General features: G+C 52.5%; 6 protein-coding genes and 1 long non-coding RNA gene across 7 annotated transcripts in view; 4 read left to right on the top strand and 3 right to left on the bottom strand.

The window, feature by feature from the left end:
* Nucleotides 1–1,487, top strand: part of KCNC4 (potassium voltage-gated channel subfamily C member 4) — a 20,901-nt gene extending 19,414 nt beyond the window's left edge. The window contains exon 4 of the mRNA XM_005142146.4: nt 1,426–1,487. Coding sequence (XP_005142203.1) covers nt 1,426–1,487 — 62 coding nt within the window. The remainder of the gene's footprint in view (nt 1–1,425) is intronic.
* Nucleotides 1,488–21,106: 19,619 nt separating this feature from the next.
* On the top strand, nt 21,107–28,710 carry RBM15 (RNA binding motif protein 15). The gene has a single exon (XM_034069854.1). It carries the CDS (start codon nt 21,118–21,120, stop codon nt 23,944–23,946), a length of 2,829 nt encoding a protein of 942 aa, XP_033925745.1. The 5' UTR covers nt 21,107–21,117; the 3' UTR covers nt 23,947–28,710.
* Nucleotides 28,711–29,609: 899 nt separating this feature from the next.
* Nucleotides 29,610–42,788, top strand: LOC115945330 (uncharacterized). Its single transcript, XR_004079687.2, has 4 exons — nt 29,610–30,022; nt 37,059–37,275; nt 38,598–39,525; nt 41,963–42,788. It is a non-coding gene; the product is annotated as an uncharacterized lncRNA (long non-coding RNA).
* SLC16A4 (solute carrier family 16 member 4) lies at nt 37,498–47,819 on the bottom strand. The gene is made up of 9 exons (XM_005142182.3): nt 47,625–47,819; nt 47,001–47,107; nt 45,880–46,012; nt 45,087–45,230; nt 44,463–44,624; nt 43,416–43,952; nt 41,960–42,171; nt 41,306–41,399; nt 37,498–37,895 (listed from the first exon to the last, which is right to left on the bottom strand). Exons 1-9 carry the CDS (start codon nt 47,638–47,640, stop codon nt 37,741–37,743), a joined length of 1,560 nt encoding a protein of 519 aa, XP_005142239.2. The 5' UTR covers nt 47,641–47,819; the 3' UTR covers nt 37,498–37,740.
* Nucleotides 47,820–49,069: 1,250 nt separating this feature from the next.
* On the bottom strand, nt 49,070–51,260 carry LAMTOR5 (late endosomal/lysosomal adaptor, MAPK and MTOR activator 5). The gene is made up of 4 exons (XM_034069809.1): nt 51,152–51,260; nt 50,894–50,955; nt 50,398–50,515; nt 49,070–49,430 (listed from the first exon to the last, which is right to left on the bottom strand). The coding sequence occupies exons 1-4, from the start codon at nt 51,184–51,186 to the stop codon at nt 49,370–49,372; spliced, it is 276 nt and encodes a 91-aa protein (XP_033925700.1). The 5' UTR covers nt 51,187–51,260; the 3' UTR covers nt 49,070–49,369.
* A 2,702-nt stretch (nt 51,261–53,962) lies between these two features.
* Nucleotides 53,963–55,985, top strand: PROK1 (prokineticin 1). Its single transcript, XM_005142148.1, has 3 exons — nt 53,963–54,034; nt 54,495–54,620; nt 55,866–55,985. Exons 1-3 carry the CDS (start codon nt 53,963–53,965, stop codon nt 55,983–55,985), a joined length of 318 nt encoding a protein of 105 aa, XP_005142205.1.
* A 4,972-nt stretch (nt 55,986–60,957) lies between these two features.
* On the bottom strand, nt 60,958–62,780 carry KCNA10 (potassium voltage-gated channel subfamily A member 10). The gene has a single exon (XM_005142149.2). It carries the CDS (start codon nt 62,705–62,707, stop codon nt 61,157–61,159), a length of 1,551 nt encoding a protein of 516 aa, XP_005142206.1. The 5' UTR covers nt 62,708–62,780; the 3' UTR covers nt 60,958–61,156.
* Between the last annotated feature and the right edge of the window lie 5,179 nt (nt 62,781–67,959).

The raw sequence follows: 67,959 nt of genomic DNA, 5'->3' as shown, positions 1-67,959 counted from the left end.
TGAGGGCAGCAGGGCCAGAGCTCACACACCAAATGGCTTTGAACTGGGAGGAGATGGGAGTTAAAAGCCGAGTCGTGTCCCTGGGAGATCAATCGACCTGATGGGGAGTGAGTGTTTCGAGCAGGCCACAAGCTCTGCCAAGAGCTTTTAGCTGCTCACACAAGTGATTGAACAAGTGGGGAGGTTTTGCAGCAGCCTCTTCCTACTGGTCCTCAGAGCAGCCTTCCAGTATCTGAAGGGGGCCTATAGGGATGCTGGGGAGGGACTATCCATTAGGGACTGTAGTGACAGGACAAGGGGTAATGGGTTGAAACTTAAACAGCAGAGGTTTAGATTGGATATAAGGAAGGAGTTCTTTGCTGTGAGGTGCTGAGGCACTGGAATGGGTTGCCCAGGGAGGTTGTGAATGCTCCATCCCTGGCAGTGTTCAAGGCCAGGTTGGATGAAGCCTTGGGTGCCATGGTTTAGTGTGAGGTGTCCCTGCCCATAGGAGGGGGTTGGAACTGGATGATCTTGAGGTCCTTTCCAATTCTAACTATTCTATGATTGCTGCTGGGGGATGGTGATGGGTCTCCCAAACCAGTCCTTTGGGCAGCTCTATACGTGGGGACCTCTCCTGCAAGCCCTGGGATGGAGGAACTTTAATCCCAAGGAGTTTCTTCCTGGATATGTGGCTTTGCAAACCTCTGCATCTGGATGCTGCTCATCCAAGCTGCGCAGTGAGGCTCCATAGGTGATGAGACCTCTCTTTTGGGGCAAATGAGGTGCTTTTGGAGCTGTGTTTGGTGTTCGGGGGGGAAAGTTGGGTCAAACCCTGCTCATGAGCTGGCAGGAGGGCGTTTGCAGCCAAATCCCTGGGTAGAAAGGGCAGCTCCATCCCTAATCGGGTGGATCAGGCACTGTCTGATGGCCCCTGGCCTGGGAGCTGGGCCCTGGCACATGGCGAGAGGCAGTGTTGTGACTCAGAGCTCCAATCAGTGGTAATTAATTCAATGATAACGAATGAGAGGGACAAGGAAAAACACTGTGGGATATTAATGCACCAAGCTTGGCTTTGGGACATCTGGCTCGGGAAGGGTTTGTCAAGAGCAGCTTTCTGCAGGAGAGGGCTGCAGCAGGGACAGCTTCATTCCTCTGCTCATCATTTTTACCCCCAGAATCAGCCGGATTCCATGTTGTTTCCCACATTTGCATCTCTGGGTCCTTTCTGAGGCTTTGTAAAACACTTAAAACCCGATTTACTGAGGGATTAGCATGATTTTATCCCTCTGGAGGAGACCATTTCACTTTGTAGCTACTCTGGTTTCTTCACCCAGCAATGTTTGCTCTCCTGGAAGCTCAGTCTCGCTCTCCCTGTCCTGTTTCTCCACATCAGCTGATGAAAGCAGGGTCTAATGTGTTTAATCCTTGTGTCTTTAATTGCAGATACCTGCCAAGACGTCCTCTCTTCCAGTTACCCCCAGGGTGAGGTGGTCACCTTCTCCTGAGCTCTGGCTGGATGCAGGCAGCACCTCGGTGAGGGATGCTCTCCCCAAGGGATGCTCTCCCCAAGGCAGAGGGATGCATACCCTGAGGGATTCTGTCCCCAAGGTGGTGGGATGCTGTCCCTGAGGATGAGGGATGCTTTGCCCAAGGGATGCATTCCCCAAGGCCAAGGGATGCATTTCCCAAGGCTCTGGGATGCTCCCTCTGAGGCCAAGGGATGCTCTCCTAAGGCTGAGTGATGCATTCCCCCAGGGATGCTCTCCTGGTGGCCAAGGGATGCATTCCCCAAGGGTGATGCTCTCCCCAAAGGAGATGCTCTCTCCAAAGACAAGGGATGCATTCCCCAAGGAAGACACTTTCCCTGAGGCTGAGGGACGCATTCCCCAAAGGAAATGCTCTCCCCAAGACTAAGGGATGCTCTCCCCAAGGAAGATGCTCTACCTGATGCCAAGAGATGCTCTCCCCAAGGCTGGGACATGCATGCCCCCAGGGATGCTCTCCCAGAGGAGCTTTTCTTGCCCACCACAGAAGCCCAAAGCTCCAGCCACCAGCTCTGTGGCCGGGGCAGGGGGTTGGCAGCTGGGTGCCCCCCAGGAGGTGCTTCAGAGCCATGGGGCCAGGTCGGGGTGGTGGGGGTGGCCCCGCTCCCCTGCCTGCTGCCAGCCCTGCCATGTATAAGCTGCCCATGTCCCCAGTGCACCCCCGGGCTGCCCCCTGCCCCTTGCCCACTGCTTTCGGATGCACCTCGCTCCTCCGGCTCCAGAGCCTCACTGGGACATCACCATCCACGCTCTGACCCCTCCATCGTCACACAGCCGCTGGGGACCCTTCTCTGGGGCTTCAAAGGCTCCATTCAAGGTGCCATGAGCAGGGGGCTGCCCCATCACCCCCCTGCCATGGGTGCTCACCCCAAGGTGCAGAACCCAGGGGATGATGGGGATGAGTGGGTCGGTTGGGGCGCAGGGATGGGGATGGGAAGCGATGGGTGGCTGAGGTGGGGTGAACCCGGCTGGCCTGGAAGGGTCAGTGTCTTTCTAATGCTGTTACATATCTCTGTGATCAAGGCAATACTACTCCCGTTTCTGTCTGTCCTGTTCGCATGCCTCTACCTGTCCAACCGTACTAGAGTTCGAATAAAGACATCCGCGAGCTGAGTCAGCTCCTGTACCCCTCCTGCCCATGTGTTTCCTCACCATCAGCATCCTTGGTGCCCACAAAGCCCAGTCCCAACCCTGGGATGTCTCTGGCAGTGGGAATGGTGATTTCAGCAGCGGCATTGCCTGGATGTTGTGGCCAAGCTCCTCACTTTATTGCACATCTTGGAGCAGAGCCCACTGGAAAGCCCACAGCAGACTGGTTTCACCATCCACACAATATCATTTGTTGAAGGGGAGGCTCTGCAGAGCTGACAAATACATTGGCTCTGCTCACTCTGACTATCAAAGATGAAATAATCAGCATTATGGCTGCAGCGGTGCCATCCTTAGGGTTCAGGGTGAACAGTGCATTGAGGTGAATGGGCTGGTCCTCCCTGAGCTGGCTGGGTCTGGCCACAGAGCCAAGCGGATGGCATTAAGCTGATCCATGGGTTGATATTTCACCCCAGTTTGGGGCTTGGATGCTCCTGGTGTCATCTTCTGACCAGCTCCGAGAAGCACAGAATCAGCACCAGAGAGCCAAGGAGACCTGGAACAACTCCAGCCTCCAACCCACTGCTGCAGTGAGTTGGAGGGACCTCAGTGGACACCTCCGGGATGGAGCTTTTGGGGCTTAACCTGTTGACAACAACGAGGGCACAAAGGCTTTTATTTGGGATCAGGAGAGGTTGGGATGGTTGAAACCTGGGGAGCGAACTGAGGAGCTGCCAGGGAACTGCAAAGGAACAGTCACAAATGTGAGCAATCAATGGCTGGGGGCCAAAGAGCAATTAAAGCAAGAGGCCGGGAGCAAGATGCTCTGCTTCCCACTGTGGCTGCAGAGAGCCCCCATGGCGCTTCTCTAACGTGGCTGTGGTCATGGATGTACCCTTGGATCCCGGCTGACCAGGGATGCTCGGCCAAGTGATGCTGAACACCTGCATCCCCCCAGGGTCAGGCTCATGAAGCATTTGGGGGCTGCGGGTGCTTGGAGCATCTTGGGGGTGCTCAGGACCTGCCAGGCTGCATGAGGAGGGACCTCAAGGGGACCTTGACCTTTAGGGACAAGGTGGTTAGTACAAAGCTGGATGGAGATGTCTCCTGTAGCAGGACAAAGTCCCTTCTCCATCCTGGACACAACCTCTTCCCATCACTGTTTTGTACCACATCTGTTCCCCACTGACCCCTGGACCAAAAATGATCAGGAGGAAGAAACTGGCCAAAGGGAAGCAGAAAGGTCAGATTCTTGATGCTTTTGCTGTTCCCATGAGAGACTCAAACCAGATTTGGACCCAGCCTTCCAGCTCCCAGTGGACACTGGGATGCTCCTGGTGTTCCCATATCCCCAGCTCCAGCAACCCAGCCTGGGGCTGGTGAGGACCCAAATCCAAGCCATGAGGCTGCTCGTTTGGAGCCTCATGGTTTGAATTCAGGTGCTTTTGGCAAGAGCTCCCTTCTGGCCTTTGTTTCTTGGCTCCCCATCCCTCTTGGTATAAACCCAGCACCAGCCAAGCAGGAGAAGTGGGGTGAGGGATGGGGACAGAGCCTGACACCAGCCCCTTCCTCTTCCCAAATAAAAATCACCATTTCCTCCATCTCCAGGAGCATTTTTGACCCTTTCCCTTGATTTTTGAAGCCAAGGAAAGCCCAGGCAGGGATGGAGGCACACACAGCACACAGGGACATGCAGCAGATAGGGAACATGGGCAGAAGGACAGGGGGACAGGGACAGGATTGCTGGGATTAGCCATTAAGTGCACTTAAAGGAATTTTAATCAGGGAAAGGTGGTGCTATCAATAAAAACAAGCAGGAGGCTCCGTGATGAGGCTGTCACTGGAATCCGGGAAGTACAACCCAGAACAACAGGATAGGAGGTGATGAGCACACGGGTTTTAATCTAGGAAAGTAGCTGCTGGGAGGGGATGGGACATGGGTGGGATAACCAAGGGGCTGGATCTTGGCTGGGAGAGGGGTCCCCATCCGGAACCAGGGGTGCTGTTTGCAGGGGAGGTGACAGGGAAAGGGATGGAGGGTTTGGTCACTCATTGGGATGCTGGGTTCTCTGCAGGTGGCTCTCAGGGTCTGATCTCCTGTGCCTCAGTTTCCCCTTTCATAGAACCCCAGCCTGGTTTGGGTTGGAAGGGACCTTAAAGCTCCTCCAGCTCCAACCCCTGCCACGGGCAGGGACCCCTTCCACTGGAGCAGCTGCTCCAAGCCCCTGTGTCCAACCTGGCCTTGAGCACTGCCAGGGATGGGGCAGCCACAGCTTCTCTGGGCACCCTGTGCCAGCGCCTCAGCACCCTCCCAGGGAACAGCTTCTGCCTAAGAGCTCAGCTCAGGCTCCCCTGGGGCAGTGAAGAGGCTTCATCACCCTCTGGAGACACCCAGATTTGCTGGATGGGATATACAGAGAGTGGCTGCTTATGGGATGCTGGGTGAAGGCTGCCACAGGCTGTGGGATGAGCCAGGATAAAGGCGGCAGGAACTGAGCATCCCACCATGAGCAGGTATTTATTTAGGAAGGGGGAAAGCTCCTATGGAGCCAGTTCCTCCTTCCTATTGAATACCTGTGGAAACATTAGGAGACGGCTTCCCTGCCCTAATCCCAGCTCTTAATTGAGGAAACCTGTGCTTGCCACTCCTGGGGGAGCCTGTGGGCTGCAGGACATGGAGCTGGGAGCACTGGAAGCATAATAACCCCCCCGTGAAGCTATCCAAGTTGATGTCACTGGTCATGCCCTTGGAGCAGGGATAATGAAGGTAAGAGAAGTGATGCAAGGGGCCTCTTTGTTCTGTTTGGGACCAGTGGGACCCTGTGGAGCTTTATTACCCCCATCCCTATTTCGCCCCACTCCAAAGGACCAGGAACCAGTTTGCTGCTGGGAAGATGGGTTCAGGGTTTCTTCCAGGAGGCAGCTCAGTGCCCATGGACCTCAGTGTGGAGATTTACAGCCACTGGACTCGGCAGAGGTCCTTGGCTGCTGCATCCCTGCACGTCCCATTCCCATCAGTGACGCTTCAGGCTCTTAATTTAATAGGGCTGGCACCGAGGGTTTTGGCAGGGAGGGATGGGAATGGTGGCACTGAACATGTCCAGTTCCCACTCTTTTAAGGTAAATGAGGAACTGTCATAAATAACTCAAGCCCAGAATGATGGTTCTTTACCATCAAGGAATGAATGAGACTCGCAGCCCATTTTTGGCTGGGCCACATGAACCTTGCAGGGATTTATTTTGCTGTTCTGGCTTTTCAGAGCCAACAGCTTTAACGCCACCACTGCTGGGGGGAAGCTCTTAGAACCCACAGAAAGTGACCAAAAATGTCCTTTTCTTCCCCCATCCCCACTTTGTACTCTTGTAACGTGGATTGAGAAAGCTGGATAAGCAGGGAGAGCCTTAGGAGGGGATGTGGGGTGTGTGTGGGGATGGCTGAGCCCTCAAATGGGTTTTACTGGGGAAATGGCTTTTCCCCCTTTGGGCAGGGCAGGGGGAGTTTTCCCCTGCAAAACCCCATTTATCACCCATCCTACAGGCTCTGTCAGCTGGGGATGGGGTTTCCCCTGCTCCTGCAGTTCCTGGTGGAAGCAAAGGGTTAGAGCAGCATCCTGGGAATGCTGCCTGTTCCCAGCAGCTGGGCCAGAAGCAAAGGTGTAAATCCAGGGATTCTCCATGAAAATCAAGCCCAACTCTCCAGCCACTCGCTGGGTGGGATGAGGCTCCACAAAGCCACTTGGATGTGGGCTCATCTCCCTCCCCTGGGCTATTGGAAGCCTTTCCATGGGGGTAGGAGAGCTTCTGTGATGGGTGCAAGGGGTTTGCTTTGGAAGTGAAAAGCAATGTCTGTCCCTTAGCATGGCTGGGGGAGCTGGGAGGTGTGGATGTGCTCCCAGTTTACACACAGGTCCTAAGCAAGCAGGTTTGTGCCTCACTTTCCCCACCTGGATGCTGCTGGGGGAAAGCTTTTATCATCTAAAAGGAGGTTTTGGTGCCTTCTACAAAAGGAAGCTCCTGGAGTCAGCTGAGGACAGTCCTGGGGAGGAGACCAGCATCTCGCTTGCCTATTACGGTCCCAGTACGGCTGGACTGCCACGGGGCTGTGAGCACAGTGAGGGTGCTGGCAGCGATCACAGCCCTCATGGCCTGCACCCGGAGTCACCATGTGCTGGCCCTCACCATCCTCATCAAGAGCAAGGGAAAGCACAGAGCCAGGGCACAGCTCACCAATGGGCAGCCAAACTCACCCCATCCCCAGCTGGTCCCCAGGCCCCTTGCTGGGGACAGTTGGCTCCTTCCCCCAGCCTGCATTAGTGCTATGTGTTGAGCTCCATGTGCCAATGCAGACCCAGCTGCTCGGGGACCACAAACCCCTTGTTTTCCTGCTTTTGCACCTGGAAAAGGACATCTTATAGAGGTGAAACGAAGCCCCAAGGACCCATGTGGTGCACAGCTCCAAGTGCTCCTTCTCCTCCATCCCTGGAGTGCGGGATGCTCCCTTGCCCACCACACTGGTGCTCCCTATGGCATGATGAAGGTTGAGACCCCCATTCCCTCCCCTATGCCTGTTTTTTTAGCTGATTCATGGAATTTCTGCTCTGGCAGCACCATGTTGCTTGGAGCTGTTTATGTGAGTTCAGGAGGCGACAGGAAGCTATTTTTAGCTGGCTGGGGAGCGGAGCAGGATTAAAATGCAGTCAGTGTTACAGACGCTGGGGCTGAATCAGTATTCCTGCACAAGCGTCTCCGTGCCAGCGTTTTCCGTTGAGTGTCTGAAAAGCCCAAGTTTCCATGGAGACCCAGCTCCAGGCAACCCGTTTCCCTTGCAAAAGGAGAAGGCAGAAAAGCAGCAGGTAGGGAGCAGGCAAAGGGATGGCCAAACTCTGGCTGCAGGAGGAGGATGGTGGCTGTAAATCCCAGTCCTGTCTCACCCGGGATGCAGGTGTGGGAGCAGGGATGTGGGTACTGGGTTGTGAAATGCTGTTCAAAGGCGGTGGTTCTGTTGGCATCCCCCCTTGGTGGGATGTTGGGGGTTGGAGGGTTTGCTAAGCTGGTGGTGCAGGGGGGCAGGAGGTCTTGGCCTTGCTGTTTGATGCTCTCCTGGAATGGTGGGACCAGGAATTTACCCCATCTCCATCAGCAGATCCTCATACTCGTGTCGGGATCATGTTCTCTTCTGCCTGGAGGCATCTCTAAGGGGCTTTACCAGGGGCAGGTGGTGTCTAGGCCACGATGTGGGAGCAGAAAGGCTCCAAGAGGATGTGAGGGTTAAGATGATTGCTTAGGATCACTCTGCAGAACCATCCTGCCTTGGTTTGCCCATTGTTATGTTGGCCACAGGAGTCTCCATGGGGAGGAGACTGAACCATTGCTGTTCTCTGTTATCTTCTAGCAAATCTCCCCTTTCCCACCTCCTGCTGCATCCATCTTGGGAATGTATAGGATTTCTCCTGCTTGTCCCCAGCACTGTTGCATGTTGAACCCATGGAGCTGGTCTCTGCTATATTGTCCCCAGAAGTGACGACCTGCTTTGGGTGTGAGTTTTCTGAGCAAGCCTCATCCTTAAACACCCTTAGATCCAAGCTGGAGCCTCCATTTCTTCCCAGTTGCTTTCCCTTTACTATGATGGGACTTCCATGAGGTGATTCAAAATGTAGAAACCTAGAAAACCCAGCCTGGGACTGCTTGTAGGTGCTGTAATGGAGGCTGAAATGAAACAGGTAATAATGATGATATAAAGCACCAGGTCTTGGATTTGGCCAACCCATCCCTGCATCCATGTGTGGGGCTGCTGGATCTGCAAGGGAAGATCTATGGGTGATGTGTAACATGGTGCAGCTGGGTTGGGATGGATCATCTCTGGAGGGATGAGCTGCTTCTGGGAGCAGAAGGGTTCCCCACATCCAGAGCTCCTGGTGAGATCCCATCCTGCAGCAGGACCTGGTTGGCTTCACAGAGAGATGGAGCAGAGATTCCACCAGGCCATAGACAGACCCAAGCCACAAACCCCTGTTGCAATGGGTACATTGAGGCAACATGGTTTGGTACTTGGATTTTCCAAACCCAGACAAACCTACTCAGTTTTCAAAGCTCAGTTTGTGCTTTCCCATCCTTCACCTGGGGTCGAAAAATGAAATCCTATCTGCAGCAAAACTGCTTTGGGTTCTCAAAGGTGTTTTCATTACATGGGAAATGGATGTTTCGAGCCCCATGGCCTCCGAGTTGAGAAATGGTTCCAACCAAAATGCTCTTCACTGCAGCATTTTTCAGCCTGATTGATTCAGGTTTTTGCCCAAGCAGTGAAAATGCTTCTTTTGATCTAAAAACTGTTGGCATTGGCTTTCTCTAATTGAAACCCATTTCTGCTTTCATCAATAACTGTTCTCCCAATTCCAGCCTGCACTCAGCATGACTGAAACAGCTCCTGTCCAACGGGTTATTCCAGGATTAGGAACAGGTGGCACGATGAGCTTTTATCTCTGTTCATGGTGAATTTAGACAGACTTGTTCCTGTTCAGGCTGCATTCAGAAATTGTCTGGTTTCCTTGTTCTGGGGAATAAAAGAGGGAGAAAAGTCATATTTTGGCCCAGCTTCCTGGTTTTGTGTCATCTTGGCAATGGTGCCTTTCCCCATGGTGTCAAGGGGGTGCTAGAAGCAGGACTTTGGTGCCTGAGGCTCATGGTTGAGCTCTTGGATCTTGGCTTGGGCCCATGTTTGTTGTGGGTTAGTAGAGGGCTAATCCCCTGGCACTTGTTGTACGGCAGGAGCTTCCCAAGGAGTCCCCCATGTCCCTGGGCTTGGGAACCCTGTGTTGGGGCCATGCTCTTAACCCTGCCACATGCTCAGTGGTAAAAAAGGGCATTTTCTGTTTGGATCTTGGAGGCTGCATGAAACAAATCACTTCCTATTACTGCTGGTTACCTGGGCTGCTCCATCACCAGCCCTTTGTGCTCTCCCAAGTGAGCAAGGCTTCATCTTTGCTTTCTGCTTAAGGGGAGTTCAATTTGTGGGACAGCCTGGAGCAAAAAGAGCCCAAAATCGACCCAAAAGCACTCCAAGTATCTACTGCCTTGATATCAGTGACCTGGCTCAGTTCTCTGGGAGAGGATGGATGACTTGTGCAACTTCATCCTCAGCACCAATGAGAAGCAGGGATGCTCAGGCAGAGATGAGCACTGTATGGAGTGAGGAGATGTGTTATAAACCTGTTGCATTTAAGCCTTGATGGGGAAATATCACTCTATCTGCACCAGAGCATCACGTCCTTGCTTGTGCGTGGAAACTGCAGGAGGTTTGGCCATGGGGAAGAAGGGAGAAGCCTGAAGAGCAGCCTGCAGTAAGGATGCTCTGGTTGCTTCCAGCTGGAGTAAACACCATTTCCATCCAGACTGCAAGCAAAAAGGAAGGTCAATGGTGTCCAAACAGCTTTGGCAGGCTGTGGCAGCACCTCGCAGGGTCAGCATCCCCTTTGAATGTGTTCCCCTGGTCTCTCTCTGTGGAACCCCCACACTCCAGCCTCTGCCTTGCATTTATAGCTGCCATTGGCAGCTCTGTTTGTTATTTTCTGCTGTTCATGTCAAGGAAATAAAGCAGCAGCTGACACCATCTCACTGTTTGTGGAAGGAAACTATTTAGGGACATAACTAGTGGGTTTTGGAGAACTCACCATACTGGGAGAGCCGTGGTTCCTTCCAGCCTCGCAGCTGCCCAGCTCCCTGCCAGCCAGCTCTGCTTAACAGGATGCTTTTAATGGGATGTTAATGACTCCAAAATAAATACCACGGAGCAATTTCAGAGCAGAATAATTGGGAATCAGCTGGAGCCGGAGCCTGTTTGTGCTTCCCAAGTGCTTGTCCCTCTCGGAGGAGGACGTCACGTCCCTGTCACTGGTTTAAACATGTCCTCAGTGCTGACTGGGGTGTTGAAAGCCAGTGTTAGCTGATGAGCTTGGCAGGGGCTGGGGTTTGGGGGCAGAAATGGCCTTTTTAGAGGCTGGAGCTGACCTGAACCACCCCCTTCAGAGCAGCACTTTGGAAGTGATTAGGGAGAAGCTGGGAGAGGTGCAGGTTCTGCTCTTTGGTCTGGATTCTGGCTGTGATGGGGGAGAATTGTGTTGGCTCTGCACAGCATAATGAGTGCTCCTGTACCCCAGGAAATGATGGGTAGAAGTTGGGGGTGAATTGTAAGGAGCCCTCTCTGTGCCCCTGTCCTCTGCTAAATCCCATCAGGAGAGACTATGGGCTAACTGTGAGTGGTTGTGGAGGTGCTGCTCTGCTCTCAGCAGCATCCACTGCTCCTTACTTGCAATTCATGGGCTTTTTGCTTCTAAATTTAGCCCTTTTGGGACAGGATGGGTATGGAGAAAGGTTGATGGGGGGAAAAGGAGGGGAAGCATTTCTCTCTCCAGGTCTATTGTCTAATCAAAGGGAGCCCGACTTGAAAGGCTTCACCGTGCAGAGCTGACAGGGAACATGCATCATTAAAGATGTTCAAGTGCCTCCGTTCCCCAGCACCTCTTTGGAATCGCTGCTGCCTGCCCGGCCTCGGGGGGAGCCTCCTTGTGCCACTGCCACGTCCCCTTCCCAGGTACCACAGCAGGGATCCGGCTCCTGGGAAAGGCAATTTGAATGCAGGAGCTCTCCAGGCTGCAGGCATCTCCCCGTCCCGAAATGCAGCACTAGGAATTGTCTTATTCGCACGTTCGCCCCTCTCCCCATTTCCCTCTGGACTTGCATTGGTACCAGCCAACGATCTGGGGATAAACCAGCCCGCTTTGGTCTCAGGGATGCTTTTCTCTCTCTCATAGAAGAAAACAGGTTTGTCCTCCAACAACCGTTCCCACAAAGCCAGCAGGAGGGCTGCGATGCACGTGTTGGGGGGCAGCTCTTACAGCTGCTTATTTGGGGTCAGGACCCGCTTCTCTGCCCTCTGATCGGGGCATTACGGGGCCAAAGGATCTGCTGGTGCCTGGAGGGCAGAGCTGTGGATGCGGAGGCTGGGAGGGAGCCGCAGGGGCTGTGGGTGCTCTCGGGCGCTCGGAGGAGCGCATTGAGCCCACACTGAGGATGCTGCTCCCGGTAAATCGATGCTAATCCCGTTGTCTGTGCTGCAGAGACGGCACCGCCCCGGCAGGCTGAGGGGGGGGGCAGGCGGAGACACGCGAGCCCGGAGCTCAGCATGGTTCCTGTGTCTCTGGGCCGCTTTGGGTACCCTCACTGCAGTGGGGGATCCCCATCTTCCCCAGTGGGCAGGGAGCTGCTGAGCTGTTGAGGGCAAGTCTTTCACGGGCACAGTCCATGCCCATCCCTCCCAAAACCTCACCAGGAGGAAGGAGGAAAGAGAAGTTTCTTAGTGAGCCACATCCCTCCTGCTCCAGGCTCTTCCCAGATTTCCTTGCTGCTTTTCCCCTCTGGTTTTGCAGCCTTCAGGACAAACCCATCCCCTCAGCAGGAACCCGCACCTCATCCCGCCTCAACACCCCATTGCTGACTGCATTTCCATGGAATCAGCATCTTCTGAGATGCAAGAAGAAGCTTTTTCTGGGTTTCTCCCCCATATTTCCCCTGTGGAGGATGCAGGTGGGTGGGTTTTTGCCTGCTCTGATTGGAATTTGGGTCAGTGTGTCCTGCCTGGCTATCAACCCTGTGAATCCCCACCCTGAGCTGCTGCTTTGTGCTGGTGTGATACCGAGTGGCTCCCCCAGACCTCAGCCTCGGTGGGACCATGCACTCAGAGGGTTCTCCCATTAGAGAACTGCTGGGAGAGATGGGAATAACAATCACCATGAGCCCATTGCTCTGAGGCAGGTTCATGGATACAAGTGGGAGAGAAACAAATCGCCAGCCACGGCTTCTGCCAACGAGTTTTAAGCATCGGGCTTAACTCCCAGTCTCGGCTTTGATATCCCAAATCCCGGCTGTTGACGAGCTCTGCCGCTTCCCAAAGGCTGCTTTGTCTTTCCCTTCGGCTGATGCTTATCTTTGTGGCTGGAGGAGACCATTGTGCTCCCTAACTTTGACTTCCTGCATTAGACGGGCCATAAAGTGCTGCGTGGTGCTAAGCCTTGCTATTAGCGTTCATTGCTGTGGAGGGAACAGGCACAGCAAGCGCGGCTCCATGGGAAGGGGGAGCTTTTTAAAGCCATCACCTACGGCCATGCAACCCGTTATGAACACTGCATAACCAGGATGGATTTGTTATGTGCGACAGGGGATGGGGGTAATTACAGGAAAATCACCGTCTCTTGGCTGATAAGAGCCTGATGGGCTTGTTCTGGGAATTAGGGGGTCAGCGCAGTTGTTGTAGGTGGTTTCCCCCCCCCTCAGGGTGGGTTGGCAATGCAAGGTGCTGTAATTGCTTCCACAATGCCTGCCCAGCCCAGGGCTGGCTGCCTGGCTCTCCTCAGGGCACAGGGAGCCGTGCTGGGTTAATGCCTGGCTAGGGAGCAGCAGTGTGGAACACTTGATCATACCTTTGCCTGCTCGTTCTGCATTCACCACCGGGCTCTGGGGAGGGTTTCGGCTCAGCTCTGTCCCCTTTGCCCCTGCTGACCAGTGTGGCCAGGAGGGCACTGGTGGGTTTAGCACTGGGAGCTCCAAGCTGGGCAGGACCTCGCTGTGGGACGGGTTTGATGGGTGTAAAATGGGACCTGTGTGGCTAAGCTTTGGGTCTGGGTGGAAGGCAAGAGCCAGGAGGTGCTTTGATATGGGGGCAAACCTCGAGGTGGGGAAGAGCTGGAAGCTTGGTTGCATGTGCAGTCTGGGGAGCACTGCTTGGAGGGGAGTGTAGGAAGGGATTAATGGGCACCATGATCATTGGGATGTCCCCTAGGACGTGAGGAGGAAGGGATTTAGCCTGGTACAGCACAGAAGCCACAGTCTCTTTGGTCTTTATCTCTCCCTTCTGCTCAGCAGATTCCCTGTACCCCATTCCACCCCTCTCCTCCCCACCTCAGCCCCATTCTCTTGGTCAGGACATCCCCTGCCCTGTAGTCCTTGGGGCACAGCACCACTGGGTGATTGTGCCATCACCTCTAACTATGCCAGTACCTGCTCTTGGTCAACCCAGCTGCCCAAGGTGAAGATCTCAAGAGCTTCTGCAAGACCAAACTGAGTTGCAAAGAGGTTTTGCTGCATTTAGGTATGTTTTTTTCCTCCCACCTGCATAGAGAAGCTTGAAGGACAAAAGGACCTGAGGAGCCTTTGGGGCTGGGTCTAGGCTGTGGGCAGTGTGGGGACCTCACCTGCTGCTGGAAAAGGGCAGTGCAGGGATGGGGAGGGACGGGAGACCAGGCTGACCTCGTGGGGACATCCACAGACTGGTTTCCTTCCTTTCTGACTTGGTTCAAATGAAGCCATCTGCCCCCATTAAAGGGTGAATAACCTCAGCTGCTGCCTGTGTCCCTGTGGGGACAGTGGCCAGAGGAGCAGGGGGAGAGGGTGAACGCTGCAGGGCTGCACCCCTGGCCCTGGATCTGGGTGAATGACACCCATGGAAGCAGGTGGCATCTCCCCTTTGGCATTGCAGGGATCAGTCCCAGGCAAACCGGAGCTGGTCACCTGGGAAGGTCACAGCCCAGCTCTGCTGGTCTTGGAGGAGGGTTAGGGACTGGTCTCTAATCCATCCAATGAAGCTGAGCATGGTGTGACCTTCCCTGGCTCGTGTCCTTGGGAGTCCTTTTCCGGATGGCAGCGCCTGGTTGAGTGTGAGAGCTCTGACAGTGATGCTGCAGCTTGGAGGATGGGAAGGATGCAGGGACCAGGATGGAGGCTCTGGAGCTGCCATGGAGAGCAGCAACCCAGGGAGGGCTGAAGCAGGACCTGCATTAGCTCAGGGTGGGATTTAGCTTGATTTCTGCCTCTGTAAGTGGTCCCTGCAGAGAGGAGAGATGTGCACTGCTCTGGTGGCTGAGGGAGGAACTTCTCCCCATGGAGTTTAGCTTGGAAAGACCTTCCTGGTCCTCCAGGGATGTCTTCAGAGGAGAAGCCTGTTCTAGATGAGCACCTCCAGTCAAGGTGGGGGGAGCATGTTCCCTTTGGGCAATGTGGGGCCAGTATCAAACCCTGCTGTGGGCCCACATTGTGGGCTGCATCCTCTGGAAGGATCCCAGATCCACCCTGTGCTGAAATACAGATGCAGGAGTTGATGGAGCATCTCCAGGGCTGAACGTGCAACAGGACTTTCAAAGGACCTTGGCTGAGAAGTTTCATTTACGGCTCATGCAGCTTAGTTCACTGTGAATGCACCGAGCATGATGGTTATTGCAGAGCGATGGTTCCCAGCAGCCTCTACCATGGGATCATTGGGATCACCAGGGAAGAGTAGTCGGGATCTGCTGCAGGGGGAGCTGGGCTGGAGCTGGGAGTTAAGGGACAGATGGTGAGGGTGAGGGGCAGATCACACCTGCAAAGAGAATGAATGAGCTGATGGCCAAAGGTGAATGATGGTGGCATCCCAAGGGCATCAGTGGGGAGGAATGGGTGATTATCCACATGTGTCAGACAGGGGGAACTGAGGATGTGAAGCAGTGAAATGGTTTGGCCTAGAGTGGAAGGGAAATTGGGGTTTGGGCTATGGGTGGCCCCACTGTTTGCTTCAGCAAGCTGGGTGCAGCAGGGATGTGCCTTTGCTTTTGAGCAGGTTGGCCTAAAGCATCAGCACTGTGAGCACATCCCACCCTGACCATGCAAGCTGAGTCTAATTTAAGACTCTAGAGGGGCCAAAAGCTCCATTGGGTGCCTGGGCAGAGCTACAGATGGGAATATTCCACCCTGGTTGCTCTTGGCTGGTGATGAGCAGCATAATAATGATAAGAGGGATGGACCCTGATGTGCTTTGCCCCCAGCTGCTATTCTCAGCTGTGGCTGCTCTTTTTTGGGCTGGGTTTTGTCCTCAGCCAGGCAGGCACCCATCAACCAGACAGGAAAGATGAAAATGAGCTCCTGTTCTCTGCGGAGGGGAAGATCAGGGAGAGACAATGGAAGGAAAGTGAGGGAAATGAAGCAGAAATAGCTCCAGGGGTCATTTAAAAATATCCCCTTGCCTCCCTTAAATACATCTTTAGTCAGGATTCATGGTCCGTGCTTGAGGGAGCTCCAGGCACCAAATGTGCAGAGTGGTTCCTGATAGAGACCGATGGCATCTAGTACAGCTTAGAGGGAAAGGAGGCTTGTGGGATGGAGATGAGGCTCCTCTCCATCACCTTCCTGTGCCCATCAGCTGCAGCCACACTGCATGGAGCCAGGCGTTGAGCCTTTTGGGGCTCTCAACCAAGGTTCTTTTCCATCCACAGGCCTAATCCAGGCTCCTGCTGATGGAGCAGGGCTGGCAATGCAACCCATGGGCTCTCACCAGCCTGTGTGCGGCAGCTTTGCACCCTGTCCAGATGGTTTTCCTCCTCTGGGAGTAACCTGCCCTGCTCCCTCTGCCTGCATGAGGACAGCCCAGCTTGGGTCCTTGCCCCCGTGAAGGCTGGGAGCCAACAAGGAGGTGTTGGACTGAGCCCAGCTCTTCTGGAAGTGAACTGCTCATGGAGCAGACAGAGGGATAGAAAGGCACAGAATTCCATCTGTAACACAGTGCCCATGAGGGGACATGAGTGGCAGGTTTGCTTCCACAGGAGAAAGAGCAGGAAGACACCACAATGGTGCTGCTCTGCACGTGAAGGAGCCAGGAGCAGCTCTATGCCCCTCACACCAGCTGGTCCATTGGCCCTGAGATCCCAAAGTGTTTCCTGTTCCCAGAAGCAAGAAGATCCCCTTGTTCCTAGGAGCTAAAGACCCCTCTGGAGAGCAGCTCTCATTGCTCAGCTCCCAGCTCTGCCCCAGGAGCTTCATGATCAGGCAGAGCCCATGAATTATTCACCACCCCTTGGTGTGGAGCATCCCGTTACACTGAGGACAAGGGTCTCCTTGAGCAGCAAAGCCTGGCCCAGGGCTATCAGTTGGAAACCCAAGACCTCGAGGGAGTTCAGTTCCTTCCTCTGGTCCAGCAGTGCTCTGATGGCAAAGGCAGACAGGGTTTTGACTTTGGAGCCCCAAGGAAGGTTGATGGGTGTCTCCTTACAGACCTGTGGGCTTTATTGATTGTCTCCTGCCTGAGTTTCCACCCTGTCCAGGTTGTAACTGCTCCCCTCGAGGTGACAAATGGAGCTGTCAGCCTATGGTGTGGTTTAATTGTCATCTGTATCTGTGATGGTGGGAAACAAGGTTCGGATCCTTTCAGGTGCAAGGTGCCACCTCCTTGGTCCCCTGTGTGAGCACTGGGCTCTCACCGGCTCCTGCCCAGGCTTTCCCTTCCCTTGTGCAGTAGGAAGCAAAACTGGGCTCCTCTGAGCACAGGCAGTGATTGGAAGGCAAAGGAAGCAGCTTGCAGATGGACTGGAGGTGATGAGAGCCAAACCACCTGAAGCCCATGGATACACACAGCTCCACAGGGCTCTGCTTGGCTCCCTCGGGCTGCATCCCTGCAGGAGGAGCCCTGCCACGAGGGACCAGGGACGGGCACCCAAAACCAGGTACCTACATCCTATAGAAACACCCGTGTGCTGAGCAGCGCCGGTTCCTCGGTACCTCGGGGGTTTATCTTTGCCTCTCCGTTAATCTCCGGCTCGGGTGGAAGCCGCAGCGTGAGGCCGGAGCCCATTCCTGAGCTGCCGTTGCCCTCTGCCGGCAGCGGGACGGGCAGGAGCGAGCAGAGCCCCGGGACGTGGTGCTGCGATCACCGGGGCAGGAGGCTGGGGAGCACCGGGGTCCTTGGGGCTGCTCCTTGGGAGGATGTTCCAGGAGAACGATGGGGAGCAGGGATCACCCTGCTCGGGGAACCGCTGCAGAAGCTGCCCCCAAAGTCCTTGGAGCAAAGGGAGCCTGGTTTAGGCTGTGGTTAACACCAGCAGAGGCACAGGAGAGGGTGAAGAGGCTTGAACTTGACCCCATCTCGCTACCAGCGCCTCGCTGCTCTGCGCTGCCTTCCCTCGAGCTGCCTGTGGTCGGCTGCCAAACCTCATCCCGCAGGGTGGGTGCTCTCCGGCTGCATCCCTTGATCCCGCTGGCACAGGCGAGGGCTGCACTGCTTGGGGATCGGCAGGAGAAGAGCTTCTGCCTCCTCCCCGGGTCAGAGTGTGCCAGAGCTCACGTCTGGGCTGGCAGCTCCCGTCCCGGGAGGGCCCTTGTGGCCTCGCCTAAGTGAAGCTAATGTATTCCAGCGGCTCTAATGGGCAGCTGGGATACAAGCACGGCTCCAGGAGCTCGCCTGAAGGCAGAGCTGCAACCAAGCAAGTCCCTCCCCAGCCGAGATGCTCGCAAACCTGCCTGTGTTGATGGGCTTTGGGATCCTGCCAGGGAGCTTCTCCTCCTCCATCATTGACCTGTTCCTCTGTGATCATGGAACCCAGACTGGTTTGGGTTGGAAGGGACCTTAAAGCCCATCCAGCTCCAGCCCCTGCCATGCACAGGGACCCCTTCCACTGGAGCAGCTGCTCCAAGCCCCTGTGTCCAACCTGGCCTTGAGCACTGCCAGGGATGGGGCAGCCACAGCTTCTCTGGGCACCCTGTGCCAGCGCCTCAGCACCCTCACAGGGAACAGCTTCTGCCTTAGATCCAACCTGAACTTGCCCTGTTTCAGTCTGAACCCATCACCCCTTGTCCTGTCACTGCAGTCCCTGATGAAGAGTCCCTCTTCCCTCATCTCCAGCTGGGATTTCAAGGCACATTTAAGGCACAGTTAAACCCTTCAGAGAATCCTTTTTTGCAGGAAACCAGCAGGTTTCTTTGGTTCTGCAACACAGCACAAGCATCCTCCAGGATGAGCCCAGCTCCGCAGAGGGACCTGGATGCCCAACTCCCATGGCCACCAAATGTAATTAGAGGTTTATATCTAGGCCAGGGGCTCAAGGGCCATCTGGCACCTTAATTATTCATACACATACATATAAGTGCAGACAGAGCACTTGTTATCCAGCCTGGGCCTGGGGCGAGATTCCTGCTTACTCCAGGCCTTCTCTCATGGCCTGGCAAAGCACAACCCTCTCTGGTGCTGTTTTGCCTTTTCCCAGTGCCACAACCTGCTCCAAACCGCGAGTGCCACCAAACCAAGGCACTGCAGAGATCCACATTGATGCTGCCTGATGCAGAGATGGAAAAAGCCAGAAGGAGAAGAGTTTCCCCTTGGAAGGAGCTGGTTGGGAGGCTTGGAATCAGACATTATCCCTGCAGGGATGTGCCTCAGTGCTTCCCCAAGGTGTCTTTTCCGCCGTGACTCAGGAATTCCAATGTCCGTCTTTTGCTCCCAACCAACCCTAGGCACCATGAGGAAGCAGTCTGAGGACCTTGGTCCCTATCAGTATCTCTTTAGAAGTGATGCATTTCCTCTCAAGCAGTGGAGCTCTGCCAGGTTTTATCAGATGGAACCTCAAGGATGAAGCTGCAACGTGGCAAAACAAGGCTCTTGCTCTAGTGGAAGGTGTCCCTGCCCATGGCAGGGGTGGAACTGGATGAGCTTAAGGCCCTTTCCAACCCAAACCATTCCAAGGCTATGATAAGCTTCTCCGATCCACATCCACCTCCTTGTTTCCGTCCTCCATGTACCTGATGATGATTATCCCCACAGCACCCATGTCATCGCGGGTCCATCCCTGTTACACCCATGGGGTTAACTCAGTGCTGTTACGTAGGAGGCTCTCGTTTTCAGAAGCTCAATATGGATTTCAAACACAATTTCTATCACTCCCAGCTCTATATTTAGCCACCAGCTATTTACCCACCACTGAAAAGCCACCCACAGCTTCAGGAGCCTCTGTGCCGTTGCTGTCAGAAGCGGATGATATGACAGGCAGAAATGCAGCCTAATGGACCGCTATTAAAACCAAATCAGATTCAGTTGTCCCCTGTCGGGCTGAGCCGGTCCTGGGGAGCGATCTTGTTTCCATGGGGTGACACTGAGGCAGAGGACATGTCTCTCGGAGGCACAGCAAGGGAACATTGTGCTTCCTGCTCCCTGCACTTCAAACCACTTAGGCTGTGATTATAAAACAGGGCTCAGGGGGCTGGAGCATCGCTGGATACATGAGGTTCTGCTGCAGCACGGCTGAGGGGCTGGGTTTTCCCCCTTAGGTAAAGCTGGAGTTCATAGATCACAGAATGGTTTGGGTTGAAGGGACCTTAAAGCTCCTCCAGCTCCAGGGACCCCTTCCACTGGAGCAGCTGCTCCAAGCCCCTGTGTCCAACCTGGCCTTGAGCACTGCCAGGGATGGGGCAGCCACAGCTTCTCTGGGCACCCTGTGCCAGTGCCTCAGCACCCTCCCAGGGGTGCCCTTCGATGTGTTCTGGTGCAGAGCAAAGGGCAGCTCTGCAGCGCAGCCCCCGAGGTGTGGAACTGGGGTTGGGTTGATGAATTTTGAGGGGATTGCTTATGATTTATGGGTCTTTTCAGAAGGCTAAACCCAAACCTGTCCTTTCCCATCCCTCACCTCCTCCCGAGCTGCGGCTCCCGAGGGGAACCGAGAAAGGACCAGTAAAGCTCTGTTAAAATGGTTTGAGCGCCTGGATCGAGGCAGCGCCTGCTCCCTGCGCCTCCTCCCGTGGCTCCCACCCCTAGACCGGGCCCCGGGGCTCCCGCAGCAGCTCCGGTGCCGGTTGTTCCGCGGCCGGGCTCAGCGCTGAGGGGACGCGGGGACACAGCATCCCCCCTCCCCTTCCGCGCCGCAGCACGGCGCGGTCTGAGCCCGGCGCCCCTGCCACACAGCGAGCTCTGCCGGGGAACCGCCCTCTCCCCGAACTGACCAATCAGAGTCAGAGCAAGCGTGACTGAAAGCAGCTATAGCCTATCCCCAAGCGACTGACCGCATCCAATCGGATGCCTGGGGAGATTTTTCTGGCCCAATGATAAGCGAGGGGTGGGGCTTGGGAGCGGCGTGGGCTTCAGCCAACCAGAGCCGCGGAGGGCTGACCAATGAGAGGGGGCGGGGATAGAAAAGCTCGCGAGAGTTGGAGAGGGACGACGGGAACCCGCGTCTGAGCGAGCGGGCCAATGGGGAAGGGCGGGGCGGGGCTATGACAACAGACAGGTAAGAGAGCCAATCAGAAGGAGACAATAGGTTCTGCCCAATAGCCAATGAGCAGGGGAAGTCCTCCCACGCTGTGATTGGCAGCCGATGATCCCCAATCAGAAGGCCGCGCCCTTTCTAACTGCCCAATGAGAGAGCGGGGCTGGGAGGAGCGTGAGGGCGGGCTCTTCCCACCCCCTCCCCGCGGGCGCGCGAGGCCGGCTGGCGGAACGACAGCTCGCTGAGCCAATGGGAGAGGGCAGAGCGAGGGGGTGGGCGGGGCTTCGCTTCCGTTGTCCAATGAGAACGGTGGGCTGCCGCCGAGTGACCAATGGACGCCGAGGTGGGCGGGGCCCGCTGCGGCCGCGGCTTCCAAGATGGCGGCGGGTGCGTGAGCGCGGCGGTCAGTCAGTCGGGAGGCCGCCGGCAGCAGCAGGGCCGGGGCTCCGCCGCCCGCCGCCATGAAGGGCAAGGAGCGCTCCCCGGCCAAGGCCAAGCGTTCTCGGGGCGGCGGCGGCGGAGAGGACTCGGCCTCGGCCTCCTCGTCCTCGTCGGCGCGGGGCGAGCGGAGCAGCAAGAAACCGAGCGGCTCCGGCGGCTCTAACGGCAGCGGGGGCAAAGCGGCGGCCCCGGCGGCCTCCAACGACAGCCGGAGGGCTCCGCACCCGGACAAGGCCGGCACGGCGGCGGCGGCGGCGGGCGGAGGGGGCAGCCGGCACGGCTACGGCAGCGGGAAGGCGGCGGAGGCGTCGCGGAGCAGCCGCGGCGGAGGGGGTGAGTCCCGTGCTCCGGCAGCGGCTCCGGCCTCGTCGTCCTCCTCCTCCTCCGAGCCGGGCGGCAGCGGCGAGTACAAGACGCTGAAGATCAGCGAGCTGGGCTCGGCGCTGAGCGACGAGGCGGTGGAGGACGGGCTCTTCCACGAGTTCAAGCGCTTCGGAGACGTGAGCGTCAAGATCAGCCGCCTGCCGCCCGGCGCCGGCGACGAGCGTGTGGCCTTCGTGAACTTCCGCCGGGCCGAGGACGCCCGAGCCGCTAAGCACGCCCGGGGCCGCCTGGTGCTCTACGACCGGCCGCTCAAGATCGAAGCCGTGTACGTGGGGAGCGGAGCCGGCAGCGGCCGGCGTCGGGGCAGCCGCTCCCCGGCGCTGCTGGACAAGGAGGCTCCATACGGTACCGCAGCCGTCGGGGTAGCGGCGGCCGCCGTGCGGCATCCTCCGGCCGGGGCGGCCCAGCGGGCGCTGTCCCCCGCGGGGAGCGGCGGGGCCCTTGGGTATCGGGACTACCGGCTGCAGCAGCTCGCCCTGGGCCGTCTGCCTCCTCCGCCACCGCTGCCCAGGGAGCTGGAGAGGGAGAGGGACTACGGGGGTTTCTATGAAGCCCGAGTGCGGCCGGCCTATGGGCTGGAGCGGGTGGCCGGTGTGGCTGCGGCCGGCGGCTTCCGTGGAGGAGGAGGAGGAGCTGGAGCTGCCGGCGAGGAGGAGATCAGCCCCGAGGACGACCAGCGAGCCAACCGCACCTTGTTCCTGGGCAACCTGGACATCACCGTCAGCGAGTCCGATTTACGCCGAGCTTTTGATCGCTTTGGGGTCATCACCGAGGTGGACATCAAAAGGCCGGGGCGCGGGCAGACCAGCACCTATGGGTTTCTTAAGTTTGAGAACCTGGACATGGCGCACCGGGCCAAGTTGGCCATGTCGGGAAAGGTGCTTCTCCGTAACCCCATCAAGATCGGGTATGGTAAAGCCACGCCGACCACCAGGCTCTGGGTGGGTGGCCTTGGGCCCTGGGTGCCCCTTGCTGCCCTGGCCAGGGAGTTTGATCGGTTTGGCACCATTCGCACTATTGATTACCGCAAAGGTGATTCCTGGGCTTATATCCAGTATGAGAGCCTGGACGCAGCACAGGCTGCGTGCACCCACATGCGTGGTTTTCCTTTGGGGGGGCCGGATCGCCGGCTCCGCGTGGACTTTGCCGACACCGAGCATCGGTACCAGCAGCCCTACCTGCAGCCTCTGCCATTGCCACCTCCTGCTCATTACGAGCTTGTGGCGGAGGCGGCTGCTTTTGGGGCTCACCGGGGAGCCCCTCCTGATCCTCTTCGGGGGGCCCGGGACAGGACGCCTCCGTTACTCTATAGAGACCGTGACAGAGACCTTTATCCCGAGACAGAGTGGGTGGCCCCCCCACCCCCTGTACGGGATAGGAGTAATCGGGCAGCTGCCTATGACCCACTGGAAAGCCTCGAGCGCCGTCGGGATGGTTGGTCCTTGGAGCGGGACCGAGGGGAGAGGGAGTTGGGCAGTAGTAGTAGGGATCAGCCTAGGAAACGGAGACTGGCGGAGGACGGAGGCCGGCACTTGGACCGATCTCCAGACAGCGAACGCTCTTCTTCCTCCCGTAAGCGTCACTGTTTAACCACAACCTCCCCTCCGGACCGCAGCCCCGAGCTCCTCGGAGGGAGGGAGCGTTACAGTAGTGACCCCGAGCGTTCCTCCTCTCGCTTGCTCCTCTTGGAGCGGCCTTCTCCTGTCCGGGAGTCTCGCAGGGGCAGCCTGGAACGGGGGCAGAACGAGAAGCGCGACCGCAAGAATTCAGCGGAACGGGAGCGGAAGCATCGCGCTTCCATGGCTGCCGCAGCACAGGAGTGCAAGAGTCCAGCCAAAAAGGATGAACGTGCTATGGAAGGAGGTGGTGGAGGCTCTCGCCTCAAGCCTCCTCCTCAGAAACAGCAGCAGGACGGGGCAGCGCAGGCCGGGGGAGCCCCTAAGCTGTGCTTGGCTTGGCAGGGGATGCTCCTGCTGAAGAACAGCAACTTCCCATCCAACATGCATCTGCTTCAGGGGGACCTCGGTGTTGCCAGCAGCCTCCTCGTGGAGGGAGCAACGGGTGGGAAGGTAGCTCAGCTCAAGATCACCCAACGTCTTCGCCTGGACCAGCCCAAGCTGGACGAGGTCAATCGCCGCATCAAAGTGGCAGGTCCCAATGGCTACGCCATCCTTTTGGCTGTGCCTGGCGCATCAGACAACCGCTCCGCAGCCGGAGCTAGCGAGGCTGCCACCACCTCCACCCAGAGGCCACTCAGGAATCTGGTGTCCTATCTAAAGCAAAAGCAGGCTGCTGGGGTGATCAGCCTCCCTGTGGGGGGTAACAAAGACAAGGAGAACAGCGGGGTCCTGCACGCGTTTCCACCCTGCGATTTCTCCCAGCAGTTCCTGGACTCCACGGCCAAGGCGCTGGCCAAATCAGAGGACGACTATCTGGTCATGATCATTGTCCGTGGGGCATCCTAAGGCCCTCGTGTTCTCTGTACCCAACCCTGCCTCTTCTTCCACACAGACCCCTCCAGCGTGTGCCAGGTGCTATGGGATACAGCCTTAGCCAGCCCTGTTGTTGTTTTAAATTAGATCTTGGTTTGTAGGTGACTTGGTTTTTTTTCCCCCTGCCCGTTTTTCTGTTACTGTGTATTTTGTTTCTATAAAGTTAGAAGCCAGAAAGATTGGATAGCCGATAGCAAGAATAGGGTACGTTGGGAAGCCCCTGGCGGTGGGGACAGCAGGGAGGCTTGGCCTGCTTTGATTTACAAAAAAACTTAAAAAAAGGAGAAAAAAAAAGAAAAAAAGAGAGAAGTTGGGGTGGAAAGACCCAAATTCCCCTCTTCTTAATCTCAATTCGTGTCCTTTTTTCATTTCATGTATTTTAAAAGCTCATCCTCAGAGTTCCAAAACCTCAAAGACCAGATTTAAAGCACTCGGTTGAAATGGGAAACCCCCCACATCTTTACTAAGAGACTGGTGTCATGGTTTTGTTTTGGAGTCCTTGAAATTCCATTGTGGCCTCAGGTCTGGCAGCCCCGTGGGGCACGTGCCATCCCTTTCCTGAGTGGTTTTCCCTTTGAGTTGCATGGCTCCAGGTTGATGTCCTCCAGGGGAGCAGCACCTGCTCTCGGGTACACTGCAGAACATTGAATTCCTCTTTATTGGGTGTGTGAGGATCTCATCCGGCCCCTCCAAATGCATGCACTGAAAGTATGCTTTTTAACAAAGTGTATTCCTCCTATTGCCCTCAGTTCTGTTGTATCACATAAATGCACTTTGGGTTTGTAGCAGTGGCAATGGTTGGTAAAGAGCTGAGGACTTTGTTACAAACCATGAATGTCTTGTGCTTCCTCTCATATGCAAGAAACAAGGAGGTGCTTTAAGAAATAACTTTAGTTCTATTGTGGGCTTTTGGGTTTTACTGCCTTTCCCCCCCCTTTTCAGAGTTGCAGGTACAGCAGGGTCTGGTTCCACAGTGCAAACTCTGAGCAAGTGTGCTTCTCTCCAGAGATGGTTTTAATTCTGTGATAAGTTAATTACAGGGAAGTTCTCATTAACATTTTACCTCGTTGTTAATAGCAAGGAACTGCTGTCTGCTGGGGACTTTTCAGGTACAGTACAGTGGGCATTACATGAGGTTTTAGCATTTTATAGGCATCTGGAGGAAAGTGGGGTTTGGTTATCTTGGAGAGGTATTAAAAATACTCCAAGATGCTGAAGTTTGAGCTCTCATTCCTGTGATTCTAGGAGGAAACTTTGCTTATCTTTTCCTAAAGAACTTAGTTCATTTTCTCCTATGCTTTTCCCCACTCATTGGGCACTTTTGTTCCGCTGCCTTGGCCACTCTGCTGATACAGGCATGAAGAAGGGATCTAAATCCCTGTTGTTCAACAACTGAGGGGATGTTGCAGCTGGCTTCCAAACTGCAGCCTAAATCTGACTGTATCTACAGGCCTCCAAATTGTAATCTTGCACTTAAACCCAGAATGTAGCCTTGCACTTAGCCATGTTTTCAGAGGTTTGGGCAGTGTAAAAGCGATGCTGCTTTACTCGGTCCATCCTCTGATGTATTCCTTGGGTAGCTGGTACCCTGTATTTTCTGTTTCAACTTGCACCTCAAAAATCGATTTCAAAATGCAGAATGGTGCAAATAGCAGATGAAGGAGGAACTTGAATGTATTTTATGGGCACAACATGAAGTGTGACTGTACTTGCTTGATATTCACTGTCACAAGATGAATTTCTGTGATAAGCTTTACTGAACCACTCATCACAGGGTGCTTTGCTTTAAGTGGGCTTCAGTTTCCTTTATCTGACTGAGAACTTGCACATGGCAGCGTATCTTGAAACCAGATTTTGATTTTATAGCTACGTTTCTTGTCCTATGGAAACACAAAAGCCTCATTTAATGCTCTTAAATGTTTGAGGGTAAACCCCAGGATTTCTGGTTTGTCCTTCAGCGTGAATGTAAATCGGTCTCAGAATTCAGCTGTTCATCTTACTATTAACAATGAGAGTTTATCCACATGACACTGGTAACTCGGATAATGATTTGTTTTGGAAGATACAACTTATTTACCACTTGTTGCAAAGAATGTCTGTTTTAATTTGAGCAGGTGCCTATTGTGTTCCAGCAGCTCATCAGCACTGCTGCAAACTCACTCGAGGTCTCATTGCATCTGACCCAAGTCGCTTGCAAGTGTGGAGTTTTAAAGGCAACAAACTTGAACTGCTGGGAAGTCAAATCTGCCCCAAATCAAAAAGTCTAAAAGAAGCACTAATGTTGTTTGTGTTCAGCTTTTACATTTGCTGAGAACAGTGTTTGTTATGCTGATATGCAGCAGGCACCTGCTTTTAAAACCCATAAAACTTGGGGTCAACATGGCTTGTCAAAGCAAACTCGGTGTGGGAACCCTTTTGGAAAGAGCATCCTAGGTGCACTTCCCTTTTTCCTTGTAAAATAGAGGTGGTTGTACCTGCCACAGGCTTTCATGAGTCCAAATTGGGCTGTGCTGGAGGATAAGAAGGACCAGGCAAGGCTGTATTTGACTCCAGGTTTTCTGGTTCCTTATGGAATACCTGCTTCTTTAAATCTGGTTTATTTGTGGTTGCTGCTCTGTTTTGTAAGCCAGGATTTTAACACCCTTTGAGGGTTCTTAAATGTCCAAACCTAGTTGACTAGCAACATTTTGTTTTGCCAGCACTGAAGCTGACGTGCTGCCATCGAGGCTGGTGCAGCTTGGTTGGCTGTGCTTTTCTCTTAGGCTCTGAAGTGTGCACCATTGGAGTAACTGTCCACTAAACGTCGGCTTGGCCAGGGCTGAACAGAAGCAGAAGTGTATAGAGCAAAACAGATGTAGCAGACTTCAGCTCTCTCACTGTGTTCAGCATTTACGTTGCTCTTAGCAGAGAGCTCAGTGTTTCTTCCACCCTTGTGTGCAGCTGCTGTTCCGCTATTCCATGCGTTTGTTGAATTAGCGTGGAAAAAAGGATGTCCTTTTCCTGAATCATTTCATAGTTTTTGCTTTGTGCTTTGGGGAAAGAACCTCAAATGACTCAGACTTTTGTTTAAGGTTTCATTACTGGGGGTTTTATTTTGCATTGGAAACTTTATGCAACTTCCTTGGCTGCCGGCCAGTGGCTTTGTTTGCTCCTGTCTCGTGTGCAGTCTGCTGCTCTCTGGGACTGCAGCATGAACACTGATGTTACCCTCAGCTCCAGAGGTTTCAGGCTTCTGGGTTACAAATAGCATCATAGAGAGAAGAGTGTTACATGCCAGGCTCGCAAACCTCACCTTCTCTCTTATTTTATCAACAAGGATGTTAAAGGATTGAAGTGTTTTGGTGTCTGGTGAGCAGAGAAGAGAGTTCTCTATTTCTTGCATTGGTTGAGGAACCATCTGGTTGATGGTAACTGAAGTGAAAGGCCTTAAAGTATTAATGGGGAGGAGTGACTCCAAATTATGAAGACAGGCTCAAAACTTCTGAGGACTCAGGGAAAAAATGGCTTGGGAAATCACAGTTCCTGGCTTTAAGCAAACCAGTGTTGAGGGCAGTGCTCCTGTGGAGTCTGCTGTGTGCCTGTTGAAGTGGAAGAAGTTCTTGCTGTGTGACTAATAGAGCTTTTGGGGTTCTTTCCCTTTTGTCTCCCCCCTTAGTACTTTCTGCAGATAGCACCAAAGGACAGATATTCCAGTGAGTTATCAACAAAACGATTGGGATGATGTTTTGCATTAGGCTTAAAGCAGACCGTATGGTTTGGAGAATGGTTCATGGAATATTCAACTTCCTACAGTTTTGATTGTGTGAAAATGATGGCTGAGAAATAGTACTTGAACAGTAACACTTTTAAATTCTATTAAGTGTGTCTTTGATTTGACCTTTTCTCTCATATTGGAGTTTTCTGCTGTTAGAATTCCACAGCAAAACGAGAACAAAAGGAACATGGAACACTACATTTCGTATTTCTGTTGCAAAGTTGCCTTCAGGAATTGGTCTTTTGAGGAAAGCCAACTGAATTATCCCCAGTTCCGTTGGTTTTTCTCCAGGTTAACTGTTTTCATGTGTCCCATTAACTGTTACTGCAAGTTGAATAATCATCAGTACTGTAAGCCTAGTTCAACCTTGGTGCAAAAAGAAGCCCTGCACTACTTGTTCTGCGTCTATACCTAGAAGGTGACTTCAAGGTTTCGTGCCCATGGGTGGTATTGGTGCTTTTTGAAGTCCAAGTAGAATATTCAGAAAGGCCTCATAGCTCTTTGTATTCATCTGTATAATGTAGGGAGGGGCAAAAAAGCAAAGAAACAAATCTGTTGTATACATTTGTATGGAAATAACATTTTCTTTCCTCCTGCAAAGCAAACGCTGGTGGACTGCAGAAGACAACCGCATGGGATACCAAGCTCTAATGGACCTTTGGGAAAAGAAGCTGTGGCTTATGTGGAATTTACATGGGCCTCTTGATGGAAGAAAGCTTATCTGTTTAGTATTTGTGCATTTTACTAAAATGGCAGCTTTAAAAAAAAAAGTTGTGTATCTGCTATTGTGATGCCAATGCCCGTGTTTTAAGTGGAAAAAAATGACCTCTTTGCTTTGTGCTGTGTACACAAGATTGCTGGAAAAGTAAAGGAATACCCTTTTTATGGCTCACACAGCTTAAAAGTAGCTGTCACTCAAAACATGCGCTCACAGTTGAGCTGATCTTGTTTCATTCTAAATAAATTGTTTCTTTTGAGGAAAAGTTGGTTTTTCTGCCTGGAAGTGAATTGACGACAAACGTTGTGACCCCCTTTGTTTGCAGCGGAGGGGTTCCGTGCTGCTGCTGCTGCTCACTGCTTGATCTCATAGTTGTGGGTCTTGAGCGAGAAGCGACACTTTGGCCTTGACCAGCCTCTTGTACCAGAGCGGAAGGAATCTAGTTGATGGTCGTGCCGTGGCCCCCCCTTTGGTGGCAGTGAAAAAGGGGGTCACTTGCTGCTTCACTCCTCACCTTGACGGGGAAGCGGTGCTGATGCTGCCATGCAAGAAGCAGGGAAGCACCGCCCTGCAGCTGAGAACGGCGGCCAAGTCTGGGGCCTCGCTGGTTCGAAGAGCTGGAGATGCTGAATTTTAAGTTTGTGATTTCTTTTGTTCACCCACCATGTTTGGCTTTAGTTTTGATTCTGTCTTTTTTTGGTTGCTTTCGGTTGGTTTTTTTGGTTTTTTGGTTTTTAAGTTTGAAGAGAGAAAAAACAAAAAAAAAAACCTTGCACGTTAAAAAAAACACAAAAAAAAACACGTTTTGCACCAAAATTGCCAAAAGAAAAAGAGAAATGAGTCCTTAAAAAAGTGTTTAAATGATGTTAAATAAAGGCCTTTCCTGACACGCGCGAGGCGCTCCTCCGTCTCCTGGGGCTCTTCAACAGTTATGCAGTGATGGGTTTAGTGCTGAATGGATGAAGAGTTCCTGAGAGCTAGAGTTGGTAATTTAAAAACCATTGCGTTGGTGTCTCAGTGCCTTATTTTGACCGGTTGTGAAGCAAATGGTTCCACACGCCTCGGATGTGCATGCACCCTGATCGCGCCCCAGGTACGGCTGCGGCTTTGCTTGCAGTCACCTCCCTGTGTAGTACAGATGGTGAGAGGAGGAAAGAGGCGGCCTGACTATGTTGTGTGCTGTGGTTGCTGCGTTCTCCTGGTACTGGGGGCTCCTGAGGTGTGGAAGGCTGTTCCAGTGCAGGAGTACAACTCCATGTTGGCTACAGGAGACTTCGGGGCACGTTTGACAAGCGCAGCTATCAAGAGGAAGCTAACACTGCTGCATCGTTGGCTTCAGAAACCTCTCGTGGTTATGCTGTCTGTTAGAATTAATGTGACATGCAGATGAAGACACCTTGAAATGCAAGCTTGCCCTTGATTGCCTTGACATACTTTAACCTCCTGTGGATAACGAACCTAGTGCTGTCCTGCAGCCATGCGGGACCATTGCTAGGCTGTGCCTTTCGCCAAAAGGATGCCATGGTTGTGCTCGCCAAGGTTCCTGGGGCAGGGAGCTGTGTAAATCCCTAACACAGGTAAGGGGGTTTAAGAGGTTGAACTGAATTGTAATGTAAAAGAAGATAGTTTTGTTGTTCGCCTTTTTGTCCTCTTGGTTCTTCGGTTTGCTGACTGTTACTAACATGCTTGCTTTGGATAATGTGCTGCTCCATCCTTCCCAGGGATGGGAATGAAGGAACCAACTCTTCAGTGTATCTTCTATGTTTGCTTGGGGCGTTCTTTGATGGATGGGGGGTTCCTCTGCCTACCTGGAGCAAGAAGCTGTGTGGGTGAATCTCCAGGTGTTCACTTGGCAAAGCTAGAGCTCTTATTGTGGCTTGATAAACTGCTTGAATTAACCCTGCTTTAATCCAGAATGCTGTTCATCATTTGTATGTGTTGTTATGGAAAGCCAAGCGATGATGAGGCAAAGCTGTTGATGTGTTTATGGGGTGCTGGTATCAGCATTTATATGAAATAGTTGGTTGTAAATGGGAGCCATTGTAGATGTTGGTGATGAGGGGAGCGGGGAGGGGAGACTCATGAGATGCCTTTTCTCCTAGAAGTTGATGTTTGTAGTTAAAATTCACTTGTTTGCAATGTATTTCCTGTTCTGTTGTAATGTGACCTCTGCCTATGCTAGAATTTGAAGTGCTGTACAAAAGGGTTGGGTTTGGTGGACAGAACAGGAAGCATTTTTCACCCTCTAACTCAGCTGGGTGGTTGATGCCAAGAGATGAGTGATCTGTTGGTGCATCCCGACTGCGGGAGGTGGTGTTGATGGGCTGGTTAGCTGCTTGGGCACGTGTATGCTTTGACTTGGATTTCACTGTGTGTTTCACCAGGAGATTGTTCCCTGTCTCCTTTGCATTACGTGTTTATTCTGGAGACTTGGAGGTATCGTGGGATGTGCTGTGGGATGATTCTTCTGTGGTTGCTTTGTAATAGCGAGTTGTTTTTCATGTGCTGGCTCTGCCCCTCTGCCTTCTGAACTGGTCAGAGGGATGCGTCAGCTGCCAGGTAAAGCCAGGCTTTTGTTAAAACTGGTCTCTTTGAAGGGTTAAGTGCTCTATATGCATCGTATTAATTTGGCTAATGAGACTTCTGGGGAAAGTGAATTTATAAAGAGAGCCATTGAATTAACTGCACTGCGGTAGAACGCGATGCAAGTGGATTAGATGGGGAACCGGTTATTTGCATTCACACGTTGTTCTAGCGTTGTGCTTTTACCAGCCACGGCTGAATTAATAAGGAAGTTTAAGACATCAGATGGCCCAGATTCTGCTCTTTGCTAATAGCAAGCTTATGTTCGCCTTGTGCTGCTGGTGTACTAGGAAATGGCAAATGCTCTTTGAGGATACGCTCTCGGCATGTGGCCTGGTTTTTGGTGCGAGGCGCCTGCAGAAAGGCCAGGAAGAGGGTGGAAAGTGTCTTGGGCTGATGGCTTTGTGATTCCTGTTGTGTCTCCTTCTGTTGGTGTCTGGGAGCCGTGTGCCTGAGTGTAATTATAGCTGCCTTGAGAACTGGGCGAAGTAAACTCTTAAGGCAGAGTAAGCAGCTGAAGGGCTCGTGTGATGGGTTACCCAGGGCCCATTAACAAGAGCCTGCTGGTGTTTGTCCTGTTAGCTCATGACCTGATGGACTTGAGGTGCCTCTAGAAAGAGCAGTGAACGTGTACAGGGGGGCACAAAGATCTCCTTATTTTGCCCATCCTTTGTATCCCCCTCCCGGGATGTGTTAATGAAATGTGGTTGAAACAGCAAGGTAGGGATGTGCCAAGCACAGTGGTGTTGCTGTGGGTTGAGGAGTTGCCACCTCCCAGCCCAGCTCCTGTGCCTGTGCTCTTGTGTTGGAGCTCGTGTGTGTTTTCCCAGGGTCAGGATGGGTGCACACGTGAGCCGATGAGCCAGAGGTTAATTGTGGGTTGTGATATTTCACCTACTGATCTCCCTGCCTTGACCTTCATACCCAGTTCTGCAGTTGGATCTGGCTATGGGTCTGTTGAGTTTTAGCTATCTTCAGTATTTCCTGTCCCCAGCTCTCCATGCACTAAGACACAGCAGCAGAGATGCCTTCCCTCTGTCAGATGTCCTTCACCAAGTGCCTTGGCTCTTTCTCCTTGCACACAGATGTGTGTCCCAGCAGCAGGCTGAGCCTGGTCCTGGGTACCCCATCCCTGCGACCACCCTTATCTCAGCCAGTGTGGCTGTAGCTCTTTCCTGTGTGTAACCAAAGGCTTGTGGGGCTGGGGATCAATGCAGATGCATTGTACTGGGTGTTGGACAGACACCAGCTCCTCAGAGGCAGAGTGCAGTCCTTGCCCTGCCGTGCCCACGGGAGCAGTATCTGTAGGGGAAAGCCTTGTAAAGCTCAGTGCTGGATGAGGAGGCAAAGTCTCCAGAGATGGAGACTTTGACCCATGAATCACTCCTGAACTTGCCTGTGGCCATGAGCAAGAGCTCCCATCTCCTCTGTGCTCCCTGCAGGCTTCAAAGCTTCTCTGTGAGGAGCTCAGGCTAAAACCCAGCCCCCAAACCCCCCATCCCACCTCCTGTTGGAGGTGAAGCTTTTCCAGTCAGGCTTTCCAGACGTGGCTGCAGGATGGGGTCCAGGCAGGGAGGGAAGCAAGCACCAGGGAGAAGCCAAACATTGCTGTTATCAGCATGTGGAAGAGCAAGAGCTGAAACCACAGCCTGGTTTCCTGCTGCTGGAAGCTCCTGCTGGCCTATCCTTACCCAGCCATTCTCTTTGCCTGGTTGGTTTGTTCCCTCTGGGATAAGGGAAAGGCTCATCTTGAGGGATCTGCCTCTCCTTGGCTGTTTGCTGCTCTTCAGCACGGAGCTGAATGAATCATAGAATGCTTCGGGTTGGAAAGGACCTTAAGCTCATCCAGTCCCAACCCCTGCCATGGGCAGGGACACCTCACACTAAACCATATCACCCAAGGCTTCATCCAACCTGGCCTTGAACACTGCCAGGGATGGAGCATTCACAACCTCCCTGGGCAACCCATTCCAGTGCCTCAGCACCCTCACATCCAGAGCTCCTGCCTGTTGGAATGATGGAAGGGATTCCAGCCTAGCCCTTTCGGGGGGATTTTATTGCAAGATAAAGGTTGTCACTTGTTATGTGTTAAACTTTGGGACCAACTCTGTGTTTAGTGCCCAGGCCTTGGTTACCAGTGGGTTATCATCAAGGAGAGAGGCTGACTATGAGAGCACGAGGTGGGGGGGTTATTTTGTCCACTGAGGAATGGCTCAGTCTGGTTGAGCCATTTAGAGGCATGCCATTGCCTGCCTCTAAATCAGTGCTGCCCAAATGGCTACTGGGTGATGGAGGGTGACCAGGACAGGGCTGAGATGGCAGCAGAGTCCCAGTGCTCTTGTGTTATTCCCTTTCTGGCTACAGCACTAGCTCCCAGAGCTGCCTCACAGGATTATACCTTGGAATAAGGATGGAAAAGCATTTCCCCTCCCTGTAACTCCAAGGGAGGATGCTAGCCTTGCAGCAGAGTTGTTTGGATGAGACAAACCCAGGTGTAACCTATTCCTTAACAGCACCAACGTGTGCTGGCATGAATGTTAAGGTTTTAAACCAACAAATCTATGTTCAGATGATTCCAAACTTGGTTTCTCTTCAGGCAGGCAGCCTGAGGAGCAAAAGATGAGCTTGGGGTCTGGAAATGTTGCATCGAGTGATTCGAGATGGAGTTGTCATCAGTTCTACAAGTTAAGTTACTGTCTTGGAAAGATCTGTAGGAGGTTGTTATCCATTTCCTCCCAATACAAAGTGCAGGGGTGATGCTTCAGGTACATATGGGTTGGGAAGCAGAAGGGCATCCTGCTCTGTGCTCTTTTGCTTTCTTAGGAGCAGAGAGGAGGTCTGGGAGGGCAAGGTCTGTAGGGACAGGCCAAGGGGAATGGCTTGAACCTGCCCGAGGGGAGACTGAGCTGAGCTCTTAGGCAGAAGCTGTTCCCTGGGAGGGTGCTGAGGCGCTGGCACAGGGTGCCCAGAGAAGCTGTGGCTGCCCCATCCCTGGCAGTGCTCAAGGCCAGGTTGGACACAGGGGCTTGGAGCAGCTGCTCCAGTGGAAGGGGTCCCTGCCCATGGCAGGGGTTGGAGCTGGAGGAGCTTTAAGTTCCCTTCAACACAAACCAGTCCATGATTCTCTGATGCAAACAAAGCATTTTTCATGCTGATGATCATACTAAGCCATTGCTGCTCATTTTCTCTACCCTGTATTCTGCAGTTGAGTAAAGGAGCAGGCACGAGGGGGATTTGCCAAGTGAACCTGAGAGATGACAGCTTTTAAACTTGTTTGTGTCCCAGCAATTGTGCATTTAGCTGAACAGCATGTGGTGCTCTTCACTATGCAAAACTGGCTTTATGGAGGTATTTGCAAGATGACTTCAGTGGGATGGAAAAATCTTCCTTCAGGCAGATGTTCCCATCCTCACCGCTCGTTGCTTCTCTAATGCCTGTGTTGCATGTATTTTGCAAGTAAATAAATGCCTTTAGGTTTGAGCTGCTAAGGGAACTAAAGTATCTGTTCTGTGCTTCCTTTCTCAGCAAAAGGTATGAGAGGAGGGAAGTGTATCTGACCAGCAGGTGTTATCCTGGGCCCGCTCCCTTGCAAGGATGAAGGCTCTGAGTCTCTTCTCCCACTTCCCAGCTTGATGGTAGGACTGTGCAGGGCATCTGGGAAGAGTTTCTCATTACAGGGACTGGTTTCCTCAACCTCTTTTGATAGGTAAGAGCTAATCTGGGCTAGAGAAAGTGTTTTGCCTCTGCAGAGTTATGTTTTTGGCATGAAAGGCTGGTGATGGCCATCTGTGGGGCAAGATGCTGTGCGGAACGGGGGCTCCTGAGTTATTTGCCCCTTTGCAGAAGGAAAGAGAAGGGTCCAAGCACTTGGGACACCCATTTTTCTCACTGAGGGTAAGGAATTGGTGGCATGTGTTAGTCTGGAGAGGTCAGGGACAATTCTCTCCTCCTTAAAACCCGGAGGTTTTGAAGGGAGCCCATTTGTTGGAGCAGATGGGATGGGAGCTGTGGACATCGCATCCCGCTGCTCGTCCTTCCTTGGTGACAAAAGAGGTGAAGATGTAACAGAGCTTGTGTTGAAAGGAGGGTGGTTGTGAGCAGAGTGGCTTTATTTACAGGGAGATGAATTGGTTAGAACATGGGGATAGGTGCTATAAATCATGTAGAGCAAGAGCAGCAGGGTAAGGATGTGGTGTGTCGGCTCTTGTTCATCCCCGTGTTGCTTTGATCACTGAGTCTCACTTCATTAATAGCAAACCCCACTATTGAACTTAAATATGTGTTAGAGAGATGCAGAATGAGGGGGGGTTTAGTCTTTTGGACTGGAAAGCATGAAGCCAAGTGCTCCTGAGAGTGTCTATTACCGGTGCTGCTGGTGTTCTTTGTTCAATGGGAGAGTGATGAACTGTAATGTCCCATGAGGTGAAAATAGAAGCTCCATTCCAGCTTCAATCTCAGCTGAAGGCTTAGTGCAGGCTTGAGCTGTATAATGTGTGGTACCCACTCACCCCTCTTAAACAAACAGAGCCTTAAATGCATCTTAAACACTCATCTTAAACCCTGATTGCTCCAAAAATGACCCACTAGAGATTCCTGGCATTGTTCAAGGCCAGGTTGGATAGGGCTTGGAGCAAGCTGCCCTATGGAAGGTGTCCCTGAACGGCAGGGGTTGGAGCTGGAGGAGCTTTAAGGTCCCAGCTTCCAATCCAATCAGTTTGTGATTTGAGGATTCCTGTTGTGAATACGGATATTAACTGCTACAACTGATGTTTGATGTACTGGTACAACTGATGTTTGATGTACTGCTACAACCGATGTTTGATGTACTGGTACAACTGATGTTTGATGTACTGCTACAACTGATGTTTGATGTACTGGTACAACCGATGTTTGATGTACTGGTACAACTGATGTTTGTCCTGTGTTTGATGCAGTGGTTAAGGTGTAAAAGGACAGCTTGTGAAGTGTTTGCTGCCTGTGGATTCTAGCAGGAGATGGGAGGAGCTGTGAAGCAGCATGTGAGAACTTCACCTCTTGTAGCCCTGATATTCCCCATCTACTGCAGACTGAAGGCTATTTTTCCCCCTCATTTGAACACCCTTGTGTAGTTGTGTAACTTCTCGATCCAGCCCATTATCTGTGAGGAAACCTTCCTGCCTGCAGCAATGTTTTAGCTCCTTAATACCTCTAAAATGTTCTGTAGCTCTTTATTAAATATAGCCCATTTAATTTGGTGCTTGGAATAACTCATTTGACACTTGAAAGGAGTGTTTCTATAGGGAAACAGCTCTCTTTGTGCTTTAGTATTTAAGGGCAATGCTGGTGGCTGGGATAGTGAGGGAGCTGGGGGGTTCAGATGGAGAAGGCTCAGGGGGCACCTGATGGCTCCCTCCAAGTGCCTGCAGGAGGATGGAGCCAGGAGGGGCTGGGCTCTGCTCCCAAGGGATAGAACAAGGGATGGGACAAGAGGAACCAGCCTCAAGCTGCACCAGGGCAGGTTTAGATGGAGCTGAGGAACAATTCCTGCCCCACAGGGTGCTCAGGCATTGGAACAGGCTGCCCAGGGCAGGGCTGCAGGCACCGGCCCTGCAAGTGCTCACACAGCAGAGATGAGGCCTCAGTGCCATGGGTTAGGGGTGGCCTTGGCAGGGCTGGGAATGGTTGGGCTGGATGGGCTGAAAGGGCTTTTCCAGCCTGGTTCATTCCATGAGCCTATAAAACCCTTCTGATATCCCAGATTAATATCAAATATCTGGTGGTAATGCAAAATATCACAACTGGCAAAGAAGTCAAAGCAGTGATTAGTTACAGCTTGTCATCCAAATGAAACCCATTGGGTGCTGGTTGAATATACAGGCTCAGTGTTGCTGCTTCGTTCTAGAAGCTGCCATTGTGTGTTCATTGAATCCCAGGGAATTGTTGATGACTGGGAGGGTGGGGAGGAGGGGAGAGGGGTTTGAGAGGTGGATGTGGCATTTAAGCTTGTCCCATTGTGATGCTGGCTTTAATTAGAACTGGTTTTGCTTGCAGGTCCTTTGTGCTGTGGCAGATAACACCGTGCCTGCAAGAGAGTGAGTGGCCACAGGGCAGCATCCTTCTCACAGAAAGAGAGCTCTGTGGAATGACTGTTCTCCATATCCTCGTGGAAGTTTGATCCCTATCTCCGGCCTTGCTAATTATTCCTATGAATACAATAAGCTAGAATCTCCTGCTGGTTTTGGTACTTCTGAGGTCCTCATCCCAAGAGGTGAGTCAGCTTTGCTCTCTTGTGGCAGCTGGGAGGGCTGGAGGGCTGGCTCTGCAGCTCTGGAACTGAGCTGTCAGGCTGAACACAGCAGGATTAAACCTGACATACAGAAAGACATGGCTCAGGAGCAAAGTCCAAGTGTAGCCCGTGTCCATCTGGGCCGTTGGCCTTCATTTCTCCCATCCAATAATGCTTTACACAATATATTTGTTGCATGGCTTTAATCACACGTGCAGGAGGAATACCTGGATATACAAACTAGGAATCTGTCATCCCAAAATTCTTACTTTTGCTGCTGTTTGTGTTTCCTGGACCAGAAGGTCTGTGCTGGCAGTCCCTTTCCCACTGTGGATGCCATCAAAGGCCATCCATGACAGAGAGCTGGACCTACATGGTCTTTCCAGTCCCTCCCAACCCAAACCATTCCATGTTTCTATGCTTCACAGCGTCCACCACTGAATCACCTCAGCCAAGCCTGGGGCTGTTGTTTGAGCTGGACCTTTTTAGCTTCCATTTCTGGGCTGAAGGCTCAAAGAAGAAAGAAATGGGTGCAATGAGAGCACAGGCTCCTGCAAAGAGGAAGGAGCAGACGTACGTCTGTGTGTAGTCATAGAGCCACCCTGCAGGAGAGAAGAGCACTGTTAAAGCTGTCGGGTTTTAATCACCAAAGAAAAAGAGCTCATTCTGGGAGGTGGGTGGGAAGCAGGGATGTGTGCTCTGGGTTTAGAATTCCTTAGATGTTTCCTTGGAATTGTCTTAACTCTTCATGCGCTGCTGCTGTTACATCTTCTGTTGGTATTAACCCTGACTTGTAGCTTGTTCTTCCCAGAGCTCACTTCTGATCCTTGTAGTTTTAATTGGATTGAATTTCATCCCTGTCTTTTTATTCCTGTTTAAATAAGTGGGCCAAAAGTAACTGCAGCCGCAGATGGATAATCCCACTGGACTAATGAGATGCTTTGCATGTGTTGGTGTCTGCAACATCTGGGCTGCAAAGTCCGCATCCTTCTTGTGAGCAGAGCCAGTTTAAGGCAGTCTGTCTAACAGGAGAGATCCCAGGCTTGGAGCTTGATCTGAACTTGCTTTAAAGTAGCTTTGGGAACACTTAAAAGGGAAAACTGAATTCCATAGGGGCTCAGGAATCGGTGAGGAGGCAGGTCACCTTCTCAAGTGACCTCCAAGGGTTTTGTTTAGCTATGGCATAGCATCTTGTGTCTGGACAATGCTGTTAAAGGGGGGTAAATCCTCTGTTTAAATCTAAACCAGACAAAGTGATGGGAATTGCTGTGGCACCTAATAACCTTTATATCATCTTCTCTCAGGGATATTGAAGCCGGAGGTCACTGATGGGAAGGAGGATCCCATGGTGCTGGATGTGGTGATGTGGGTGCTGCTCCCATGACCCTGATGGTTTGGCTGTGGTTTGTTCTCCAGGGTGGGATCTGGGGTTGCTGTCTGAAAGGCTCTGGGATTTGGACAGGAAAAGGGCCTGGACAGGACCAGGTTGGATGGGGCTTGGAGCAACCTGGTCTAGTGGAAGGTGTCCATGCCCATGGCAGGGGGATTGGAACTGGATGATCCTTTCCAAGCCAAACCATTCTGTGACACTAACAGAGTCATTTGTAAGTGGTGCAGGACAACACTCCAGCTGAATGCTGATGTATTGAAATGATATTTAAGCATCTTTCGGAATGGTTTGAAATGTGGAGGATTTGGGGGGGCTGTTGAAGGACCAGCAGGGGTTGGAGCTGGAGGAGCTTTAAGGACCCTTCCAACCCAAACCAGGCTGGGATTCTGTGTTTGAATTGCTGCTCTGCAATCAAAACCTTTGTTTATCCCTGAGCAGCAATAGCTGGTGTGGGAATGCAGGTAACATTTAGATAAGAGCATCCTGATTCATGTGCCAGCACAGCTTTCAAATTACTCCATCCCCTTTGGCCACCCAGATTTGCTGGGGCTGGTGTTTGGGTGCTGGAATCTGGTTTGTAGCTGTGGGTGCCAGGGTTTATTTCAGTTGCACTCTGAGGTACTGGTTTACGCTGCTTTACAGAAATAGAACGTACCCATCTCTCCTTAGCTTTTCTGTGGCTGGCAGATAACGTTTGTTCTGTCTTGTCCTGGTTTGCTTTGGGTTTGTCAGCAGGGCAGAAGTGTCCAGCAGTGCTGATGGGTGAGAAGCTGTGATGGAGCCTTCAAACTCTGGGCTTTGGGACAGGCTGCCTCCAGGCTTGTACTTAAACAGATTTGCAGGTGAGTCACCTTTTGGTTGCCATCAGGCTTTGTTCTTGTGTGCAGAATAAGCTTTTTTAACCTTGATGGCTCTCACTATGCTTTGGGATTCACTGTTAGAACATTGTAATGCTCCAGGGAAAGTTTGAGGGGGGTCAGCAGCCATCAGAGGCACTGAACCCCAGGATCCCACATAGCATTTATACCCTGTTTGTATCCTGCAAGGAGCAGATCCTTCAGACACTTTGAGTTAGTAGCTGCTGCTCAGATTCAGTTTTCACACTTGATACTGTAATGGAAGAGAAAATTGCAGCATTTCTCTTGGATCACAAGCCTGGATCCTGAGCTCTGCACTGGTTCCCTCTGGCTCTGCTTGCAGGGAGATGGATCAGCAAGAGTTTTCCTTCTTGGCTTTATCTGGCTTTTATTTATCCCACCAGTACCAAGAAGACTGATTTCTGTGGAAGGCTTTTTGCAGGAAACCTGCTTGCTTTACAAAATGCAGACAGGGTGTTCACAGGGTGAGTGGTTGGCACTTCCCAAAGGCAAAAGGCTTCCAATTAGTGCGAATATATTGGAAGCGTATGAAAGTGTAACCACTATGTTAGCATGTGTGATGCATGGAAGAGAGAGAACCCAGTTATTTAGCTCTTGTTATACTGTATGTTACTGTCTCAGGGAATTTACTGTGATGGTTGTGTGGGGATTGCTTTTGGGTAGACATACATCTTGTATGAGTGGAAGAGCTATCCAGTAGAGGCTATGGATCACTGTGACAACGTAAAGCATGCTGTCAGGGAAACACTTTAGCTGCTTGAAATTGCACCCACATCAAGTTTTATATTGATTAGGGAAATCAATCTGGTGGGTTTGCCACATGCTTATGATAGAGCAGCGCTGCTAAACCTCTGCATGGAGCTGGGCTTTACAGACTCCTTGGCAGCTTTGAGCAAAGTACCCCTGCAGGCTTGGGGCAGCTGATAGCAGGGGCATGAAGAACAAGTTGCCAGGTTCTATTCAGGATCCATTTGCTAGATGGGAGATGGGACATCCTTCACCCTGCTCTTTGACACTGCAGCTTCTCCTGGTTTGTTTGCATCAGGAGGACCTCAGAAGAGCTCAGTGATGAGGTATGGCTGGAGGGTTATGAGGGAAAGGAAAAGCTTTGGTCCTGGCCAAGATGCTTGGAGGAGAACAAACCCCTTGCTTGTAAGCAGAACCTGGAGCCTCACTTTAAAGCACTTGAAATCTGCCAGATACTGAGAACTGCCTTGGTTTTCTGGCAGAGAAAGGAAAAGCTTTTCATCCTCCTTATCTTTGGGCCCAGGAGCTTTGGGCTGAGCTGTGTAATCTTCAAAACAAGATTACAGAGACTTCTCCTTAGGTTTCAGTGCCTCTGCTTGATATGGAACTGCTGCTGAGCCTGTCCTTGCTCTGCCTTCCTCTCCTGCAGTCCCTCTGTTCCACGTTCAAGGTTACAATGCTCCACTGGGGGTAAGATCCCTGGTACATTGGTTGTTCCTCTTCTGCTGTGTCACAATGTGGTGATGGGGGATGGGGGGGGGATGTTTAACTGCTCTTTTTCCATGCAGCTTTTTGCCAAACTAGTTGGGGTTTGTGAATTCCTGAGCAGAATTTGTGTATAGAGAACAATACCCAAAACATGGTTGTTTTTCACCATCCCCCCCAACTTAGACAGAAGAACCATCCTTGGATGCACATGGGTAGAGGAGGGAGCCCCCAGCGTGTTGTGCCATGGGCTGTCTGTGGTGGGTATAATTCTACATCACCTAAGACTTACCTGCTAGAGGAGGTCCTCCAACTGCTGCTATCCCAGCGAAGAAGGCAGCAAACCCCAAGTAGCTGTGGAGGTTTTGCACTCCCACGAGATCCACCTGTTTGCAAACCAAGATGGGCAATTACTGAGGTCAAGGGACTCAATGTGTGAAAGCACAAGAGAGCATTTTGTTAGTGTTACTATTTTGACTGGGGAACTAGTTCCACTGCTAAGGCTATGAGGAAGGTGTTCTAAACTCCGAATTCCCCCCCAGAAAGAAATGACAAATGATAATGATACCTCTATATCCAGATCCTGTGTGACTGCTCTGTGTGGTAATTCTGGGATTGGGAGTGGATATGCACAACCCTGTGTTAGCATTAGGAAGTGAATGGATTCATCCTGATACCTATGAGGTGGTCTCCCTTAGAAAGGAGGATGTGGAAGGCAGTTAAAATGAGGGCATTACAAATCTGCAATCAGTTCCCAGTGTTTCTGTTAGGTCTGGGCTGTGAATACCAGTAAGTGGAGTGGAGAGAAGATCTGGAGTTCCAAAGGTGGGGAGAGCCCTTTCAGGCAGGTCTGGCTAATGCAGCTTTATGGAAGGGGGTTGGGATGATGTGGGAATGCTGTTGGGAATGCCACGTCTGACGTTTATTAACAAAACATCCTACTCACCAGCACAGGGAGGACCAGAGCCATGAACCCACCGCAGAAAACAGCAAAGGCCACCACGTAGGTCATGAGCAAGGGGAAGGTGGTGGCCAGAGGACAGAGCAGGTTAGTGATGCCGCTGAGGACAAGGTAAGCTGCATGGTAGTGATACTTCTTGGTCCAGTTCTTGTCGGCCACCCAGCCTGAGAGGAGCTGGCTGACCATCTCCATGATGCCTGCGGGGAACAGGAGAGCACCAGAGCCTCAAAGATGACTTTATTTACTCTCTAGTTTGCTATTTCACACCAAACCCCATCCCAATCCCACCCGCTTGCTGCAGGGATGTGACTGCAAAGGGCTGGAGCGCTGGGAAGTTCCAGGAAGGTGATTTTAGACTGATGTAAGATTAATGTTTGAGGGTTCTTTTCCCCTTTGCCTTGGTGCCTGCTATTGCCAAGTGCCTGTGGGTGCACCAGGGTGGTCTGTACAGATGCAGTTAAGGGCTGTGCACTCAGTGGAAGACTCCACAGTGCCTTTAGTAAAAGCAGGCAAGAGAAGCTTGCTCTTTGAGCTCTCTTTTGGGATGGAATAAAAGCTGAATATTAAGGAGAAAGATGCTGATGAGATGGTCACATCTATAAGGAAGCCAAAGAGGTCAGAAACCCTTTTTGACAGGCTCAGCAGACCTTTGATACTTGCTTTTTACATCTCTTGCTCCATTTGCTTATGAACTAAAGATCAGAGGAGTGCTCACTGCACAGCAAAGAGCTTGCTGACCATGGTGTCCCTCCCACTCTTAATCAAAATGTCAGCCTAATTGCTGCCTTCTCCTTCTGGATGCCTTGACAGCAGATGTCACTTCTAAATCTGATACAGAAGTTTATTTTTGTACAATAAAAACCTTTACAATGACTGAGGTTGGAGCTGCTTTCTTAACCCAGTGCGACTTTAATGTTAATCCCCACTTGTCATCAGACATGTTTGGGGTATTTAGGGGGGGGTTGGGTTGGTTCCCCCCCCCCCCTTTAGAGGTGAACATGCCAAATTCAAATGGCTACATCCAAGTTAATGTTGGGTTTTCCCCCCTAATACTGATTCTTTTCTCTCTGCACACATTCATGGATCAAACTTGAGGCCTTTGAATGCCTGGATTCTGTGGCTTGTGGCTTTAGGCAAAGCAGGGCTGGTGATGGAAAGGCTTTAGGAGGGCAGAAAGCACCTCTGGATTTGGAAACTGGAGTTTGTTCCATGCAGGAGGGTGGGGGATCATCTAGCTTAGGCTGAGAGAGCCACCCCCATGTGAGAGCGACTTGATGCACGTACAGAAGGCACCGTTATATTTACAGAAGGGGGGGTATAGGCTGAAGATTTATTGTGGGCCATATTTGGGACTATTTCTTGGCAAGCTTTGTGTTGCTTCTGTTTCCTATTTGAGTATCATTGTCATTATAAATGGCTTTAAAAGATGCTTTTTGCCTACCAGCCACTGAAACGAGGTAAGAGGCATCCATGCTGCTTATGCCCAGCGTCCTGGCTCTTGCTACCAAGTGGAAGGTGGGCACGAAGTAGGCCAAGTGGCAGAACACAAAAGACCATGTGAAAATGTAGAAGATGGGATCCTTCAGTGGGGAGAAGTCGAGGAGAGGATGAGCATCTCCTGTTTGTGTCCCTGGATGGGGTTTGGAGCTTCTCTTGGCCTCGGTGGCTCTTTCTGCTGAGCTCATGGTGGGTTTCTTGTCCCTTTCCAAAGTATCTGCAGGAGCAGGGACATCTCTGCCATGGGGCATCGTGATTCCCTCCGTGGTGGGAAGGTCCTGTGTGCTGTGAAGCTGTATTTCCTTGTGAGGGCTTCCATCTAAGCATCCGTGGAGGGTTTCTGAACCCTTTGCTGTTGAAGACCCACCGTGGTCTTGACTTTGAGCAGGGGGGCATCGAGGTGGCTGGGTGCTGATGGGGCGCAGCAGCATGCTGGAAGGCACGAGGTTTAACATGATGCCTCCAAAAACCAGGAGAGTACCTGAGGGAAGGCAGAAGATGCTATTTCTTGGCATGGGAAGGAAGGAGCACAGCAGGAAATGAGCTTTTAGAACAGGGCTTAGTGTGCACCGAACATGGAGAAAACTCTGCTCTAAGGAGGAGGTATCCCTATAAGCTGTCATTCCTGTTTTTTCCAGCTGGAGGTCCCTTCTGCTGTGATGCACACAACAAATCCAGAGCCACCTCTGGGATCTGGGAGCTTGGTTTGTTTCCCCTCATTAGGGAACATGATGGACCTTCGAGGTGGCCTGAAACTGTCGTCAAAATGAGGATTCTCAGTTCTGGTTTTGGTTTCTGAGGTGTCTGTTTTGCCTCTGGCTTGGCTTTAATGACTGATTTAAGTGTTCCATCATTACCAGGATGTCCCCAGGAAGAGCTGTTCCTCAGCACATCCAATGCTAAGTTTTAAAAAGAGCCTCCAACCCTTTCCAGTTATCCTCAAGCGCCCTCTTAATGCTGATGAATTAGAAGAAATGGGAGCTGAGCTCACCTTGCCAGCCATAGAAGTCGATGAGAAGCTGTGTGAATGGTGCTATGAGGAACGTCAGCCCCATCCCAGAGCGGGCGATGGCGCTGGAGAAGGCCAGCCTTGTCCTGCAGCGCTTGGCTGTCATTACCGCGGCTGCCTGGTAGAGGCAGGCGAAGCCCATACCTGTGGTGAGGGACAGAAATGAGATGTTCCTGCCCCAAAATTGAGCTGTTTCTATTGTGAGCTTTAGGGATTCGACATCCCAACAGCCCGAGGTTCTTGTCCACATAGTGGAGGGTTCATGGGCTGAAAGGGGGGGACTTGTGCTGGTGCAGTCAGTGGAGAGCAAGGTTTCATGCGTGGTAGTTAGCGGATGGGGGTATTGAGGCTGTGCATTGTTAGTAAGGGGTTTAACAGGCCAGGATTCATGCTGGGTCCAGAAAAAAATCAAGGTTGGTTGAGATTAGTGTGTTAAAACTGGGATTTTACGCTCCTGAGCACGAAGCTTTGGCGTTTCACACAGCATCCCATGGGAAGGAGCTGGGGATGCTCTCATAGTACAGGAACTGCCTGGTGGGATGTTAAAGGAGCTGCTTTTACTCATGGTACCCGTGGAAATGTGTGCCCGAGTCGCAGGCTGCTCACCCAGGAGGAGTCCCATGGAGACGCAGAGGAAGGGGACGCTGGTGGCCTGTGTGCTGAGCAGGCAGCCCCCGGCCACCACCGCAGCACCAGCAATGGAGGTCGGTCGCTCGCCCACCTTCCTGCAGAGCACGGCCACAAACGGGGCTGGAAGGGGAAGGAGGGACAAAGCTCAGGCTGAAGATGACAAAAGGGCTTGGGGACGTGTTCTGGGATCCGGTGCCTTAGGAAGTGTCCATTTCCCCTTGGCCTGTCCCTACAGGCCCTTGTCCCAAGCCCCTCTCCAGCTTTCCTGCAGCCCCTTTAGGCACTGGAGCTGCTCTCAGGTCTCCCTGGACTTGCTCCAACAGCTCCACATCCTTCTTATGTTGGAGGATGTGTTCATGCTCAGGACAGGCTTCATTTGGGATGGGTTATTATTCAGGAGAGCAGACAAGAGGCTTTGTAACCTGGGGGCTATGGGGTCGGGGCAGAGGAAGGAGCCAAAGGAAACAGAGCCTGTTTCCTGATGCACACTGTGCTCAGCTACTGGGAGCTACTCAGGGACTTCCTTGGAGGTGCCAGCATTGGTGTTAGAGGAGAGGCTTGGCTCTGCGTGTGGACAATAAACCTGTTGCAGCAAGGTGTCGTGACACCCACGATCCCCATCCTAAGGCACACATGGGCATCAGCCATGTCCAGGATGCAGCAGTCTGGGATGGAAATGGGATCCACAGAGCATCCTTGGTGCCCACATACCAAAGCAAATGGGCTTCAGGCTGGGATGCTGCTCCAATCCCTATGGATTCCAGCTCACCTCCTAGGAAGCGCAGTGAGGACATGATGGAGCCGATCCAGCTTATCTGCTCCGAAGAGCCTCCCACCTCCTCTTGGAAAGCCACGAAGAAAATCCCAAAGGTCTTGAGCATTCCCATCACGAGTACATTGACCTGGATTGGAAGCAGATGCAGGTGAGATGCCATAAACAGGAGGTAAAGCTTTTCCTTCCTCTTTCCTTGTGCAGACAACTTGTGTTCTATGGAGAAACAAGGTGGGACACATGAACTGGTGTGTGATGGGGAATAGCAGGGGTGTGGAATACCCATTGGTGGCCACGCTGCAGTTTCATCTTAGACCCTCAAAAGCACCTTGTGTGCAAACAACCTGTTCCAAGTAAAGGGAACAAAATAACACCCGACTTTTAACACTGAAAATGGACCTAAATGGGGCTTGTTACTATTGAAGGTGTTGGGCAGGGGGGGATGGACGTCAGCCAGGGCAGGTTCCCAGGCCTGCCCTGCCATGGGGGCAAAGGACAGATTGTGTCCTTAATGTTACCTCCCTCTTTCCCCCCTGGTAGGGGGTGGTTAATGATTGGCAGGGAGTTACTTTGGATGGAGTGGAAGTAGGGAAAGTTTTCCTGTGCTTCCCAGCTTTCCGAGCTGGGGGATGGGATCTTCCTCATGGATGTGCTATTAGAGCCTGTGGCAGGGAGAGTTAGTGCCTTCAAGAGGTGTTGATGTGCCCGGTCCTGCCAGGAGAGAGGAATAGCGTGTGTGCTGCCTGCACCCAGTGCTGCTCTGGGGACCCATCTCAGCTCCAGTCCTTCACGCCCCCAAGGTGGGATGTTGCCCTTACCAAAGGTACTGTTGGCTTTGACATCCCAGTGCTGATGTGTTTGAGTAGGGAAGACTCATCTGAGCACTGCAAGCTGCCTTGAGGTGCTGGGCTGCGGGTTGGGCACCCTCATGTAGATCCCCTTCATAGGGGAAGGTGTCTGCTCAGCCCTGGGGTGATGGGTGATGCTGCTTGGGGTAGCAAAGCACAGCTGATTTCTGCCCTTGCCTTGGGCTCAGTCTGCCCCATCCTCTGCTCCATCAAAGTCCTTCCATCTGCCCCAGCTCCAGGAGGGTTTGGTTGGGTTTGTTCTCTGCTTACCAGGAAGAAGTGGAACACCACTGCCCAAGCACATCCTCCATCGGCAGCTTCAGCCCCATGGCAATTCCCGGCTGCTGGAACCTCGGGCTCTTCCACCTTCCTTTCTCCTGGGAATGAGAAGCCCAGGACACATTAACCTGTTGCTCTGTTGCTGTTCCCATGGAGGCATCAGCTGCCTTTGACCCCTGCAGCTCTGCTGGTACTGGGGCAGGCACCAGTGCTTTGCATTCAGCTTGTGGAAGCTGTTGGAGGTGGGTGAAGCTTTTACCAGCCTTTTGGCTACCAGATGGGAAGTTGCACATTTGCTGCCTGCAAACAGCTTAATATCCTTCCTCTTTGCCCCCAGATTACTGCAGTCACTTGAGCTTTAAGGGATTTTAAGAGACAAGGACCTTTCTGATGCTTTAGGGTAGATGGTTTAGTTGGTTTGTGCCAAAAGTCGGGGGGTCACCGTGTACCCGTGTCCATCTTTGAGCTTGCGTGGGAAGCTCTCCCTGCATTCCCTGCTTATCTCCCTTCCATCCTCCTGCCCATCCCACACCTCTGGCTCTGGCAGGATCGTGCCTCAGGGACCAGCTGCATCCTAAAGGAGCCAGGGTTGATGAACCTGAAATGTTTCCTTACCCCCTTGCTGCTCCATGCTGGAAAGTCCTCCTCAAAACAGGCACTTGCAGAGAGGAATTATCTCTTCATTTGCTCCAGAGACTAAATCCCCCTTTCCTTTGGCACTCCAAAGCCTGGCCCTTCATTCATCTCCAGTGAGGACCATGGTGTCCGACCGTCCCAATGAGCCCCACAGTGGGACATGGCGCTCGATAAGCGCTGGGGCTGAGTGGACAGAGCCCGTCCTCCTCCTCCTCTCGGGAGGCAGAGCCCAGCTCGCAGGGCCCCAAGGCAGGAGTCCCTCCCCTTCCCTGGCCAGGAGCAGGAAGCTCGGAACGTTGGGATCATAAATCCTGCTGGAAGAAGAGGAAGGGTTGGAGCTCCAGGAAGAGCCTTGTTGAGCAGAGCAAGAGGTGGCAGTGGTGGCTGCAGGGGAGCAGAGCCCCGTCCCTGCCTGTCCTACACAAGCCTTGCTCTGGGAAACGGCATCATTTGGGATGGGATACTCTGGAAAGCTGTAGGTTTCCCAGCCAAGATGGGGGCAGTGGAGCGGAGCAGCCACCCGAGCGGAGCTGTGGTTTGGCAGCATTGGAGCTGGCTCCGTGCCTCTCCTGTAAACACGCACCAACTCCTGGGTAAACAGAGCCCTCACACTTCCTCCCCCCCCCCCCCCGTCACGGGTGACCTGTCACCCCCATCAGCATTCCTGAGGGCAGATAAACTTGTGGGATCATGATGGGAATCTCTGCTGCTGCAGCTTGCGGGAGGAGCCAGGAGCCAGCAGAGCCTGTGGAGGCTCTTTCCCTCTAGCAGGACTCTCAATGGGCATTGAGCTTTCAGGTGAACTGGGGTTTGCAGGGAGAGTGGTTTAAGCACAGCAGTGACTGTGAGACTGTGCATGGTGCTGATAAAGCAAAGTCCCAGCAGCGTGACTGCCCTTTTAACTGGGAGCCAGCCCCATTTCCTGGCTCGTGCTCTGCTGCAGAGCTTCCCCTTCACTGCACGCACAAGCACAGCTGCAGGCCAGCTCCTTTCCACAGGAAGCTTCCCAGTGTAGTTTTCCAAGGGGAAAGCCTTTGTGCAGGATTGGTTCCCTGCACCATTTCAAATGCCGGAATCCATAAGAGGAAGAGAGATCTGGATTTGTGAGGATGTTGTCAACATCCATTAACATGCGGGGACCAGGCAGCCAGGACCACCATGTGTAGGGCTGAACTTCAAGGCACAGTAAGCAAGTAACTTACAGGATGTTTAACCAGAGGAAACATTTCCAAGGAGAAATTCTTTGGGAAGTGTTTGCACCTTGTCTGTTGGGGGAGCCCCCACTACAAGTCTTGGTGCACTATTGCTGCTCTCCAGAGAAATGCTAGTGAAGAGGGGAGTGGGAGAAATCACCTCACTTGGCTTTGGAATGAGGGCAAAGCCATGGCCATGGTTTTCACAGGTGGAACAAAGGGAAGCAAAGGTGTTTTTGCAGGTCATTTATTGATTCCTCCAACAACGAAGGCCACGCACACAAATACACCCTGTAGGATCTGATCATTACACAAGCTTGGTGAGTGACCCCGTTTCATCCTCAGCAGCACAAGTGCTAAAAGCATGAGTTAGAGACCCCAGTAGGAGCTGGTGAAGTGGAGAAGGGAACCTTCAGCCCAGGGTCGGTACTGCAGGTGTGTTGTGGGTTAGAGCAGCAGAGGAGGGAGGTTGTCCGGTGAGGAGGAGCTGGGCCAGGGCTGGGACTGAAGCGCTGCATGGGTTCCTGGTGGTCACGACGCCAGCTTATGGACTGCTACGGTGATGCTGTCGTGCTTCTGGATCATGATGTTCCTAGATCAAGAAAAGGGCTGGGATGAGCAGGAGCCAGCTTGGTTTGGAGAAGGGAGAGGGGTATCAGTCAGTGGCTGCAGCAGCTCCAGCTCAGCACTAGACCTGTATCAGTCAGTGGCTGCTGCATCTGTTCTGCTGGAGAAGTCTTTACCTACAGCATTGACCGGCTCCAGCACTGGCTTTGTTACTGTGGGGATCCCAAGTGTGGAAAACAATAAAGCTGCAGTAAGCACCACCCCTGAAAGGTTTCCTACTGCTGCTGCAGTTCCTGCTGCTTGAGCTCCCATGAATGCAGAGACTTCTAGATCCTGCCCCTCTACTCTGCTCTCGTGATACCCACTTGCAGCACTGGGTACAGTTCTGGTGCCCTCAACATAAGAAGGACATGGAGCTGTTGGAGCAAGGCCAGAAGAGGCCATGAGTATGCTCAGGGGCTGGAGCACCTCCTGTATGGAGCCAGGCTGAGAGCACTGGGGCTGTCAGCCTGGAGAAGAGAAGCTGATGGAGACCTCAGAGCAGCTTCCAGTGTCTGAAGGGGGCTACAGGGATGCTGGAGAGGGACTCTTCATCAGGGACTGCAGTGACAGGACAAGGGGTGATGGGTTCAGACTGAAACAGGGCAAGTTCAGGTTGGATCTAAGGCAGAAGCTGTTCCCTGGGAGGGTGCTGAGGCGCTGGCACAGGGTGCCCAGAGAAGCTGTGGCTGCCCCATCCCTGGCAGTGCTCAAGGCCAGGTTGGACACAGGGGCTTGGAGCAGCTGCTCCAGTGGAAGGGGTCCCTGCCCGTGGCAGGGGTTGGAGCTGGAGCAGCTTTAAGGTCCCATCCAACCCAAACCATCCCATGATTCTAACCCACATGCCCATAGCAGTCAGCACCTCCTCCCCACGGCATCAGACATCCCAGTGTTCAGCTCAGCACCAGGAGAGCCCCAGGGCACACAGAGGGAGCTGCTGGCTGGGCACTCACCCACTGTCGGACTCCAGGCACACCACGGGGGTGTCGGTGGGGTCAGACGTGAGCTTGGCTGCCTGCTGGGCGAGCACAGAGATGACCCCGGCGTGCTCATCCGAGAGGGTTCCTCTGCCTGTGAGGGGGGAGACGATGGCTGAGACACATCCATCGGGAACAACTGATAGAGGCTTGGATCGAGCGATCTCCATAGACCCCTTCCAACCCACACCATCCCATGTGCCTCCGGCTGAACAGATCCCCTCTGGAGCCGTGGGGGCCGCTCCTGCCCCCGGGGGTGCCCTCAAACCCCTGGAAGCCTGAACTCCAGCGGCAGAAGGAGCTGGCTCTGGGGGCCGGTGATTGCCATGGTGCTGACGGTACCCTCGGGGACACCCAAAGGGGGCGGGAGGCTCCATCAGCACAGGGCTCCGGTTCCCCCACACCGGGCACGGCCCAGCACCCCCAGCCCTTGCTCCCGGGGGGGGGGGGGGGGGGGCGGTCGGGTACTCACAGCCCAGGTTGAGCCCCTGCGAGTCCGTGCACAGGACGCCCACCACGGCCGGGCTCTTCATGCTGCGGACGGAAGGGACAGAGCGGCCGTGAGCGCAGGGCGGCCGCGGCCCTCCCGCTGCCCCCGGTTCGGCTGCACAGCCCCGGCCCCCCCTGTCCCCTGAGCCGCTGCCCGGCCCCGGTTCAGCTGCACAGCCCCGGTCCCCCCCGGCCCCTGAGCCGCTGCCCGGCCATGTCCCGGCCCGGCCCCGGCCCGTACGTGTCCTCCAGGTGCTGCTCCAGCGTCCCCTCCATCTTGCCGCACCCTTCACTTCCGCCCTGCCCGGCACTGGCGTCGCTCACGCAGACGGCGGCTCCGCAGGGCCAAAAGGCCTCGCTGCGCAAAGGCCCCCCCCCCCCCCCATGGCCGCATCCTGCGGTGCGCACCAAGCAGCTCCCGAGCCTCTGGTGCGGAGCCTCCGCGGGGTCTGTGTGGGGAAGCGGCCGCTTCAGGCTCCGACATGAGCCATGCTGGAGGCTGGATGCGGATCCGGACACTGCACCCCGCAGGCGGCCTTCCCCCGGCTGCTCTTTGGTGCAGTGCTTGGGATTTGGGGTTTTTCTCCCCTTTTTTCCAGCTTTATGCTCCCCAGAGGGGTTTATTCGTGTTCCACTCCCACCCCGCAACAGCGCTGGGGTTTGAACGGCAAAATGCGGTTTTGGGTTAATGTCCCTGCACATCCTTCCCCAGGTGGAGCATCCTCTGACATCTGGACCACAGCGAGGGATGCAGGACACGGGGGCACAGCCTGGACTCGCGGACGGAACCCCCCTGGTTCTGATCCAGTTCTGGGGCAGCAGCACCAGAGGGACCTGGAGCTGATGGAGCGAGGCCAGAGGAGGCCATGGAGCTGCTGCGAGGGCTGGAGCAGCTCTGCTCTGGAGCCAGGCTGAGAGAGCTGGGCTGGGGCAGCCTGGACAAGAGAAGGGGAGACCTGAGAGCAGCTCCAGTGCCTGAAGGGGCTGCAGGAAAGCTGGAGAGGGGCTTGGGACAAGCTGGAGCTGGAGGAGCTTTCAGGTCCCATCCAACCATTCCATGATTTACAGCAGAGAGGACCACTCTGGACCGATGTCTCCAGTGCTGGGGTGGGGGGATGAGGACTCCCACCCTGTTCCCATGAGGCAGGAGGTGTTCAAAGTGATGCCCATCCCGTGTTCCTGCCGGGAGCCTCCCCCCAAGAAGGAGCCCTGCTGCCAGCAGAGAGTAGGAGGTAATTGATGGTGGCTGCATCGATGCTAATCAAGTGGCAGCTGAAGCCGTTCCCGGCTGCGCCTGCCCATAGATCTTGCCTTGTCAGGTTGGCAAATTGAAATGTTATTGATGGGGAAGTGCAGCAGCAGCTCTGATTTATTCATTATTCGCTATTCCAGTTTTCTTCCTCCTGCATCCAGCTGGAAGCTCCTTTGGGCAGCACCGGGAGCCCCAATCCCCACTGTCCTGTGGCTCCCCACTGCATCCCACCCTGTTAGGATGGACTTGGGTTCTCCATCAGCACCTTCCCAAGGAAACCTCCCAGAACAATGCTTCCAACAGCTGGATTCATGGAAGGAGGGGCTCTGGGGAGAATTGGGATTACTTAGTTCAAGCCCAGGTGGAGGAGACTCTAAGGAAGCAGTGCTGCTCTCTGGGCAGAGAAGTGATTAAAGAGACAGCTTAGCACTGGACTGAGCCTCTACAAGAGGAACTCAGCAGATTTTAAACCATGTGGTTCTGAGCAAACCCTTATTTCAAATCCCAACCCATCACCTTGGGCCATGTTTCCCCTCTGGCTGCTACTGGCCCCTAATTTGCCTCCAAAGAGCAGGTCCGGCAGGGAGCAGCCCCAAAATCAGGCTCAGGGTGTTTGTTCCTCATTGGGAAAAGCCAGAAGGGAATGTATTTATAACCTCATAACACTGATGAGGAGCCCTGATCCTGTGGGGATGGAACCTGGCAATGCAGAGCTGGAAAAATCCATCTTTCTGGCCCAAAACTGCAAACTCAGCTTTATTTTGGGGGTGGGGGGGAATGGAGTTTGCTTCCTATTCTTGTGCAAAGGGCCTTAGCCATGATCACTGCTTGCATGGCTCTGGCCAGCACAGCTCTGGCTATTGGCAACTTGGTCTGGGAGTCCCAGCCACATCCAGGCTGGACAGTGGGGTACCACTCTCTTTGTGTTAGCCATGGAAAGGCAAAGGAGCCACATGGGAGGAATTGGCTGCTGGGATTTCTCGCTCCTTTCCCACCTGATGGATGTGACTCTTGGACCAGTGGTGCTTTTGCTGAGGCCTCCATTCCCATCTCATCCCTTGCATCCTTCCAGGATATACAAATTGACAAAGAAGCTGTTAATTCCGTCTTTTCATGCTTTTTTAGCCACTTTAGCAATCCCTGGTCTGATTCCCTTGTGCTTCCTTTGCTTCTTTGCTTCTACTTTGCAAGGAGATGCACCAAATGCAATTTGAGGTATGGGGGATAGACACTTCAAACTATAAATCAACACATTTACACATTAGCTTCTGATTCAAACACATCCTCATTACTTAAAAAAGATATTATTCCCTCTCTGCCTTCTTTTATCCTCACAAATGAATGCAGCCCAGCCTCTGTTTCTGCAGGATATTTATCACAGAGGCACATTATTACCCACTGCGCCCGTCGGAGCCCACAAGTAGCAGACTAACTTTAGTTCTGTGTGCTCTTTTAGCTGAACAATCGCAAAGTCTTAATTCAATTGTTAAGTACACCCGTCAAGGGATAAATATGGATATAGAGGTGGACGTGGAGGATCCAGCTGTGTTGGCTTGGCTGAAAAATAACCCTGGCTGTGGCTGTGGGTGGCAGAGGTGGGTTGGGTTTTTTCCCTTTCCTCGGTGCTTGATTAATATTTCTCTTTCACCATTAGAGATTCAGGTCTCATCTGCTTCTTCTGAGATCATCAAGGGGGGGAAAACCCAAGGTGGTGGAGCTGGAAGGGGTTATATAGGGTGGGTGGTGCGGGGCTGCTGCAGAACTTGGTGGTGCAGGGGAGACGGCTCCTGCCCCGGCACCATGGGCTGGATCCTGCAGACCCTCTGCTTGCTCCTGCTCATCTCCTCCTGCCCCTGCGCTGTTATCACTGGGGTAAGTGCTGCTTCCATCCCCTGCCTGGGAGAGTCCTTTATTTCGGTTATCTTGGGAATGAAGGCAGGAACTGATGCTTTTCAATGCTTTGCTTTGGGTGCTTTTCCAGTTTATTGCCTGCTTTTCCAGCACAGGGATGCTGTTCCCACAGCCCATGTGAGTGTAAAGTCACACCGTTGAGCTGCTCTTTCTGCTTCTCAGCACTATATCAACCCTGCATGTGGGAAAACAGGGCATTTGAGGAAGATTTCCAGCATCCCCCAGAGCACATTCCCAACTGGAACAAGGGCTCACACCCCAAATTGTCTTTCTCCCTCCGAGATTTAGAGAACGGATGCAACGAACCTTAATGCTCCCTTAAATCCCAGCCAGGGCTTACACCCAGGGGACATTTCCCCCCTGGGAAGTGGGAGAGGGATGTTTTCCCAGGACATTCCACTCACACCATCCCTCTCCGCAGGCCTGCGAGCGGGACCTGCAGTGTGGCAGTGGGACCTGCTGTGCCGTCAGCCTGTGGCTGCGGGGGCTGCGGATGTGCACCCCCCTGGGGCAGGAGGGGGATGAGTGCCACCCCTTCAGTCACAAGGTACCGCTATGGGGATGCTCAGTGGGGCTGGGATGGGGGATAAGGGCTGGGAAAAGGGGGTTGGGGTTGGGTCGGGTGGATTTGGGATGAAGCACTGGGCAACAGCCTCAGGGTCTCTCCATCAGGGACTGCAGTGACAGGACAAGGGGTGATGGGTTCAGACTGAAACAGGGCAAGTTCAGGTTGGATCTAAGGCAGAAGCTGTTCCCTGTGAGGGTGCTGAGGCGCTGGCACAGGGTGCCCAGAGAAGCTGTGGCTGCCCCATCCCTGGCAGTGCTCAAGGCCAGGTTGGACACAGGGGCTTGGAGCAGCTGCTCCAGTGGAAGGGGTCCCTGCCCGTGGCAGGGGTTGGAGCTGGAGGAGCTCAAGGTCCTTTCCAACCCAAACCATTCTATGCTTCATGATCACGGGGGTTCCTTAGCTCAGACAACATTCATAACAGCTGCTGCTTGTACAAACCTCCCTGCTTTCAGTGTTCCACAGTTATTGCCTACATGGTTTCATAACATCCTGCACCTCTGGTTTTCCTTTCAAGGGGCAGATTCATGGACAAAGATTCAGATCTAACACACGTTGCCTGAACAAATGTCTGCTAAAGGAGTTTTGAGAACTGATTAGATGTTGGCAAGGTCCTCAAGGAGCAAAGAGATGCTTCATAGCAGGACGAGTAGGAACAAAAGAGCTGCTTTCAGCCTCTGAAGCATTTTGAGCCCCCTCCTGCCTGTCCGTTCCAGCCTTAATCCTCAGGATGCCCCATGGGTGCTGCAGACCTTGACTCAGAGCTGGGACTGAGCTGCCTGGCCCATTCATTTCAAAGGAAAGCACAAGCCACACTGCTCCAAATTGAGCTGTCAATGCTCTGCCAAGCGTGGCAAAGCCGAGTTAATGCCACAGAGCTGCCCTAGCGCCGTGATTTCTGTCCGATAAGAACCCCCAGCGCATTGGGATTAGCCCAAAGCGCGATGCTGCTGCAATCCCTCATCCATGGGGATTTAGCAGCAGCATCCCAGCCTTGTAGGGAGCATCCCTCTCCGTGCTCTGGTATTGATTTGGCATGGTGGGAGCAGGATTGAAGGATGCTGAGGCTCCTGCTCACATGAGGAAGGAGCAAAAGGTTTCAGAGGGATCAGGGATTCGTTGCAGGCATATCCCTATTAAACCACTGAGAACCAGAGATCAAATCTCCCATTTGATAAGGTTCTGGCTGAGCCCTGATGTCCTCATCTCTCCCATCTCTTCCCACAGGTCCCTTTCTTCGGGAAGCGCCAGCACCACAGCTGCCCCTGTTCACCCAACCTCATCTGCTCCAGGTTCCTCGACAGCCGCTACCGCTGCTCTGTCAACTTCAAGAACATTGATTTTTAGGGTGATGCTCCTTGTTCTCCATCCATGAGCCCCCAGCACCCATTTCTTGCCCTCTTCCATGGCCATTGGGTGCCCACATAATGCCAGGCAACCTTAAAAGCGCTTTTCCAAGGTAGAAAGTGTTGTTATAAACTGTATGTTATATAGGGAAACTGAGGCACGGTCAGGCCAAACTGCTGTGACGTGGCTCTGCCCCAGCCTTTAGCAGAGTCTGACTCCAGCATCCTCTGGATGGAAGGACAATGTGTGTGTGCCAAATGTCTGTGGCCCCAGAAATCCCTTTCATAAGGGATTTGCAATTCCTACTGGATAAATCATTTCCATAATGATAACTTCTCTTGTGATATCGCCCGACCATGTCTTATCCGTGTGTTTCTTCCCTGGGAGCAGCTCTTCAAGCTGGTGATGAATGATCTAATATAGCCTGCAATTAAAAGGAGCCACAGTCAAGCAGCTGTGGGGAGTTAAGGAATGGGTTTTCCCTAAGTTCCAGCAATGCTGAGGCAGGGTGGCAGGTGTGGGTCTTTGGGATCTCTTGGCCCCAGCATCTGCCTGTGGCTCAGGCACCATATGAGGTCTGGAGGCTTCTCTGTGTCAGCTGAATTTGGGCTACTCAAGGTACCTTACTAATAACAGTGATCCCAGACATGTGCTTTCGGTTTCCCCCTTACATATATACTGTGAAAATCTTGTGTATCATCACTCAAGCTTCTCTCCTGCTTCTTGTAGCAACCCCTGACAAGAATAAATGCAAAGAAATAAATAAGAATACTCAGCATTTACAGCTGATTCCCAAAGAGAATCCCTCAAAACAACTGCTCAGTTTGCTTTTAAGCAATGCTTGAACACAAAACTTCTTCTGGGGCTTTGAATGTGCTCAGTGCTACCTCTGGAAAGCCATTGGGGTTTGGTGCTGGGAGCTGTGGCACCTCTCTCTGCTCTGTTTGGTGAGTTTGGATGGATTTTGGTTCTAGAGCAGCAACAGTTGCTATTTCTAAAGGCCACAAAGATCCCCAAATGCATGCGTTTTATGCTGGGTTATTGTGGGGAGTGAAGTACTGAGATTTGGTGTTTGATGCTGGGTGAAAGCTGTCCTGTTTCTCCCTCCAGGAATACCATATATTTGGTGACAATAAACCACTGCAATGACCAGGTTCATTCTATTTAGGTGGTTTTTTACACGTCAGAAGGTTTGCTTCTTCTTTACAAAAGAAGAATCCTGCAGTGGGGATGCTGCAGCTGCCCCAGCCCATTGCTCAGCACTGGGACCATGGTAGAAGTGTTTGGGGGACACCAGGGGTTGCCACATAGAAAGGGATTCCCCACAGCAATATGGAATGATTTGTGTTGAAGGGACCTTAAAGCTTATCCATCTCCAACCCCTACCACAGGCAGGGACCCCTTCCACTGGAGCAGCTGCTCCAAGCCTCTGTGTCCAACCTGGCCTTGAGCACTGCCAGAAAAGCACAATATTTCATAACCATGTTAACAAAAATCCATAGTTTCATGGTTTGGGTTTCTTTTATTAAGCTGATTCCTTTGTGCCCTCCCATCATGAGGCTTTCACACATCCACAGCTGTGTATGTGTGGAAGTGATGTCTCATTTCGGTTTCCATAGTTTAGAACAATCCAGTCACACTCAGTTGTTTCTCCATAAAGAATCTCTATTAAATACCCTTTCCCAGTAATGAACCACTCTGTGCTATGAGACGGCCTGGAAACAACAGCTAATCCTCACTTATGGTCTTTAACTGCTATGCGAAACAACAGCCAAACCCTGATATATTTATCTGATGTTCATTTTCGCTCACAATGGTCAGGATGATTCCTTCTCTAATTTGGTTTCATTGCTTTGATGCAGGAGATTAACAAGGAAATTACCTCTATCCATAGAAAACCCTAATAAAAACTGAGCTTGGTTCTGATGGGGATGGGAGATTGCTTACCTGATGCAGACAGGGATGCAGAGGGAGAGATCCGGAGGTCACATAGCGCTGGGACACACACTGTTGGAGGGTGGGAATCCCTCATGCCCAAGCACAAGAGGGACCCAAGCCTGGATTTTGGGCAGATGAGGCTTTACCTCAGCTCCATCACAGGGATTTTCTCATTGCTATGAGCAAGAAGAAATGAGCCTGGTGCAGTGGGAGCTATGGTTCTGAGGGTCAGCAACACATGAAGCAGCCCCTGCCAGGATGGACAAGACACAGCAGGAGCATCCAGGGGCTGTAGCTGTCCTCTCGATGAGTGGAATGGCAGAGGGAAGCCGTATGCTTATTCCAGGCATGACCAGCCCAAATGCTGTTTTGGAGACAGTTCCTACACCCTCCTGGCATGTCTGTTCTGCACTGGTGCCAAGAGTCCCTGGCAAATGCCATCCTGCAATGGGCTTCCTCCATGAAAGCATCCCCATGGCCAAAGCATCCCTGCCCACATCTGCATTTACACGTGCAAAAAGGAAACAAACCAGCTACAGGCTTCCAAGCAGGAATTAGAGAGGGGGAAGCACATGTTGGGACTGGCTATATCCCGGGAAATACCTATCCTGGAGTGCCATCTCGTGGTGCGGTGCCACCACTATGCACTGGGGAAGCACAGAAATAGCAATAGGTGGCAAAAGGATGCTCCAGGGCTTGCTTGGAAATAGAGGCTCGAAGGAGGAGGAAGACGCTTCTAAGTGACAAGTGACCAGAGTCCAACGTGCTCCAGGGATAAAAAGCAGCCAGGGCATCATTCTGACAAAGCAAAGAGGGTTTCCGTTGTCTTCTTTTCAGCTTTTTCTATGGCAGCACAGAGTTTCAAGTGGGAATTCAGCCTGTGCGTGTGCTGGCTGACATGACAGATTGGCTCATTAGGGCCTGACTCAAGAATAGCACAGTTACTAAGAGATTTCTATGGATTTCATTGAGCTTTGAGATTTGGGCCTCTATTTAGAAGGTGCTAAGCTGCAAATTGTGTGGGATAGTGGGTTTTTGTCAAGCACCAGCTGAGTGTTGGCACTGGGTATTCATAGCCTGGTTTTCCTCCTCTATAGGATGAACTAGGAACAAGCTATTGTGGCTGGAGAGGTTTAATGCCTCTGACCCTCTCCCCATAGAATAAATCAGGGATCCCCCCCATACCTGGCCTCCTGCAAAGGACAGTGTGAGCCAGACTGCTGGGGAAGGCCCTGCACTGGAGTTCTGGAGCTCTAGAATGTCCCATGTCTCAACCCAGCCCCATGATTTCCAGCATGGAGCAGGACAAAGCCAAGGACAAAAAGCTGAGTCCAAATAAACAGGATTTTCTGCATGCAAGAATTCGAAGCATCTATTATTTTATTGAGAATAAAGTTTACAAGTTAATGAGAATAGGGTTGTCCATCCATCCATCCATCCATCCATCCATCCATCCATCCATCCATCCCTCCCAGCACCATTCCAGTCCCTGTTTGCTAGGGGAGCAGAAGCAGTAAAGATGAGCTCATTGCTGACCAGGCTGAGCTCTAAAAAATATCAAAGAATGAGTAAATTCAAACTTTCTGGAGCAAAAGGAGAGAGAATCTGCTGTGAAATAGAAATGATGACATGGCAGAGCTGCTAGAGGGGATGGAGGGATGAATGGAGAGGAGAGGGTGCTGCTCTCCAGATGTGCCCAGATGTGCATCCTCCAGCTGTCCCCACAGATGATGAGAACTTGAACACGATGGCAAGGAGATGAAACAGCTCTCACAGCTCCTGCTCCTGGCTGGGATGACACTGTGGGGTTTGTAAGGTGAGGAAGAAGATGGTGGAAAGATGGGGAAAAGCTCAGGTCAAAAGGGGGATTTGTCTCTCCTGAAGGATCTGGGGTGCAAAAGACCTCATCACAGAAAGCCAACCCACAAAAGAACCCAATCCAAACCCCAAATAACAACCCTCCCTGTCCACAATTGCAGGGTTTCTGCGTGGGGAAAAATCCCAGCAAGCCCAAAGTCATGTTTTCCAACAGAGCAGGAATAAACCCCAAATATAAACCCCATCTTTCACCACTCCATTGTGAATGAAACTGCAAAGCAGAGATGCTGGCACATTGTGTAACGATCATATTGAACCTTTAGGAGATGAGACATCGAGTATAACAGATGTGGGATATAAAAGCGGATGTGTAGACACTGCTTGAGAAACTGTGATTTTAATGTAGGCAGAAACATCAGCAAAAGCCAAGTGAAACAGTGAAGCTGGAGCAAAATGTTTTTGGAAGGAAACCTGCTGGCATTAGAGGGAACAGCAAAATGATCTGGTTTCTCCCTTCAGAAGTGCTGATGGAAATGTGCATGGTGCAGAGAACCAAGTTGGAAGCTGAGCTGTCAGGGTACATGAGCCCTCATTGCTCTGTGCCCCATTTGCAGTAATGTAAGTGACTATCAAAGCCCCAAGGGCTTTGTACACCAGCTAACCCTTGAGTTGAGCTTTTGTTGCAGGAGAAATCCCATTCCCTCTCTCAAAATTCAGTTTTCCCTCAGAAATCCTATAGAGCTGTGGTGTCCTGGACCTTCCTTGGTGGCTGTGCCACCATGACTCGTCACCATCCCTTTCTTCCTAATCCACTCACCTGGTTGCTTGTCTCCATCCATCACTGCTATGCCAACAGGATGATGTAGGCAGGAAGACCAAGAAACTTTTCCAGCTACAAATATAACTTGTAATTTATTCTATTCACCAGCTAATTTTTCAGCCAGAGCATTCCCAAGTCTGGGAATTGGTCAGGGCCCCAGATCCTAAGTGATGGGTGGGGAGAAACTATGTTAAGCGGATTAAAAACAGCAGGGAGCTGGACCCACCTTCATCCAGCTGGGTGCCACCAAGCATTTAATGTCATTTTGCCCTTATTCCTCCTCTCATAAATGGGGGGATTCTCTGTAGATGGGGAGCTCCACTCTGAAGCTATGGACAGAGAAGGTAAAAGCGGATGAGCATCAAACTAACAAAAACCAGACTGATGGGCAGGGCAGAGAGATAAGAAAGATGGTGTTTATTTAACAGCCACAGGAAATCAGAGATTGAAAGATGCCTAGAGAAAAAAAAATAGAAGAAAATAAGCAGCAGCATGTTTGGTTTTAAAAAAGAAAGACATCACAGCATGCAGATGGGTTATTCCTTATCCAGCCAATCCCACCACACAGAGCCCAGTCCCATCATGGCCTCAAGCATCATTTTTTGGCCTTGTCTCGAGGGTAACCCCCATTGGTCTTATTGAGGGACTCCATGCTGCCGTTGCCTGTCACCACGCTGGTGAGGATTCGCTCCACCTCCCCGGGCAGGATTTGTTTCTCTTCATTCTCTGTCTCCCTGTGGTAGAAATAGTTGAAATTGGAGACTATGACAGGGACGGGCAGTGCAATGGTCAATACCCCTGCAATGGCGCACAGAGTCCCCACGATCTTCCCACCCAAGGTGGTGGGACACATGTCTCCATAGCCAACAGTCGTCATCGTGACCACGGCCCACCAGAAGCCATCAGGGATGCTGGAGAAGTGGGACTGTGGTTCATCCACTTCTGCGAAGTAGACGGCGCTGGAGAAGAGGATGACGCCGATGAAGAGGAAGAAGATGAGCAAGCCCAGCTCCCGCATGCTGGCCTTGAGGGTCTGCCCCAGGATCTGCAGCCCCTTGGAGTGCCGGGACAGCTTGAAGATACGGAAGACCCTGACCAGGCGGATGATCCGCAGGATGGCCAAGGACATGTTCTGCTGCCCGTTGAGTTCGCTCTGCTGGATGAGCTCGGTGGTGAGCGTCACAAAGTAGGGAATGATGGACACGATGTCAATGATGTTCATGATGTTCCTAAAGAATTCGGTCTTGCTGGGGCACACGATGAACCGGACAAAGAGCTCGAAGGAGAACCAGACGATGCAGGCAGTCTCTATGACGAAGAAAGGGTCTGTGAAGGTGCTGTGGGCCAGCAAGGTGTCCGTCAGGTTCTTGGAAAGCTCCTGGGTGGACTTAAACTCCCTTTCCTCCCTGAACTCCGGCAAGGTCTCCATGCAGAAGATGATGATGGAGATTACAATGACCAGGACGGAGACCAAGGCTACACCCCTGGCTGCGCTGGAGCTTTCAGGGTACTCAAAGAGCAGCCAGAATTGCCTATGAAAGTCATTAGTTGGTAAGAGGGTCTCAGGGTCTTTGATGAACCCTTCATCCTCCCTGAACTGGTCCATGGCTTCATCACCCAGCTCGTAGAAGGTGATTTCATCAGCAAAGACATCAATAGGGACATTGGCCGGGCGCCGAATTTTCCCACCAGACTGGTAATAGTACAGGATCCCATCAAAACTGGGCCTGTTCCTATCAAAGAAATACTCATTCCTCATGGAGTCGAAGTAACGCATCCTCTTTTCCGGGTCCCCGAGCAAGGTCTCAGGGAACTGGTTGAGGGTCTTGAGCCGCGTCTCAAACCTCAGCCCAGCGATGTTAATGATGACTCGTTGGTCCCCCTCATCCATGCCCACCCTCTCCCCCACCAGATGCTCACTGAACTCGGCGGAGAACCTGGAGAAGATGGTCTCATTGTTGGCGTTTTCACTGTTGATGAGGATGCGCAGGTTGGAGAGGAGGTTGGCGCAGCTGGGGTGGCCTTTCCGCGACTGGCTGGCGGGGCTGAGGTCGTTTGAATAACAGGGATCCTCCACAATCTGATCAGCGTTGTCAAAACTGACTAGTGCCACCTCCATCTCCTTCCAACTGGACACGTCCATCATACACTAATCAGATTAGCAGCATAAATCCCCGGATCGGATGCCGGCAGCTTGCGTCTTTCCCACGCTATGAGGATCTGCAAGTGAACGGACAGGGAGACAGAGCTGAATTGGGCAGATGCATCACTTGGCTCAGCTAAAAGGAATAAACTAAACCTGAGATCAGGAAACCTTGTGGTTTTCAATGGAAACATGCATTTCATTGACTGCCAAAAGCAAGTTGTTCACCTCTGAATCCTTCACGCCCCTTTTGGCATTGTCATCATGAAACCTCCCAGTACCGTGTACAGCACCCAAGGGTAGAAGGTCAGGCAGTAGCAGAAGATGGGGGTGAACCCAGGTGTCCCCCCTGCCTTTCCCCAGCAACCCCAGCCCTGCAAACCAAGGGGTCATTTCAGACATATCCAGTTGTGGATCCAGAGCTTGGAGCAGGATATGGAGGTGTTAAACATGGGAGCTCTGGTTAACAGCAGCCTTGCTGCAGCTGGGAGAGGCACTGGGTCAAACCCCAGGATGTCCTTGTCATGTTGCAGCTGGGTCAATGGGCGTTCAGAAAACAATTCCCAAACTAGGAGCCATAGTGGGATGTGGGGAGCGCAGCCCAGGAGGCAGGAAGGTCAGGAGGAGAAGGACATGTCCACCAGCCCTGCAGAACCCCTTTGATCTGTGTGAAGAGGAGTAAGAGCTGGGGTAAGAACCCCTCATCTTGATCCAGACTTTGGCTGGGCAGAGGATGGGGTGATGTCTTCCAGAGCTCTATTCCTCCTGCATGGTAGACCTGATATTCCCAGCCGCAGGCAGGAGATGAGGACTAAACACTGAGGTCACTTGGAGAGCATCTTTTGGGCCACAGGGTGGGTTTTTTACCAGACCAGCTCCATCAGCAACAGACATCATGTCCCCAGATAGTCCTGAGCACACGTCTCCCCTTCGTGCTGCTGCTGTTGTACTGAACTTGAAGGCAAAGTCAAAGAAGAGCCCAGGGACCAGGCCAAGTTACAGAGCTGGGAAATTACCTTTCCTGCCTCAGGGAGAAGCATGAAGAGAAATTAGATGTTAATGGGGAACGATTCTGGGGAGAATTGACCAAAAATGCACATTCCAAGTGAATCCAAGCCCCTGATTTATTCCCTTTCCAGCTCTTTTCCCCTGGAAATACATTTTCCAGCCAGGAGAACCCCCAGAAGGACCCCAGAGCTGCTCTGTGTGACTGCTCCTCACCAAGGGCATCCTGGTTTTCCTCCTCTGCCAAGTTCAGGGACTGGGAATGAAAAAACCCAAATGCCCAAGAATAGCAACACAATTTAGGCCACGTCTGCAAGGAGCAGCAGTGGTGCTGGGGCCGGTCCTGTGGTGAGGATGCTCCTTCCCCTTTCCCCAGAAGCAGACTCATCCCTCCTTGCTGGTGCACTGCAGATGGGGTTGGGTAGGACAAGCTAGGAACCCAAATCTGCTGCAGAAGACCTCCCTCTTGTGCTCTCAGCATTACAATCCCAAAAGCAAAACTTCACACAGGAGTCAGGACCCATATCCCAGACAAGAGCTCAACCTTACTCTTTCTTTAACAGAGTCTGGAAGTTCTGGATTTGGGGACAAATCCCACAACTGATCATAAGCTATACTTAAAGGTCACATTTCTTTGCTTAAAATAAAGCCACGGAGCATGGTTGTCCTTAGGCATCCATCTCTGTAGAGCTGCTTCTGGCTGATTTTGTGACAATTTTCCTATTTGGACACATGTAGAGAGCAGCATTTGGGACAACAGAGCAGAAATGAAGCCTGGAGGAAGCCGAGCAGTGTGGGTTTGCCCCCCAAAGGAACCTTCTGCAAAGCTGAGGAGCCCAAATGACTTCGAGACCAAGTCCTCCAGCCCCAGTGATGTCCTCTCAGGGATGCTCATGGTGCAGCAGCTCTCCATGAAGCTGGATTCAGCTCAGGCTTGACTTTCCTCTGTGGAGAAGTAGTTGTGGGCAGGATGAGATGCAGCACCCGAGCAATGCTGGCTGCAGAAGGTGCAACACAACCTTGGCAGGAGACAGCAACCAAGAGCTGCAGATAACCCATGTTTCAGCCCCAGTGTAGCATCAGGAGGCAGGCACAGGGATACTCAGGTAAGATCAGCCCAAACAAAGCTCTTTTGAGGGGAAAAATGAGCGTTAAAGTTAAAAGGAAAAGCAGCACCTACAGAATCATAAAACCATATCCTCCCCTTCTCATGTTCGTAGTTTTAATGTAAATCCCATAGAGAAAAACAGGTTTGAATGAGGAGAATGGGAGTGCTTAGTGTGGAGCTGATGGGTGAGGTGACCTGATGGGGACAACCCCGAGGGGACCACGTGCCCAGGAGCTTCTCTCCACAGCAAAGCCAAGTTAGAGCAGCTAAAGCTGACCATGATACCACATCCTAAGGCAGCAACGTGCGATGATCTTGGTACTTTGAGCATTAAATGTGCTTAACTCTTAATACAGCCCAATGGCCCCGTGGGCAAGAGAAGTTCCCAGCCCTTGCTTGGTGGGATGAAGCTTTTGGTCACAGAAGAACCTGTGTTTGCCTTGAAATGCTGCTTTGCTCTGAAGCCTCCATGCACATCAAATGGAGCCCCCCCCCCCCCCCCAAGCACCATCCCTCATGAGGAAACTGAGGCACAGAGCTACAAGGGGACAATTTGCATGTCCTGGACAGGATTGAGAGTGAAAAGTTGTGCTCATCCCTCCTGCTGGGACACAGGGAAGTGCTTTTTAGCTCTTTTTCAAGCTACCCAAGGGATGCAGGGCAATGATTTGCCTTTCCTTGCCTTCAAAGCCCCAAACCATGCTGGCACCTGCCTGTCCCCATCACCCCCCAAACCCCCAGACTACCCTTTCTGTCTCATTTTTACTTCAGACCAATATTAACAGTGCTGCCTGAAGTCACAAAACACCTTCCCAGTGCTTTGCAATGCTCACTGCAGGGGCTGGCAGAGCATGAACCAGAAAGTTGCCTCGTTTCCTCCTAAATCACCTAACATCTGCTTCCCAGAATCTGATTAACTAATACCCTTCAGCTGAAATCCCTGCCTGGGGAAAACAGTGCACAAAACACATCTGAGACAGAGAGAGAGCGAAAGAGAAAGGTCGTTTTGAGGAAGAGCTGGTGTTTTGCCCACCGCATCCCAAGTAAATCAGGGCTCTGGTTCCCACCAACCCCTATGCAACCATCGCATCCTTAGTGTCTGCAGTTCCCTTCTGCTTGCCACCCGTCATCTGTTCAGCCCCACACTCCTGGGGTGAACAATGGCCATTTCCAAGGTTATTCCAGAAAATGGGAGACGCTGAGCATCTCTTCCACCCCATCTCCTCCCCATTGCCTCTGTAGTGGGATGAAAACAGAGGCGATTCCTCCTGTAGCCCTCCCACACCGTCACCTATGGGGACTTACCCGCACAAGGCATGGAAGTGCCACCGCTCTCTGCATCTGGGAAGAGAGTTATTAAACACACACAGGGACGTGTAGGAAAAGCGGAGATGGGAAAAAAAAGTCCAGCCATACCCTGGAAAGGTCCCTTTGGGATAATGCAAGCAATGTCATTTAAAAGGCTCTTCTCTATTTGATTCAGTGTATAATTGGCAGCCCAGCATGACAGGGATGAGCTTTGGCAGGCACGGAGGCAGGATCTGGAGTGGTTCGGAGCCTCTGCCCCACCATCGCCCTGGGAGCCCTAAAAACAAGCCGGGGATCCATTGGGAAAGGGGACAGATGGGGTGCAGGGGACACCCTATCCCCATGCCCTGCTTGCCCATGGAGGGGGAACCCGGGCACCCACCTCCTGCCCCCACCCGCTCACCCATCAGTGAGATGGGGGAGGACGTGTCCTTCTGGCGGATGCCACCTTTAATCCCCAATAATGCTCCGGATGGTCCAGAGGGGACACGTCTTGTCCGTGACGTGGCGAGGTCTGAGCCGGTCCCCAGGAGGGAGGTGGAGAGGGGGGACAGGGACGGGGGAGAGGTTTACAGCAGGATATAGAGCCCTGTTTGTTATTAATATATAACAATGATGTTCAAAAGAGAAGGGGAGGGGAAAGCCCAAGGGTTGGAGCATCCCCCGTTGCCCACCTACCTCCTGCCTGTGGCCATGGGTACAGCGGGCTCATTTCCAGGAGGGGACGGTCCCGGTGCCTCCACCACGTGGGACATCTCCATCCCACCCCTGGGTGATGGGACCGGCTACAGCAGCAGGTCCAGGCAGCATTAGTGGGGGACAAGGGACATGGAAGGGAGGAGAATGCCCCTTCCTCATGCCTGGCTGCCGGCCGGCCTCTGGCTCAGAGCGCAGGGCTGCTGGGCTTATATCCTCCAGGAATAAATAGACACAGAGGTGCCCTGGGTGGATGGGACCAGGCAGGTTGGCACCATTCACTGGAATAACTGGGAATTGTTTGGATTTTGTTTCCCCATGTTTCGTTTCTTTCCTTCCCGAAGCTTGCTGCAGCCTCACCTTGGCTGCTTTAATTCCACTTGGGAACTGGGTTTCACCCTCTACCTTCACCCAGGTTACCCTTCTATCCTCCTCCTCTTCCTCCTCCTCCATCCCTTCCTTCCAGGCATCCACACTGGGGGAAGGCAAAGGAGGAGGTGGCACATTTCTACTGTGCTTCAGCCTGAATTCCTCCACAGTGACGCTCCTTTGCTCTTGAGGGACCCGATCACCTCAATTTCCCTGCCTCCAGCATCCTTTTCTGTCCTCTGAGCTATTTCTCCCCCTGTGCTGTTAATGAGCACATTAAACAGCCCTATCCCGAAGGACAGCCTGGGACCTGCCAGCTTGGAGCATCTTATACTCATCTCCAGCCATCTGCAATGGAAAGGGGACACAACAGTATCCAGACCTTCGATTAGACCCTTCAGGGCTGGTTTATCATTTCACATACCCCCTTCTGCACCCCTGTGTAATATAGCCCTTAGATTTATCCGTTCTAGTGAGCAGCTGGAGATCTGCTAACAAAAGGGCATTAAACTGATATTCCAGGCACCTAAATTCAGCCTGTGCCCAGCTCACCTCCAAACCCAGGCTGGGAGGGTTCTGACCACAGGGTGATGGGGTTTGTAGGCAAAACCCGACCTCTTTTGGGTTTGTCTGCCCCAGATCTCCCTGGCACTAACCAGGATCAGAGCCTGCACCCAGGCAAAGAGCATCCGTGGCTGAGGGAACACGGAGTGTGAGAAGCATCCATGGGAGCTGATGGTCAGGGCTGAGAAGTGAGCTTAGCAGAAAC

The sequence above is a fragment of the Melopsittacus undulatus genome, chromosome 16 (genome assembly GCF_012275295.1).
Source record: "Melopsittacus undulatus isolate bMelUnd1 chromosome 16, bMelUnd1.mat.Z, whole genome shotgun sequence".
Classification (NCBI taxonomy): Eukaryota; Metazoa; Chordata; class Aves; order Psittaciformes; family Psittaculidae; genus Melopsittacus; species Melopsittacus undulatus.
The sequence above is the reverse complement of the archived record's forward strand: the minus strand, read 5'-3'. Positions and strand labels throughout refer to the sequence as shown.

Excerpts from the sequence above, each read along its gene's own strand:
- KCNA10 (XM_005142149.2), bottom strand. The coding sequence starts at position 62,707 with ATGATGGACGTGTCCAGTTGGAAGGAGATGGAGGTGGCACTAGTCAGT.
- SLC16A4 (XM_005142182.3), bottom strand. Across the intron at positions 41,400-41,959 it reads CTCTGGTCCTCCCTGTGCTG|GTGGATCTCGTGGGAGTGCA; the intron begins GTGAGTAGGATG and ends GTTTGCAAACAG. Across the intron at positions 37,896-41,305 it reads TGGAGGACCTCCTCTAGCAG|GGTGGCTCTATGACTACACA; the intron begins GTAAGTCTTAGG and ends TCTCTCCTGCAG.
- PROK1 (XM_005142148.1), top strand. The coding sequence starts at position 53,963 with ATGGGCTGGATCCTGCAGACCCTCTGCTTGCTCCTGCTCATCTCCTCC. Across the intron at positions 54,035-54,494 it reads CCTGCGCTGTTATCACTGGG|GCCTGCGAGCGGGACCTGCA; the intron begins GTAAGTGCTGCT and ends CCCTCTCCGCAG. Across the intron at positions 54,621-55,865 it reads GCCACCCCTTCAGTCACAAG|GTCCCTTTCTTCGGGAAGCG; the intron begins GTACCGCTATGG and ends CTCTTCCCACAG.
- RBM15 (XM_034069854.1), top strand. The coding sequence starts at position 21,118 with ATGAAGGGCAAGGAGCGCTCCCCGGCCAAGGCCAAGCGTTCTCGGGGC.
- LAMTOR5 (XM_034069809.1), bottom strand. The coding sequence starts at position 51,186 with ATGGAGGGGACGCTGGAGCAGCACCTGGAGGACAC. Across the intron at positions 50,956-51,151 it reads GAGCAGCACCTGGAGGACAC|CATGAAGAGCCCGGCCGTGG; the intron begins GTACGGGCCGGG and ends TTCCGTCCGCAG. Across the intron at positions 49,431-50,397 it reads TGCCTGGAGTCCGACAGTGG|GAACATCATGATCCAGAAGC; the intron begins GTGAGTGCCCAG and ends TTCTTGATCTAG.